The sequence below is a fragment of the Aquarana catesbeiana genome, linkage group LG09, assembly GCF_042186555.1.
Source record: "Aquarana catesbeiana isolate 2022-GZ linkage group LG09, ASM4218655v1, whole genome shotgun sequence".
Taxonomy (NCBI): domain Eukaryota; kingdom Metazoa; phylum Chordata; class Amphibia; order Anura; family Ranidae; genus Aquarana; species Aquarana catesbeiana.
This window is the reverse complement of record NC_133332.1, coordinates 90,863,685-90,935,773: the sequence shown is the minus strand read 5'-3', so window position 1 is coordinate 90,935,773 and position 72,089 is coordinate 90,863,685. Positions and strand designations below refer to the sequence as shown.

Below are 72,089 nucleotides of genomic sequence, written 5' to 3'. Positions count from 1 at the left end.
CATTATGTTTGATTCAAAAATATTACTGAAACTGTTTGAATAAAAGGTGATTCCCACCACTTGAATTAAATGTGACATTTTAAGCACCTATTGCGCTGATAATATGTCTAAAACTGGACACACATCTTACAATCTCTGTACAATCTCCTTTAGAGTCACCAATTAATATGTAACGCAAGGATCTGCCTTAAAGTGATTGTAAAGGCAGAAGGTTTTTTATCTTAATGCATTCTATGCATTAAGATAAAAAGCCTTCTGTGTGCAGCAGCCCCCATCAGCCCTCCTAATACTTACCTGAGCCCCATCTGGATCCAGCGATGTTGTAGCATTGTCTCGGCTGCCTGGGACTCCCCTCATCATTGGCTGAGACAGCAGCGTGGTGCCATTGGCTCCCGCTGCTGTCAATCAAAGTCAGTCAGCCAATCAGGAGAGAAAGGGGGTGGGGCCGTGCCGCAGCTCCATGTTTGAATGGACACATGGATCCATGGCTCGGCTCGGGCACTTAACAGGAGGGAGGGGCCAGGAGCACCGAAGAGGGAGAAGAGGAGGATCGGGTCTGCTCTGTGTAAAAAAACTTCACAGAGCAGGTAAGTATAACATGTTTATTATTTTTAATTTAAAAAAAGAGACATTTTTCAATCACTTTAATAATCATTCAGGTTATGTCTGATCAATAGTTGCTGGTAATGGAGATTGTACAATCAGATTGACCACTTTTTTAGACACATAAACAGTGCCCAAGCTGCTTAAAAAATATGCCTTTCATGTGAAAAGTAAAATCATCATTTATTCATGCAATTTTAACATTCCCTATAAAATTATCCTCTAGTGCTCACCTCCAGTTTTAAATAACATATAATAACTTATATTACTCACTTGTACTATTCAGGATATCCAGGAGCCACAAAAGTATCCAATTGTGCACGAATGACAGGCGTGCTAATAACAGTTCATTCAACTGAAAGGGTATAAATTGTAAATCCACAAAGCTATACAACTCCATCTCATAGGTGTCATAAATAAGTAATAAAACATATGGGCAAACATATCCTACAGATGGGATGGGGGCCACTCACTCTTTTCACTCTTACTTTTCACCGTGCATGCGCTCACCAATGCCTGGGACCAGGCGGGGGCTGCGGTCATTGGAAAGTCTAACATTAAAGGTAGTTCTCGACTTACAGATAATACTGTGTGCAATAAAAAGAAATACAGAGTTCCTCTGAAGAGTAATTTCCCATGCCACTACACACTATTGCATGATGTATTTTGCACTTAGGAGGGACTTTGCTGAGCTTGCGCCCTCTCTTCCAGTCCAGCGTACCTCTGTTACCTCTGTAGCGCTCCATGCAGCTACAGTTGTTGAAAATTAGTTTTTGGCCTCCCTATAGGTAAGGAGAGCGTCAATTGACTAGTTAGGTCTGCTTTGGGCCCTGTTGGTATGGGCTCAATTTCTTCCTCTGGTCTCCCAGGGGACCCTGAGACATAGTGGTTAGGAGAATCATGACCCCAGCCAGCATGTTATTATCTCCCCAGCCAATCCCTGGTCAATATGGCAGGTGACTAACAGGCGGCTGAGAGGGTATAAATAGGCTGGAGCCCAGAGCAGAGCTCTCTTGTTCCTGCTAAGACCCAGCCTGAGAGCCATGGCATCCCTGGGAATCTACCTGGTACTGCAAGCGTCTTTTATGGGGTCCCAGCTACTGTTTGGCTGGGCGACCTCTGTTCTACCCTGCTGGAGCATTTACAGAAGCCTCCTAAGGATCCAGGACACAGGCAACTGGATTACTGAAGTTGACTGACCTTGCACACGGCTGCGCAGAGATCCGGAACCGGTGAGTACCAGCCTTCTGGACCTAAAAACTTTCTCTGGCTTTTCTGGCAGATCAGAAGTTACTATTTGTACAGTCGGGACTGTATTCCTGTTGACGAGTCCTTGTTTTGTACTGCTCATCTATACATTTCAAAGGGAGTCCTCATTTTCGATTTTTCTGTTACTGGAGTATACCTAGGCTCACCCTCACCCAATCTAAGTTTTACCCAAAAATAATAAAAACAAAAAAAGAGCTGTACTGCCTGTTTACTAACTCAAGTGGGTGGAAAATGTTGTGTGTCTGGAAGCCAGGCTAGACCCATCTGTGTGCTACACCTCACTCCCAATAACAGAATGGGGTCCCACCATGCACCTAGTGAGGACCTCATGCGTGAACTCTTTAACTTCTTCCTTCATGTACCATGTTGCCAGGCTAAGGGTCTACGTAACATGGGTTCAGTCCCAGTTGTTCTGGGAGACTAACCGCTGGGGAGGGAGCCAGACCACTGACCCTCTCGCTACCGGAGGACCCATCACCTGCTCCAGGTATCACACTTTGCCACTGGCTGCAATGTATTTTGCACTGGTACTTGTGTAGCGATGTAGTTACCGCTAGTAACAAACAATCCACCAATTCACCCCACTGCCAGATTTCATACATCACTTTTAAAGACAATAAACAGTCTTTTGCTGGTTTTGTTTTTGTTGTTTTATTGGGGGGTACAACTTGGATAGGGATTAGGAATATGGGATGCCCATAGAACACATCATTGCCATCATATTTTAAGATTTAAGTGAAATAGGATAAGGTTATTTTTTGCACTATAAACAAAAAAAACCCGACAATTTTGAAAGAAAACAAAAATATTTTTTACTTTCTGCTATAAAACATATTCAATGAAAAAATTTAATTTCTTCATAAATGTATGCCAATATGTATTCTGCTACATGTTTTCAGTAAAAAAAAAATCCCATTAAGCGTATATTTATTGGTTTGCGCAAAAGTTATAGCGCCTACAAACTATGGGATTTTTTTTTATGTATTTTTTTACTAGTAATGGCAGCAATCAGCAACTTATAGCAGGATTTCGATATTGTGGTGAACATTCTGACACTAACTGATACTTTTGACACTTTTTGGGCACCAGTGACACAAATACAGCGACCAGTGCTAAAAATATGCACTGTCACTGGCTGGGATGGTTAACATCAGGGGCGATCAAAGGGTTAACTGTGTGCCTAGCCAGTGTTTTACTATACTGTGTGAGATGCTTTTATTAGGGGAAGAGATGGAATTTATTCCCTTGTTTACATAGGCAGATCGCAGTTCTGTCTGTGTTCCTGACGATCGGCAGGTGCTGGAGGACATCGGGTACCGTGCACCTGCCGATCTGCTTCCGCTGTGTGTAATCACAGTGGAAGCAAGCCACCTGCGACACACATGCGCGTCCCCTACCCAGAAGTGTCAGATCACGTATATATATATATATATATTACGTGATATGGCACACAGGTGTCGCCCTTGTTAAGGCCACTTTTCACCATTAACCAAAGGAGATCCATGCAATAGCTTACCAATTGGCACTTTTAAATGTGGCCCTTGTGTCTATTGTAAATATACAAAATAATGAAACATTTTACTCAATGGGAAAACAATATATGCTACAACACTTAAAGTGGTTGTAAACCCATTACAACCACTTTAACCTACAGGTAAGCCTAGATTAAGGCTTACCTGTAAGTGCAAGAAATATCTCCCAAACCTAAAAGGTTTGGGAGATATTTGCAGAAATGAACTTCACTCTCCCAATCAACACTGATTATTTTTCTGTTTCAATTGATTTTATTAAATGTTTTCTGGAGAAAGGAAGAACAATACAGAGCAGAGCTGCGAACAATCCTTGCGACGCCCTGTGCATATAACAAAGTAGTTACATAAAAAAATAAAGAAAGAACAGGGGGAACCATGAAAGGATCATAACAAATGGGACGAGTCGTCCATTAGGTCCCAAGTAGTCACAAGCAAATAGGGAGATCAAAGGTATGAAGAAAATCTGCATGGTGTACTGTAGACCAATAAACGCCATTATAACTGAGAGAGAGCTATCACAAAGACAGCTTATAAGGTCTGCCTATGGTATACATAGAGTCAATGAGGCCTAAAACATGGGTAATGCTTAACCTCTATGAAGTGGTCTGCATGATGGTAGAACCTTTACTTGTGTTATAAGATTAAGAAAGCTCCCCCAGTTGTCAAACATTATGTTAATCATTTATGGGGGGACACCACTCCCCACTACTAGTAGCGTGCATAACACAGATGAGGAAGGGGAAAGAAGGAGAAGAGGGAACATCAACAGGACTGGCGAGAAAGAGAGGAAGAAGAAGAAGAGTAAGAGAGGAAGAAGAAGAAGAGTAAGAGAGAGAAAAAGAGAGAAGGTGAGTCTGTACGGGATTCTAATTCCGACCATCCTTGAAATCAGCTCTGTATACCTGGGACTTGCAAGTTGGTAAACCGAGGGCCCATATTTTTTCAAAGAGGGACTTCTAAGGAACTTGCTTCCATTTTTGCGCGGGAGATCTTTCGCTTACATGGGCTACCCAAGGTGATTTTCTCTGACAGGAGCAGTCAGTTTGTCTCCCGGTTCTGGCGAGCCTTCTGTGCACAGTTGGGAATTCAGCTTGCTTTCTCCTCTGTGTATCACCCGCAGTCTAATGGGGCTGCAGAGCGAGCCAACCAGCCCTTGGAGCAATTCCTACATTGCTATAATTCTGACCATCATAACAACTGGTCAGACCTATTACCATAGGCAGAGTTTGCTCACAACAGTGCCTTGAATTCTGCCTCCCAATTGTCTCCGTTTATGGCGAATTATGGTGTGACAGACCTAGCCGGGACAGAGGCTTTTGGAGGGGACTGAATGCCAGCCTCTTGGGGTGTCGTTACATATGGTTTCCAACTTTCCATGTTGCCTGACTCGTTTGTTCCGCAGAGTATTCCTGCATTAGAGGAGCATCTCCGTGGTTTTCGTTCCACTTTGGCACAAGTCCAGGAGGCTTTGCGTCATGCTAATGATAGGTACAGACTCCATGCTGGCCGCAGACGCCTGCCTGTGCCTTCCTACCAGGTTCAGGACAGGGTCTAGCTGTCATCTTGCAACCTCCGACTTCGTGTTCCCTCAATGAAGTTCGCACCTCAGTTTATTGGGCCTTTCCGTATCCTTCGCAGGATTAACCCAGTGGCTTATGCATTGGACCTTCCTCCTAGTATGCGCATCTCAAATGTTTTTCATGTCTCCTTATTGAAACCGTTGGTCTGCAAACGATTTACCACCTCGGTGCCACGTCCTCACCCTATACAGGTTGAGAACCATGAGGAGTATGAGGTACAATCCATTGTTGACTCCCGTAGGTTCCGTGGGTGCATACAGTACCTGGTGCATTGGAAGGGGTACGGTCCGGAGGAATGCTCCTGGGTCTCATCCTCGGACATACATGCCCCTGCCCTCCTCCGCGATTTCCATAGACGTTTTCCCCTCAAGCCCGGTGGTCCTCCAAGGGGGAGGGGTCGTTGAGTAGGGGGTACTCTCAGGGCTGGCTCAGCCCTTCCTTCTCTGAGCTGGCCGCTCAGCTGTCAGCTAATTGCCAGCTCTAATCTCTCTCCACAGTTACCCAGCTGTTCCTGCTCGTCTGACCTGCCTACTTAAAGCTGCCCAGCTCACTTCATCTCTGCCTTCGCCTTGGTCACATCACAAGAAACCATCTCCTGTGTTCCTGTTTAAAGACTGGATTTGCTGACATCCCTTCTGGCTCCTTTGCCTGCTTGCTGTTCCACTTGGATCCCTGACTTCTGGCCTGGCTGATTACCCGATCTGGTTACTGAACTCTGGCTATGCTTTGACTACGCTTACTCTATTTACCTTTTTTATTTTTATTAATAAACAAGTGTGATTTAATTGTACTTCTGTCTCGGTCTGATTCATGGTTTCTGACAGGTAGAGCCTTGAAGTTTTGTCTTGGCTCGTGGGGGTGGCGCCAGTGGTGGTGTCCATCACTCGGTCCCCATAAAGGATCTCATTGTTTGGATGGATTTCATCTGACTTTGGTTTCCAACGGGCGTGGGCCAAACTTGTTTGGCCACGCCTCTCTATGGGCATTGTTGCCGCCGGATTTGCCTGATGACGAGAAACGTATGTGCGTTGGCTGACGCATGACGTTAGAGGTTTGGCCAATAGCATGGGCCGTGCCTCCCCTTATGCGTTTACCAGCATAGCCCCGGGTTAGCGTGATGACGCGGGATGTGCGTGCATCGGCTGACACATGATGTCATCTACCGTGTGGCCCGCGAATGCGCACTGGCCATATCTGGGCATTCGCGCCTCTACCGGCGCCATTGGACGCCTGTTGAGGTGGAGGGGGTAGAAAAGCACGCCACTTAGTGGCGATGACCATGGTTCAGCACAGGTAAGGGAGAGGAATGTTTGTGACAACTGCCTTAAAGTAAGAGTTCCTTCTGATAGTATATGGTTTATTTTAAATTTAAACTTATTTTAAGTGCTCAGTGGGCATAATTTGCCATGTTGGTCACTTTTTTGATTTAGATCCAAATTGATTTCTTGGGGATTGCTGGAGGTCGATTGCAAACCATTTTTGGTTTTCCTTTCTACTTTGGCAAAATTAGATTAGTTGAGATATTCCTTCTTAAGATGTAGAGGATATTTTCGGACACTTGCTGTTTTTACAGGTAGGCAGTCAATCAATTTCCACATGGGGAAAAGTTGTGTATTTTTCTCTATATACAATATTGTTATCTATCTCCCTCACAGATGGGCAAATAGGGGGCAACTCTCTCTTTCTCTGTGGTTTCACCAATTGATCAATTTTGCCAATCCCTGTGATTTTAGAGCCATATTTCTGCTGGATTTTTATGTAAAATTTCTATCAATATACAGGTAAATTGAGATCTAGTGAATGATGCATGGTTCTCTGTGCATTTGAGCAATTGATTAAATGGAATGATTTAATTTGTATGATTATTTGGTTTATTATTGTTTTTCTATATGTGTAAAAATATGTTATTTTCAATTTATAGTGACCATATATACACACTGTTATGGCGAAACATGTAGAGACCCAGTCAGTTGCATCTGTTTATGTATTATATGGCTACTTCTGACAAGAATATGTCGATTTTTATATGTTTCTAAATACATTTTGATAATTTTCTTATAACTCTGTGTTTGGTTTTGTTGTGGCACCTTTAAAATCCCATTTTTCTTAGTTCTTGATGATCTGTCAGGGCCTAATTTTCTGACTACAGTTCTACTTTAATGTGCATGTGCTTAACGCCCCACAGCAGTTTGCGCTGGGGTAAATGGCCTTTTAACAATAAGAATTGATGCGGTGGCCTCTGTGTTTTGTTGGGGTACAGAATCAACAGCCTAAACAACCACTGACTGCTTTAGCCCCCTCCTAGACTCAGAGACTCAAAGCGAAAGATTATAATTGGCTCAAAACAACCTGATGCTGGAGTCTCCTGCTGTTATGTGTAATCTGTTTATTAAGGTGTTCCTGTGATCGTAATCTGATTGTTAGCACATAGCTTTTGTCTGAAATTTTCCGAGGGGTCAAACACGAAAATTTTTCTTCTACAATACCAGATCGTACGATTTTCATTTAATCAGTACAAGTTTTGTCAGAAAATACAATAAAAATACATTACATCACTTCCAAATTTTTTTTCTGTTGTATGAGAATTTTTGTACTTTAGTAACCTATTCGTTTTCCATATGGAGGATAGCATGCAAAAAAAAGTACGATCATTCGTCCAATAATCTCATCGTCTACACTAGGCTTCAGGGTGAAGTTTCTTTCTCCCATTGTGTGCCTCCTAGGTGTGAATTTCTGTTAATTGAGTAACCTATTGTTTCTGTCTGTTTGCTAATCCTCCTCGAGATCCCTACATTCCACTCGGTTCTCACAGCTCCTTGAACAGAGAGCAGCTATCTGCTTCTCCCACCCCATGCTCACTGCAGCGATTGGCTGTGGAGGTGTGGGAAAGGCCCAGCTTAGGGTCTCAGCGGCTCGCTGAGAGGCTTAGCCAGATGTGAGTTCAGGCATGTGGGCAAATCCCGACCATATGGTCGCTATCCTTCCCGAGCTTGGACCGGCTCTGTGACATCACGGGTCACAAGAGTACAGAATGAAGCCGCTTGCTATGGGGGCACAAGCAGAAGAGGAGGAGCTAGGAGCGCCAGAGGGGGGCCCCAGAAGAGGTAGACCAGTGCAACTCTGTGCAATTCCATTGCACAGAGCAGGTAAGTATAACATGTTTGATATTTAAGAAAAAACATTTAGACTTTGCAATCAGGGCTCTTTCACACTATCCTGCTGTGCTAGCCCAGTGCTGGAATACACCTTGCCAACAGACATTCGAGCACAGTGTAACGCACAACAAGCACTGACAGGTGTTGCGGTTTTAGCGTTACTCCCGTAGGAGTCACAGAAATTACTTCACCCAGGTCTTCTCAACTTCAGGCACACAACAGGCTCATTCACTCTTTGACGTTGTTTTTGTTGTTTTTATTTTTGGAGAACTTGGATAGGGATGAGGGTAGTGGTGGGATACTCCAAGAATGAAAAATATGTACACTGAGGACTTAATCTTCCTTTCTGCTTTAAGTAGCAGTACAACAAGTAGAGCAAAGTCCCTTCTCTTTAGTGGACAAATATCTGGATAGAGCTCTTCAGGACACCACCCAGGGTCCCCTTTAACAGACCCACAGCTGACTATAACTAGGCACCAGAGGGGTAGCTAGAGCACAAGGTCCCCAAGATCCAACCGTGTCTGTTCTCACAAGGCCCAAGGACAGATGGATGCCGCCTTCCAATCTTTCAATCTTTCAAGTGATACCCTCCAGTGATTTCAGACAGATCTGTGGCAGACAGCTCCCCTCAGTTAGCTTCTTCTTAGCACCTTACCATCTGCTTTCCTCCTTCAGGTTATCCACCTGAGGCATCCACATGGCAGCCTGTGCCTGAGAGGGCAGTGTGCGCCCCTCAGGCTGGATGCCTCCACTCTGGGACAAGACCCAGAGCTCAGTGTGTTCACTGAATAAATACAGTCTCCCAGCATACCATCACAGCCTGCATCTCTGGGATAGGCTGGGGCTGTATCCATATTCATGCTGTCATCTGCATAGCTTCACACCTACAGTCAGCTCCATAAATATTGGGACATCGACACAATTCTAATCTTTTTGGCTCTATACACCACCACAATGGATTTGAAATGAAATGAACAAGATGTGCTTTAACTGCAGACTTTCAGCTTTAATTTGAGGGTATTTACATCCAAATCAGGTGAACGGTGTAGGAATTACAACAGTTTGTTATGTGCCTCCCACTTTTTAAGGGACCAAAAGTAATGGGACAGATTAACAATCATCCATCAAACTTTCACTTTTTAATACTTGGTTGCAAATCCTTTGCAGTCAATTACAGCCTGAAGTCTGGAATGCATAGACATCACCAGACGCTGGGTTTCATCCCTGGTGATGCTCTGCCAGGCCTCTACTGCAACTGTCTTTAGTTCTTGCTTGTTCTTGGGGCATTTTCCCTTCAGTTTTGTCTTCAGCAAGTGAAATGCATGGTCAATAGGATTCAGGTCAGGTGATTGACTTGGCCATTCCATAACATTTCACTTCTTTCCCTTAAAAAAGTCTTTGGTTGCTTTTGCAGTATGCTTCAGGTCATTGTCCATCTGCACTGTGAAGCGCCGTCCAATGAGTTCTGAAGCATTTTGCTGAATATGAGCAGATATTGCCCAAAACACTTTAGAATTCATCCTGCTGCTTTTGTCAGCAGTCTCATCATCAATAAATATAAGAGAACCAGTTCCATTGGCAGCCATACATGCCCACGCCATGACACTACCACCACCATGCTTTGGATCATGAGCAGTTCCTTTCCTTCTCCATACTCTTCTCTTCCCATCACTCTGGTACAAGTTGATCTTGGTCTCATCTGTCCATAGGATGTTGTTCCAGAACTGTGAAGGCTTTTTTAGATGTTGTTTGGTAAACTCTAATCTGGCATTCTTGTTTTTGAGGCTCACCAAAGGTTTACATCTTGTGGTGATCCCTCTGTATTCACTCTGGTGAAGTCTTCTTGATTGTTGACTTTGACACACATACACCTATCTCCTGGAGAGTGTTCTTGATCTGGCCAACTGTTGTGAAGGGTGTTTTCTTGACCAGGGAAAAATTCTTCAGTCATCCACCACAGTTGTTTTCCGTGGTCTTCTGCATCTTTTGGTGTTGCTGAGCTCACGGCTGCGTTCTTTTTTAAGGATGTTCCAAACAGTTGATTTGGCCACACCTAATGTTTTTGCTATCTCTCTGATGGGTTTGTTTTGTATTTCCAGCCTAATGATAGCTTGCTTCACTGATAGTGACAGCTCTTTGGATCTCATATTGAGAGTTGAGAACAACAGATTCCAAATGCAAATAGCACACTTGAAATTAACTCTGGACCTTTTATCTGCTCCTTGTAAATGAGATAATGAGGGAATAACACACACCTGGCCATGAAACAGCTAAGCAGCCAATTGTCCCATTACTTTTGGTCCCTTAAAAAGTGGAAGGCACATATAAAAAATGTTGTAATTCCTACACCGTTCACCTGATTTGGATGTAAATACCCTCATATTAAAGCTGAAAGTCTGCAGTTAAAGCACATCTTGTTTTATTTCATTTCAAATCCATTGTGGTGGTGTATAGAGCCAAAAAGATTAGAATTGTGTCGATGTCCCAATATTTATGGACCTGATTGTACTATCCAGAAACTTCCGAAGTCTCCTGGATACAGGAAAGCTATACACCAGACTGTCAGCAGTGAACAACTTGAATGGACCCGACTACCAGATTGTAGCTTTGCTGATTACAGTGAGCAGAATATGCTTTTGCCTGTCAAACCAACTACAGCCACACTGACTACAGCGTGGCAACTAAATTTGCATATCAAAATACAACTATTACTAACTTATCTAATCCTAGCACCTACTGTACCTAGGAGGGTGCTACACAATTAAACTTTTTTGTGTGATCTGGTGTGTTATGCAGTCCATTCAAATGGCACAACACACATAAGGCATGACATGTATTAATGCATGTGTGCTAACACACCTCAATAGTGTGAATATGTCCTAAATGTAAAGAGGATTTATTTAGAGATGTACACCATTGGAATTGGTATTTCTGCCCATCCAGTTGTTAAATTTACATAACCCTGTCACATAGCACAGCCCTGTCTGGCAGGGGAGGAGACCTGATTTTTCAATGCTGCAGTTCAGTAACACTTAGAGGTCTTGTCTCTCCCCCAGCCTGTGATGGGACAGTGAAATCAAAGGCAGCACACTGATTAGCTCATCTCTCTGTTGCTCTGCTTTCTCCTCCTATCAGCATGATCCTTACACTGAAACACACCTGACTGGCATGTTTCTTGTAAGCAATGCAGCAAATAATTTGGCTGCTGGTGCTCTTTCTCCCTCTCCCAGTCTGAACTCTGCTGCATAAGGATGATTCCAAGTCAAATGCAAATACTTATACTGCTTGCTTTTAAAAAAAATACCTTAAAGCACTACTCCGTCATACTTGTCACTGCCGAGCCACCCCTCCCTCCCACCCCTCTATAACTGATCCTGTTAGTAAAATAAAAAATAGCTAAATCGTGAAGCCACAGTCAAATAATATCATCGGCCGAAGACTTCTCTTCTGTTTACTTCATGGAAGGGTCCTTCTTCAGGTGTCCACCTTACCATCTATGAGATGCGGATGCTTCTAAATGGATGGCAGCTGAAAGGATCCTCTCATGAGAGAGAAGAGGATGATGTCCTCACAGGGTAACGGTGGTCTTGGGGTGCCCTCAGGGCCGATCCTAGGGTCAAAGGCACCTGGATGCAGAAATATTTCTGGCGCCCCCACATGGGCATGGTCATCTTACTAACTCCTCCCCTTTACTAATGTTTCTATGGCAACAACTCCACCTCTCCATCTGTAAGCCCCACCACTTTGCTTTGACAATAACTTGGTTAACAGCTTTGACAAGTCAAAATAAATGTTTTATTAATTGACAATAATGTGTCAAGTGCATGTAAATCAAATAGTGTAGCAGAAAAAAAAAAAAAAAACTTGGAATATAAATATGAACTGAATAATATTAAACTTTTGAACAGAAAATGAGGTAGCAGAAAATCTATAACTACAGATGCAAACTATGCAAGATAGATTGTTTTTTTTGAAAATGTAAAAAGTACAGAATCAATCACTAAAGTGCAAATAACAGATTTGCATAATGCATACAATCACAAGACAGTGCAAATATCAATTAAATAAAGTTAAAGCAGCTGGCTTCCCATCCCCCTTAGCAACCAGCCATATACAGTGTGTTTAAAGAGAAAAAAAAACAGCAAAATGCATGAAAACTGCATGCAAAAACAAGGGCTAAAAAGTGCAAAATGTGCCTGAAAAATGCATCAAGCGCAGCAGCATAGATGTGCACCTAGCCTCAGAGTGCTCTGATTAACCCCAAATAAAGTTCAGCTGTTCTTTCCTGACATTTTCTTAGTCGCATCCTACAGCAAAAGCCATGGTCCACAGAGGGCTTCCAAAGCATCAGAGGGATCTCGTTGTTAAAAGTTATCAGTCAGGAGAAGGGTACAAAAGAATTTCCAAGGCATTAGATATACCATAGAACACAGTGATCATCAAGTGGAGAAAATATGGCACAGCAGTGACATTACCAAGAACTGCACGTCACTCCAAAATTGATGAAAAGACAAGAAGAAAACTGGTCAGGGAGGCTGCCAAGAGGCCTACAGCAACATTAAAGGAGCTGCAGGAATATCTGGCTGTGTGCTACATGTGACAATAATCTCCTGTATTATTCATATGTCTGGGTTATGGGGTAGAGTGGCAAGCTTTTTCTTAATAAAAACATCCAAACCCAGCAAAATATTGCAAAAACACATCTGCAGTCTCCCAAAATGTTTTGGTACATTACCTTCCAGTTGTGAGACACTAGGGAAGGATGCAGTGTGTACACATTGTTTGATTATTTAATCAAACAAAATTAACTCTTCGAGCCTTGGCAACAGCAAAATTTCTAATCACATAATGTATAGCCAAGTCTTCACAGAAGGATTTTTTCAATGGATATTATGGCTAAGTTGGTAAGTCTTGCCTGGGACATTGTGGAACGGAGATAATTTTTTATCAGCTTTAGTTTTGAAAATGAACGTTCCCCAGCAGCTACACTTACAGGAAGTGTCATCAATATTCTCAGTGAAATAGAAAAGGTTAGGGAATGTGTTGGTCAAGTTATTCTCCACTAGATACTGCAAGATGTTAGTGACTGTCATCTCCTGAGTTAGAAAAGGTCTAATGGTGTCCAATTCATCACAAAGATCTATTCCACTAATGTCAGAGTGGGATAACTGGCTGTCAGTTGTTTTGCATCCATGGAACACTTCAATATATAAAATATAAAATATATAAAATTTCTGTCCATTACAAGTTTTGGGATTATATATTATATATTATATTATATAAAAACGCAAATGTGTCACAGTGGCTCTGAAGTAGCGTGAATCTCTCATTTAGACCCCTTTCACACTGGGGCGTTTTTCAGGCGTTTTTCAGGCGTTTTAGCGTTAAAAAAAGCGCCTGTAAAGCGCCTGAAAGAAGCCTCATCTGCAATCCCAGTGTGAAAGCCCGAGTGCTTTCACACTGGGGTGCTGCGCTGGCAGGGCGTCAAAAAAAGTCCTGCAAGCAGCTTCTTTGCAACGCTTTTGTGTTTTTGCCACCGGGCTGGGTTCTCCGATGGCTCGAGCCCTTTCAAACTGCCAGCGCCCGAAAAAAGCCCCGGTGTGAAAAGGGTCTTAAGCAGCGCTTTACCAGCATTTATCGGGCGCTGGCAATGTGAAAGGGCTCGGGCTTTCACATTGGGATTGCAGATGAGGCTTCTTTCAGGCGCTTTTTTTAACGCTAATGCGCCTGAAAAACGCCTGAAAAACGCCCCAGTGTGAAAGGGGTCTTATGGACTGGATGGATGTGTCCAAAACGGCAAAGAAAAAAAATTCACTTTAAAATATTGTGTTGGGTTCATAGTCAAACATCTTCTTTCTCCGTCGAGGTCTAATTGTAACGGCATCAGGAAATCGCGCTTCACAATCAAGCTTTTCAGCTATTTCTTTGGCATCAGATAGCACATTCTCAAAGCCTTCATCAGATCTGTACTCCACCAAGTGCTTGATCAACTTTTCCAGTTCCTGTACACAGCCTGATAGATTTAATGTTTGCTGCAGTATTTTGCTGATTACATTCACCTTTGATAATAATTCATACCAAATGACAATGGAACAAATTCATTTGAATAATTTACTTTTCGTTGCCAAGGATTGAGCCTGATGTTTGGTGTTAATATCCCTATTGTCATCATCTGAGATGTCATACAGTGCATCAAATACCTTAGGTAGGAAATAACGCAAGGGTTTAATTGTTGCAACTCTGCTTTCCCCATCTGGTATTGGAGAGTGGTTTTAAAGTTAGATTTGTAACATGCTCCTTGAGTACTTGCCATCGTTGGCTGGATGAGACAAAGAACACAAAGTTCTTGAATGATGCCAAAAAATCTATTGCCAGGTATGAAATCTTTGCAGCATCATTCACAACCAAGTTGAGGGTATGTGCACTGCATGGAACAAAAAAGGCTCTTGGGTTGATATTGAGTATTTTTTGCTGCAAACCATTATGTTTTCCTTTCATATTGGCGCCATTGTCATAGTCTTGGCCACGCATATTCTCAATTACAATCTTATTGTTCTTTAAGTAGGCCAGTAAAAAGGATATCAGTCCTTCAGATGTTGTATTGTATACTGGACAAAAATCCAGGAAGTGTTCTCGAATTTCAATTTTTTTTTTACTTTGATCTAGAACAACAAATCGGACAACAATGCTAACCTGCTCTATGTGGCTCACAAAACAATAATGGTAACTTCCTGAAATTGGTTGAAATGATAGGGAAATTTGATCCCATCATATCTGAACACATTCAGAGAATTCAGTGCTCCATTTCACAGCATTCACAAATGCCACATTATTTCGGTTACAAGATTCAGAATGAGATAATTGCCATAGATGGAACAAAAATACAAGAAAAAATTATACGAAGCCTGAATGAGAAATATTTGGACTCATTCAAGCTTCGTATAATTTTTTCTTGTATTTTTGTTTAAACTATTTGTGAATGCTGTGAAATGGAGCACTGAATTCTCTGAATGTGTTCAGATATGATTGGATCAAATTTCCCTATCATTTCAACCAATTTCAGGAAGTTACCATTATTGTTTTGAAACAAACGGGTATCACAGCCACGAAGCGCCAGATTTTGTCCTGCTAAATATTGGATAATGTAGATTATTCACTGTATGACAGAATACCAGCGTTTCTCTTCTTGTTTAATGATCTTTTGATTGACATGATCAATGGTTGTTCCCTTTTCCAGAGCTCTTGAAAGATCCATCCATTTCTTATAATTTGTGACATGGATTGTGTTTTTTTCACGACGGCTTAAATGTCTTGACAGATGCTGCCAATCATTAAAGCCTTGTTTTGAGGCCAAGGCCATATTGTCACTATTGAATATCCGACAAGCAAAGCACTGGACTGAATTATTAGATGTGGAATAAATCAACCAATTTCTTGGTATCTTCTCTCCATTATCCAGTACTCTTTGGTAGTAAGAGATAGCAAAGCTCCTGCTGGTATCATCTTTTGGAAAAGTAGAAGCCTTTTCTTGAACAGGACCAATTTTTATCAAAGTTATTCTGTGTTGGTCATCTATATTTTCAGGCCAGAAAGCAGGATCACTTGAGAATCCACTTGATGATGTTGATGGCTGTTCAAGTTCCATTTCCGTTTCTTCATCCATAAGTACAATAGACTCAGTGTCTGAGTTAGAGGAAACAGACGACAATGCATTTCTATGGGCAAACGCATGACCATCCAGTACCATCAGTTAACCACCGCTTCCGTTTTTATCTGTTCTTTTTAACGTACAAAGCTAAGTCCAGATCCGTCAAAACGGATATTAACTGACATTAGCGGACAATGTCCGTCATTGTCCGATCAGTTAAGATCCGTCTTGAAGAAAGAATTATTTTTTTGTTTATCTATGAACTCAACCTATGACCCAGGCAGTAGTTGGACAATAAGAAGTACATCCCCAGGACATACCCAAGGAGAAACATGGCAAGAGATGTCTCACATGAGGAGCTTATAGACCTGGTACACAAAAGGCCAGGCTTGTGGGACTCAACCTGTCCGGACCACAGTGACAGAGTAAAAACACAGCAACTATGGGATGAGATCTCTAAGCTTGTGACACCAAATTGGTCCACCATGACACAGCAAGGACAAGTCACTCATTGAAAACTGCAATGCAGCATGGGAGGAGCAATGCTTTCTGGGTAATTTCCTTAAAGGCACAGAAACTGCTGTAAACGGAACAAAACGTATATAAAAACGGATGAAAAAAAGTGTACATTAACGGATGAAAACGGATATTAACGGAACGGAGGACGGATAAAAACGGAGATTAACGGAACGGATGACGGATGAAGACGAATGAAGCAACGGATAAGAACTGATACGTTTTTAACGTGGCTAAACTGATGGTGCCAGTGTGAAAGGGACCTAAGAAGCTTGTGATGGAAGAAGTAATTTTTTTCAAAGCTTCTTCCTTTGTTTTCCGACTTTGCAGGTTTTGATATCCTGATAACTTTGGTTTTTTGCTAGCCATCTAAGGGGAAAAGCAAATGTACACTACACTGATCAGCCACAACATTAAAACCACTGACAGGTGAAGTGAATAGCATTGATCATATCATTACAATGGCACCTGTCAAGGGGTCGGATATATTAGGCAACTACAATGGGGTCTAATTGGATCTGTAGTGGGGGGGGTCTCTCTACCAGAGGCCCTCTTGGTGTCCATTAGAGAGTCCTTTAGAGCCCCCACCAGACCCCATTAGAAACTACAATAGGGTCCAATGGATCCTGGAGGGGGGTCTCTAAAATAGACCCTCTCTGTGACCATTGGAGAGTCTCTGATAGAAAAAGTCCCCTCCAGGCCCCATGAAAGACTACATTAGAGTGTCACTGAACAATAGTAAAAATAAATAATATAATATAAATGTATAGTACTTTGATGCCCAGGCCCAGCCCTAGAAGAATTCACTTTCCTTAAATAATAGGTGCTGGGGCTGGCTGCTGGTCCTCCTGTCTGTCTGGGACCTCCTTTCCCTCCCAGCTCCACAACTACATTTCAGCAGGGTCTGACTGGCAACTTTTGGCCCAGGGGGCAAGTACTACCCAGAGGCCCATGGTGGAGCAACTCGGCCCCCCTCCCCCTCTTCTCTGCTTCCCCCCCACCCCCACCTTCCACTTTCAACATCCATAAGAACAAAGCGTGGTCATTGTGTGCATGTGACAACAATATCACACATTCTACACAAATGTTGCTTGTATGGGAGGGTTGCAATTAAAAAAAAAAAAAAAACACTCCTCAAGAAAAACTATGTGCATTTACTTGAGCTTTGTCAAAACACACCATGAAGATTCTGAGGCCACATGGAAAAAGGTGTTATGGTCCAATGAGACTAAAATTGAATTATTTGGCCTCAATACCAAACAATGGGGTTGATTTACTAAAGGCAAAAAAACTGTGCACTTTGCAGAGGGCAGTTGCCCTCTGCAAGTGCAATTGCTCCAGAGCTTAGTAAATGAGGTAAGGCTTCACTTTGCAAAGAGTAAAGAGTGTTTTAAAAAAGACCCTTTTTTCAGGGGCAGTGTTTTTTTTGTTTTTTATGCTTAAAGTGAAACAAAAATTAAATATTCCTTTAAATATTGTACCTGGGGGTTGTCTATAGCAGTGTTTCTCAACTCCAGTCCTCAAGGCGCCCCAACAGGTCACGTTTTCAGGCTTACCATTATTTTGCACAGGTGATTTGATCAGTTTCACTGCCTTAGTAATTACCACAGCTGTTTCATCTGAGGGAAATCATGAAAACATGACCTATTGGGGCGCCTTGAGGACTGGAGTTGAGAAACACTGGTCTATAGTATGCCTGTAAAGTGGCGCATTTTTCCCATGTTTAGAACAGTACCACAGCAAAATGACATTTCTAAAGGAAAAAAGTAATTTAAAACTGATCGGGGCTGTAATGAATTGTCGGGTCTCGGCAATATAGATAAAACTCATTGAAAAAAAGAGCATGGGATCCCCCCCGTCAGTCCACTACCAGGCCCATTGGGTCTGGTATGAATATTAAGAGGAACCCCCGAACCAAAATTTTTTTAAAAATTGCGTGGGGGTCCCCCTAAAATCCATAACAGGCCCTTCTGGTCAGATATGGATTTTAAGGGGAACACTGCACCAAATTTTTTTTTAAAATGGCGTAGGGGTCCCTCCCAAAATCCATATCAGACCCTTATCCAAGCACGCAACCTGGCAGACCGCAGAAAAAGATGGGGGACAAGAGAGCGCCCCGCTCTCCTGAACCGTACCAGGCCACATGCCCTTTAACATGGTGAGGGTGCTTTGGGATAGTCCCCCAAAGCACCTTGTCCCCATGTTGATGGGGACAAGGGCCTCATCCCCACAACCCTTGCCCGGTGGTTGTGGGGGTCTGCGGTTGGGGGGCTTATCGGAATCTGGAAGCCCCTTTTAACAAGGGGACCCCCAGATCCCACCCCCCCCCCGTGTGAAATGGTAACGGTTACAAATGTACCCCTACCATTTCACAAAAGTGTCAAAATGTTAAAAACGACAAGGCACAGCTTGGGAACAAGTCCTTTATTAAAAAATAAAAAAATAAAAATGTCCCACGATGTCCATTCATCTTCTTCTCCAACGCCGCCTGGACCGAAAAAGAAAAAAAATTAGCTACTGATCCGCCTACATGGGAGGCTTCCGCCGTCAGACGCTTCTTGGCTTCCGATGGCTCTTATATAACTGAGGGTGGGGCCACCCTGAGCTCTGTGCATGCACGGCGCAGGTGCACAGCCACCGAATCCTAAGCTGCCGAGGAAGCGCCCGCCCCTCGCATACGTGCAGCTGCGGGGCGGGGAAAGCCTCTGGAATCGCTCGGGCAGATTCGGCTCTTCTCCGAACATGCCCGAGTTCTTTCTCTTCCGCGGTGATCCCCACTGGCCCTCCTCCCCGATCCAAGGAGCTACCAGGTCATGTAGGATTTTAAACTGCTCCTTCCCTGCGCCACTCTGCATTGAAAAAAGTCTGTGCTCTCCACCCTAGCCCCCTGACACCTCAGCCCTCCTAATGCCCCAGCCCTCCTGACACCCAGCCCCCTGATGCCCTCCTGACACCCACCCCTCCTGACACCCATCCCCCTGGTGCCCTCCTGACACCCACCCCCTGATGCCCTCCTGACACACAGCCCCCCTGATGCCCCCTGATACTCCAGCCCTTCTAATGCCCCAGCACCATGCCCAGCTGTCCTGATCCCACTATACTGTACCCTCCTGACTCCCCCTGCACCGTGCCCTCCTGACCCCAGTACTGCCTACTAATGACCTCAGTGCACTGCTCTACCTACTACTGACTTCTGTACATTGCCTTACATCCTACTGACCTCTGTAGACTGCCCTACATCCTACTGACCTCTGTACATTGCCCTGCATACTACTGGCCTCTGTGCACTGCCCTACCTACTACTGACCTCTGTGCACTGCCCTACATCCTACTGACCCCTGTACACTGTCCTACCTACTACTGACCTCTGCATACCTCCTAACATTTTGAGATGGGAATCGGGGACACCTACTAGCAAACATATGTAGGCATAGGACACGCCTTCTGCCACACCCCCTTAAAGGAGAATTAACCATAAAAAAAGGTTAATCGCTTGCCGACCAGTGCGTGACGATATACATCGGCACAATGGCACGGCTACGCAAATGAGCATACCTGTACGTCCCCTTTAAGATGCGGCATTGTGGGCGCGCGCGTGGGTCCCGCGATTGTGTCACGGAGCGCCAGAATGGGGAGATGCCTATGTAAACATAGTGCATTTTTATAGTACTGATCGCTGTATAAATGACAATGGTCCCTTTTGTCAAAAGTGTCCGCTGTGTCTGCCATAATGTCACAGTTGCAATAAAAATCGCAGATCACCGCCATTACTAATGCGCAAACCAATCAACATACGCTTATTGCAATTTTTTTCTTTACCAAAAATATGTAGAAGAATACATATTGGCCTAAACTGAGAAAGAAATTTATTTTTTTATATATTTTTTGGGGATTTTAACCACTTCCCACCCGGCCACTGCACATATACGGCCGGGTGGGAGCTCCCTCCTTCTGACTGGACGTTCCCGAACGTCCTTCAGAAGGAGCGGGATCACGCGGGCGCGCTCCCGCGCAGCCGCGCAATCCCGATGCGCGCGTGTCACTCGGACACGCCGCATCTCAGAGCGGCAGGAGGGCAATGTGATTTGCCCTCCTGATCCGCACGATGGCTGTGTGTAATCACAGCCATCGTATAGTAAACAAGGGGGAGGGGGTGGCAGATGACAGGAGATCGCGCCGCTACGTGCCCGCGCAGCGGCGCGATCCCCATCTGCCTGTGTCCCCCAGAGACAGCACAACACAGGAGGGCCCTGTGATTGGCCCTCCTGATCACATGACGACTGTGTCCAATCACAGTTGTCATGTAATGTAAATAGAGAGCGTAGTAACTGCTCTCATCTATTCCTCTCCTCACACAGAGCCTGTCAGTGAGGAGAGGAAGAGAGATCTGTGCTGCAGCCAGGAGATCAGTGAGTAATAAAGCTGTTTGTCTGCTGTTTACCCACTGATCACCCAGCTAGTGTCCCCAAAACACAGTGTCCCCAAAACACAGTGTCCCCAAAACACAGTGTCCCCAAACAGTGAAAACACCTGTCAGTGAACATCTGCCCGTCAACAACTGGCACATCTGTCCGCCAACAGCGGGCACATCTGTCCGCCAACAGCCGGCACATCAGCCCGTCGTCATCAGGCACATCTGCCCGCCTGCCATCAGGCACATCTGCCCGCCATCAGGCACATCTGCCCGCCTGCCATCAGGCACATCTGCCCGCCAGTCATCAGGCACATCTGCCCGCCAGTCATCAGGCACATCTGCCCGCCAGTCATCAGGCACATCTGCCCGCCAGTCATCAGGCACATCTGCCGCCCGCCATCAGGCACATCTGACACCGTCAACAGCTAACACATCAGCCCGTCATCAGCTGACACATCAGCCCGTCAACAGCTGACACATCAGCTGCCCACCATCATCAGGCACATCTGCCTGCCTGCCATCAGGCACATCTGCCCGCCAGTCATCAGGCACATCTGCCCGCCTGCCATCAGGCACATCTGCCCGCCTGCCATCAGGCACATCTGCCCGCCAGTCATCAGGCACATCTGCCCGCCAGTCATCAGGCACATCTGCCGCCCGCCATCAGGCACATCTGTCGCCCGCCATCTGACACCGTCATCAGCTGACACATCAGCCCGTCATCAGCTGACACATCAGCCCGTCAACAGCTGACACATCAGCCGCCCACCATCATCAGGCACATCTGCCCGCCCGCCATTAGGCACATCTGCCAGCCGCCATCTGCCCACGATCAGGCACATCTGCCACCCACCATCTGGCACAGCCGCCCACCATCTGGCACATCTGCCGCCTGCCATCTGACACATCTGCCCGCCAACATGACAAAAAGGTCTTACAGCGCAGAGGAGGCTCTCCAAATACGCCAGAGTAAAAAAGGGAGCGGTCCAGGTACTGTCTCTTAATATGACACAACTCCATCCCTGTAAAACATATAGTACAAAAAAGAGAAGTTTGCCCGTGGGACTTTAAATGAGTTGGTCATAGAGGTCATAACAAATAGAGTTTAATAAATTTCCAAACACATGATGAAACATGAACATAAAAACATCATAAGACATCGTTTGACCATTGAAATGTTAAATATGATGGTATGTTACATAGTATACATATACAACATAGTACTCGACGCGTTTCGCGAGCTCCGCTCGCTTCCTCAGGAGTTGGTGTATATGTGAAGTATCTAAAAGATAATAGGTATCAGTAAATAATGGCATACTATATCTATCATGGGTTGTTTGTGTCTCATTTCAGTACACAATATGTACATTATAATGACATTTACATCTTCATACTCCTGTAATTTACCATTATGGCAATTACTTTTATATCCAATATACTTTACTACCATTGTTGTTTTTATTGTATATGTGTAACCTGACACATTAGTGCAACACCATTCCTTTCTTTTTAATTTTATTTTTTCATTTCCTCCCCTGCACCCCCCCCAATTTCTTTCTATTCTTCTCTCTCTCTCCTGATTTCTATCCATGCCCACCTTTCAGAGGTCCTTTCCACATATTAGTATTGTCATATTACTTTTACTCCCAGTTAACACTCTATTTTTTGACATAGATACATATATAATCTGATTACAGCTAATATGACCCAGGTGGCTAGTTGGACATCTCAGGATACATCATACCCCAATCCTTTTCTTTGCCATGTCCGCCCTCTGCTGGGCCCCTGCTCTGGTTGCTGCGGGCTACGCCTCTTCAGCTCCCGTGTGGAGGATTTTCCGCTGCTGCCCTTGTTATCCAGCCCTATGGACCATTTGACCATATGTAAGTATGGAAGGCTTCTATGAAGCCACATACTTCTTCTTTGACCATAACTATCATTGTATGCCATTATTTACTGATACCTATTATCTTTTAGATACTTCACATATACACCAACTCCTGAGGAAGCGAGCGGAGCTCGCGAAACGCGTCGAGTACTATGTTGTATATGTATACTATGTAACATACCATCATATTTAACATTTCAATGGTCAAACGATGTCTTATGATGTTTTTATGTTCATGTTTCATCATGTGTTTGGAAATTTATTAAACTCTATTTGTTATGACCTCTATGACCAACTCATTTAAAGTCCCACGGGCAAACTTCTCTTTTTTGTACAAATACTCCAGAGTATGTCGGACGAGAGTAGCGGGGAATTCTCTCCGTCAGACTCGGATAGTGACTATGAGCCAGTGGAAAGCAGTGGCTCCGAGTTGGAAACAGAGGAAGATACAATCCTAACAAGGAGAATCAGGAGAAATGAGCAGGAGGAGGCATTCACCAGCAGCGCAGCACTCCAGGGCATCCACCAGCAGGCATCCACCAGCAGCGCAGCACTCCAGGATGATATGCAGGCATCCACCAGCAGCCCAGCACTCCAGGATGACATGCAGGCATCCACCAGTAGCGCAGCACTCCAGGGCATCCACCAGCAGGCATCCACCAGCAGCGCAGCACTTCGGGATAGGCGGGCATCCACCAGCACTTCTGCAACCTTCCTAGAAGATAGGCCAGATGCTAGCAACGGATCCCATCAACGAGGCAGTGCCCATACTAGCCTCCCAGATGTTCTACTGTATCCAACATGGCTGCCCGATACATCAGTAGAACCTGTAATACCCCTTTTCACAGCCCAGCCAGGCCCTCAGATGCAGACGGAAAATGTAACCCCACTTTATTATTTTCATTTATTTTTTACCAATGAACTCCTAACCTACATTGTGGAGCAATGTAATCTATACGCCAGCCAACACATAGCCAACAATCCCAGTTCCTCATATGCCCGTCCTTTTGTTTGGAGACCCCTCACCGTAGAAGAATTTAAAATTTTCCTTGGCCTAACCCTCAACATGGGGCTGACAAAAAAAAATGAACTCCATTCCTACTGGTCTACCCAACCTATCCACCACATGCCGATCTATTCGTCATTTATGCCCAGAACCCGTTATGAGATGATCATGAGATTTTTACACTTCAATAACAATGCCCAATGCCTCCCTCGAAATCATCCCAGTTACGATAAGGTATTCAAAATTCGGCCCCTAATCAATTTTTTTTGCGCCAGCTTCAAGGAGATGTTTACCCCTGATAGAAACATATGTGTGGATGAATCCCTGGTGCACTTCACCGGAAGACTGGGAATAAAACAATACCTCCCCAGTAAAAGAGCCAGACGTGGGGTAAAATTTTATAAGGTGTGTGACAGGGCCACGGGTTACACATATGATTTTATGATTTATGAGGGAAAAGACAGACAGCTAAACCCCCCTGGATGCCCTACCTACATGGGAACAAGTGGCAAAATTGTCTGGCAGCTGATCCAACCATTACTTGGGAAAGGTTACCACCTTTACGTAGACAATTTCTACACTAGTCTCCCACTTTTCCGCCATTTGTACCTGAAGAACACTGTGGCCTGTGGGACAGCACGGACCAACCGCAAAGGCTTCCCACAAAGATTGGTCACCAAGAAATTAAGGAAGGGTGAAATGGCCAGTATGCGAACTGAAGAGGTACTAGCGGTGAAGTGGAGAGATAAAAAAAGAGATGTCTACATCCTTTCAACAATACATGACGACACCTTGGTGGAACTTCAGAGAAGAAGAGGCCCCATACAGAAGCCAAAATGTGTGCATGAGTACAACCTATACATGGGGGGGGTGGATATGAACGACCAGATGATGCAGCCCTACTTGGCCACCAGGAGATCACTATTTTGGTACAAGAAAGTCGCCATTTATTTGATGCAACTTGCCCTATTTAATTCCTATATCATTTTTTCTAAGTGCACCCAAAGTTCCCTACCCTATCTAAAATTCCAAGAAGAAGTTTTCACAGCCCTTCTCTATCCCCAAGGCCAAGCCCCTCAACTAATTCGCTCCGATGCGTTAGCCAGACTCCATGAAAGGCACTTTCCCGAAATCCTCCCTCTTACCCAAACAGGTCGCAAACCCCCAAAAAAATGTCGTGTATGTGCAAGTAGAGGAATTCGCCGTGACACCCGATACTACTGTCCCGAATGTCCCTCCGAGCCAGGGCTCTGTATTGGAACATGCTATCGGAGCTATCATACTTCACTACACTATTAGTACATTGAAGGTGATTTTTTTCCACTATCTGCCATTTCTGTGAATGACCCGGACTGTTAACGACTATGCCTCTGCCAAACATGTTTCTGTCTTCAACGTAAATTGACCCGGACTGTTAACGACTATGCCTCTGCCAAACATCTTTCTGCCTTCAACGTGAATTGACCCGGACTGTTAAATGACCATGATTTTTGCCTGCCTCCTGAACTGATCATTTGCCCTGCCACTGTACAGCACAGGGGTCTCACATATGTGAGGGGCTCCAGAAAAGGTTTTCCGAGTGGAGAAAACATTTTTCTCCGGGTTTTTAGTTTTCTCGGATTAGGGTCTGGAGACTCGGAGGCTTCGTAGAGATTTGGGTGGGAAGAAGCCTCTACCCCTGTCCTCAGGTCTTACCTGACCAAGGCCCAATGTACAAAGTGCTGCCTGCTGCCACCTGAACTGGCCATGCCTTTTGCCTGCCACATGACCTTGCCATGCATTTGCCTGCCACATGACCTTGCCATGCCTTTGCCTACCACCTGGACTGGCCATGCCTATGCCTGTTACCTGAACTGCCTGCTAAACCTTGGACTGTACTGAACCATGTTCATACTTTTCCATATCTGTCTGCTGCCTGGACAATTCCTGGACATTTCCTTTGGCTGTCTGGACAAATGCTTTGGCTGCTCTGGAACGGTATTCCTGCCTGCTAAAACCACAGGTGAGCTTTTTTTTTTTACCTTTTGCTCAGCAGAATGTATTTTGGGGTGTAATTCTTGGTGTGTACATGCTATGTGTTAGAAGCCTGGAGGTGCTACTTGCATGTTGGGCCTCTGTATGTGGCCAGGTAGTGGAAAAGTCTCACACATGGGGTATCGCCATACTCAGGACGAGTGGCAGAATGTATTTTGGGATGTCATTTTGGCTATGTACATGCTATGTGTAAGAAAGATCTTCTAAATTGACAACTTTGTGAGAAAAAAAATAGGTTTTCATTTTCTTTCCACATTTTCCAAAAACTTGTGGAAAGAAATTACATGTTAAAAAGACTCATTATGCCTCATAGAATATACATTGGGTTGTTTTCTTTCCAAAATGGGGTCATTTTGTGGGTAATTCCATTGTCCTGGTGCTCCAGGGCCTTCAAAAATGTGATAGGTACTCAGGAAATGAAATGTGTAATTTATGCCTTTAGAACGCCTGATGGTGCTATATGGATATTGGGCCTCTGTATGTGGCCAGGCTGTGGAAAAGTCTCACACATGGGGTATCGTCACACTCAGGACGAGTAGCAGAATGTATTTTGGGGTGTCATTTTGGCTATGTACATGCTATGTGTTAGAAAGATCTTCTAAATTGACAATTTTGTGAGAAAAAAATAGGTTTTCATTTTCTTTCCACATTTTCCAAAAACTTGTGGAAAGAAATGACATGTTCAAAAGACTCATTATGCCTCATAGAATATACATTGGGTTGTTTTCTTTCCAAAATGGGGTCATTTTGAGGGTAATTCCATTGTCCTGGTGCTCCAGGGCCTTCAAAAATGTGATAGGTACTCAGGAAATGAAATGTGTAATTTATGCCTTTAGAACGCCTGATGGTGCTATATGGATGTTGGGCCTCTGTATGTGGCCAGGCTGTGGAAAAGTCTCACACATGGGGTATCACCATACTCAGGACGAATAGCAGAATGTATTTTGGGGTGTCATTTTGGCTATGTACATGCTATGTGTTAGAAAGATCTTCTAAATTGACAACTTTGTGAGAAAAAAATAGGTTTTCATTTTCTTTCCACTATTTCCAAAAACTTGTGGAAAGAAATGACATGTTCAAAAGACTCAGTATGCCTCATAGAATATACATTGGGTTGTTTTCTTTCCAAAATGGGGTCATTTTGTGGGTAATTCCATTGTCCTGATGCTCCAGGGCCTTCAAAAATGTGATAGGTACTCAGGAAATGAAATGTGTAATTTATGCCTTTAGAACGCCTGATGGTGCTATATGGATGTTGGGTCTCTGTATGTGGCCAGGCTGTGGAAAAGTCTCACACATGGGGTATCGCCATTCTCAGGACGAATAGCAGAATGTATTTTGGGGTGTCATTTTGGCTATGTACATGCTATGTGTTAGAAAGATCTTCTAAATTGACAACTTTGTGAGAAAAAAATAGGTTTTCATTTTCTTTCCACATTTTCCAAAAACTTGTGGGAAGAAATGACATGTTCAAAAGACTCAGTATGCCTCATAGAATATACATTGTGTTGTTTTCTTTCCAAAATGGGGTCATTTTGTGGGTAATTCCATTGTCCTGGTGCTCCAGGGCCTTCAAAAATGTGATAGGTACTCAGAAAATGAAATGTGTAATTTATGCCTTTAGAACGCCTGATGGTGCTATATGGATGTTGGGCCTCTGTATGTGGCCAGGCTGTGGAAAAGTCTCACACATGGGGTATCGCCATCCTCAGGACGAATAGCAGAATGTATTTTGGGGTGTCATTTTGGCTATGTACATGCTATGTGTTAGAAAGATCTTCTAAATTGACAACTTTGTGAGAAAAAAATAGGTTTTCATTTTCTTTCCACATTTTCCAAAAACTTGTGGGAAGAAATGACATGTTCAAAAGACTCAGTATGCCTCATAGAATATACATTGTGTTGTTTTCTTTCCAAAATGGGGTCATTTTGTGGGTAATTCCATTGTCCTGGTGCTCCAGGGCCTTCAAAAATGTGATAGGTACTCAGAAAATGAAATGTGTAATTTATGCCTTTAGAACGCCTGATGGTGCTATATGGATGTTGGGCCTCTGTATGTGGCCAGGCTGTGGAAAAGTCTCACACATGGGGTATCGCCATACTCAGGACGAATAGCAGAATGTATTTTGGGGTGTAATTGCAATTATGCCTGCACCGTGTGTGAGAAATAACTTGTAAATATGACAATTTAGTGAAGAAAAAAAAAAAAAATCTATATTTCTTAATTTTCCAAAGCATTGTGGGGAAAAAATTTCAACTTCAAAAAATTCACTATGCCTCTTACTAAATACCTCAGACTGTCTTCTTTCCAAAAAGGGGTCTTTTGGGGGGTTATTGTACTGTCCTGACATTTTAGGGCCTCAAGAAATGAGATCAGTGCATTAGGCCATCAGTGCATTAGGATTGATACATTTTCAATAATGCGTAGCATGGCTTGTAGACTCTATAACTTTCACACAAACCAATGATCATACAATTATCAGGATTTTTTTTACCAAAGACGTGGTAGAATACATTTTTGCCTAAATTTTCGACAAAATTAAATTTTTTTGGTTTCTTTTAAAAGAGAAAGTAGAAAATTTTGTTTTTTTTTCAAAATATTCGCTCTTTTTTCGCTTATATCACAAAAAAAAAAAAAAATGAAGTGGTGAATAAATACCACCAAAAGAAAGCTCTATTTGTGTGAACAAAATGATAAAAATTTCATTTGGGTACAGTGTAGCATGACTGAGTAATTGTCATTCAAAGTGAGAGAGCACTGAAAGCTGAAAATTGGTCTGGGAAGGAAGGGGGTGAAAGTGCCCAGTATTGAGGTGGTTAATTATAGCAAAAAGTTAAAAATATTGCATTTTTTTTCAAAATTGTCGCTCTTTTTTTGTTTATAGCGCAAAAAAATAAAAACCGCAGAGGTGATCAAATACCACCAGAAGACAGCTCTATTTGTGGGGAAAAAAAGGATGTCAATTTTGTTCGGGTGCAACGTTGCACGACCGCGCAATTGTCAGTTAAATCGACGCAGTGCCGTATCGCAAAAAGTGCTCTGGTCAGAAAGGGGGTAAATTCTTCCAGTTAATATTCCTTTATATTGGCTTTTACAATTTACAAATGCAGCAATTTAGAATTTGGATGAAAGGTTTAGCACTGGGAAACACTTTTTGAAACATAAAAAGTGCATTTTATATACAACTATATAGATCAGACCAAAATGAGGGGGAAAGAGGGACGGAGGGACTTTGCCCCAAATCAGGCACAGTCCCCCGAAATCAGGGGCAGTTGGAACTATGCCTCTGTACACTACCCTACTGACCTCTGTACATTGCCCTACCTACTGCTGACCTCTGTACACTGCCCTATATCCTACTGACCTCTGTACACTGCCCTACATACTACTGACCTCTGTAGACTGCTCTACATACTACTGACCTCTGTACATTGCCCTACCTACTGCTGACCTCTGTACACTGCCCTATATCCTACTGACCTCTGTACACTGCCCTACATACTACTGACCTCTGTAGACTGCCCTACCTACTACTGACCTCTGTACACTGCCCTACCTACTACTGACCTCTGTACACTGCCCTACATCCTATTGACCTCTGTACACTGCCCTACCTACTACTGGCCTCTGTATACTACCCTACATACTACTGACCTCTGTAGACTGCTCTACATACTACTGACCTCTGTACACTGCCCTACATACTACTGACCTCCGTAGACTGCCCTACATCCTACTGACCTCTGTACACTGCCCTACATACTACTGACCTCTGTACACTGCCCTACCTACTACTGACCTCTGTACACTGCCCTACATACTACTGACCTCTGTACACTGCCCTACCTACTACTGGCCTCTGTACACTGCCCTACATACTACTGACCTCTGTACACTGCCCTACCTACTACTGACCTCTGTACACTGCCCTACATACTACTGACCTCTGTACACTGCCCTACCTACTACTGACCTCTGTACACTGCCCTACCTACTACTGGCCTCTGTACACTGCCCTACATACTACTGACCTCTGTAGACTGCTCTACATACTACTGACCTCTGTACACTGCCCTACATACTACTGACCTCCGTAGACTGCCCTACATCCTACTGACCTCTGTACACTGCCCTACATACTACTGACCTCTGTACACTGCCCTACCTACTACTGACCTCTGTACACTGCCCTACATACTACTGACCTCTGTACACTGCCCTACCTACTACTGACCTCTGTACACTGCCCTACATACTACTGACCTCCGTAGACTGCCCTACATCCTACTGACCTCTGTACACTGTCCTACCTACTACTGACCTCTGTACACTGTCCTACCTACTACTGACCTCTGTACACTGTCCTACCTACTACTGACCTCTGTACACTGCCCTACCTACTACTGACCTCTGTACACTGTCCTACATACTACTGACCTCTGTATGCTGCTTAACCTACTACTTACACTGGCCAGAAATCAGAGCAGATAGCCAGGCCTGAAACTAGTCAAAATCAGCCTGCAGTAGCAGATGTTCTGTTTTCATGATGAACTCCGGCATCAGATTTGTGGAGATGACCAACTCCCCAGGCATGAAATATAATGTGAATGAAAGTGAATGCAGAGTTTCTCACTGAAGCTATATTTTAAGATAGGCTAAGTTTATATTTTTACAATGACATTAGTTTTAGTAGATTTTTCTAGGTTTTCTTCATGCTGTCTTTACTTATAATTGGGGGGCTTGATAGGAAATTTCTTTAAAAAAAAAGGGGGGGGCACTGCATCCTGGTGATCTTTGATCTCTTCAATGTTGTCCAGGTAGATCTCCATCTCTCAAAGGTTGCCTATCCCTGCCCTAGGCAGATGATCCATGCTTTACAGGCACCGCCCCACAGTGTGGTGAAAACCAATCAGAGATAAGGGCTGTGTGGACATGGAGCAGTTGGTTTGTGGTCGGCATTTCACATTTCCTTTTTAGATTAAAGCCCATAGAAAATGATATAAAAGTCAGTCTGTGAAGATTCCTCGGCATAGTAAAGTCCGTCTACATATCAGGTACGGGGACTGGAGAGGGACACACTATAATGTATTGTAATATTGCCATGTCTTTGTGTTTCATGTTATTATTCCAGTTGGTGTCAGTCACTCATAGCTTATTATCATTTTATAGGTCTTCATTGTGCCTCTCCTACTACCTAACAGGATACAAGATAGGATACAAGGGTGGTGAGTAACTTCGTCATTTTTATGTTTTCTTTAACATACACTATATTGTCAAAATTATTGGGACGCCTGCCTTTACACACACATGAACTTTAATGTCATCCCAGTCTTCGTCTGTAGGGTTCAATATTGAGTTGGCCCACCCTTTGCAGCTATAACGGCTTCAACTCTTCTGGGAAGGCTGTCCACAAGGTTTAGGAGTGTGTCTATGGGAATGTTTGATCATTCTTCCTGAAGCGCATTTGTGAGGTCAGGCACTGATGTGCACCCTTAATGGATGGGCCGCCCCTGCTATCGGGTTGAGGTCAGGACTCTGTGCAGGCCAGTCAAGTTCCTCCACCCCCAAACTCGCTCATCCATGTCTTTATGGACCTTGCTTTGTGCACTGGTGCGCAGTCATGTTGGAACAGGAAGGGGCCATCCCCAAACTGTTAACACAATTTTGGGAGCATGAAATTTTCCAAAGTATCTTGGTATGCTGACGCCTTAAGAGTTCCTTGGAATTAAGGGGCAAAGCCCAACCTCTGAAAAACAACCCCAAACTGTAATCCCCCTCCACCAAATGTTTTGGACCAGTGCTACAGTCTTTATCTAGGTCCATAAAGACATGGATGAGCGAGTTTGGGGTGGAGGAACTTGACTGGCCTGCACAGAGTCCTGACTTTAACCCAATAGAACACCTTTAGGATGAATTAGAGCGGAGACTGCCAGCCAGGCCTTCTCATCCAACATCAGTGCCTGATCTAACAAATCTGCTTCTGGAAGAATGGTCAAACATTCCCATAGACACGCTGCTAAACCTTGTGGACAGCCTTCCCAGAAGAGTTGAAGCTGTTGTAGCTGCAAAGGGTGGGCCAACTCAATATTGAACCCTACGGACTAAGACTGGGATGCCATTAAAGTTCATGTAAAGGCAGGCGTCCCAATACTTTTGACAATTTAGTGTATGTTAAAACTGATCTCCTAGCAAACAGCTAAATACACAAATGAAGTCTACATATATGGGAGCTATTTTAGCATCTAAAGGATCTATCCATCCAGTCCTGATATAGACACAGCCATCCCGCACAGTTACAGGTAAAGATTACAGCGGTGTCTTCTCTCTACCCCCAGCATACTCGCTGAACAGTAAAAGAGCATTTGCTCTTGTAGATGTTGATGTCACTTGTTGGATCTCTCCTCCTATCAGTATGGTACTTGTAGGCAATTTTGCATGCAGAACACATAACTAGTTCCCAGTCTGAGTGCGGCTGTATAAGAGATTAATACCAAGTCAAATTCAGGTATTTTTACTTATCATATACAACAAATACATTTCATGGCGTGGTAATAATTATACAACTGCATAACGTAATAACTAGAACCAAAACTTTTTTTTTAGTTTTGGATGGAGTGGAGAGGGATTAGAACCCCTGTCAGTTTTTATTTCTGTCTGTGTCCCCATTAGGGACATTCCCCCTCTCTATTTGTCCTGTTTACCATTATCATCGAAAGTAAAAGAAAATCCTGAATTTTGGGTTGACATCAGAACAATAATAGAGGGGAAATCTTCCAATGAGGACACTAGTTCTGGTGACACCCCGGGGTTCATTCATTTTTACACAGATTGTATAATATATGGTTCAAGTTACACACATATAATTTTACTAATTTTTTATACCTTTGATACCTTTAGGGTACTTTTTTTTTTTTTTACCAAGAATGTATCATTTTAACAATGGTGATTATGATTATTATTGTCATTAGTACTATCATTATTAGTAGTAATACTATTATTATTGTTATGCTATTCTTTTTTTTACTTATTTATTTTGTCATTTATTTTTTTAATTTGTTTTACGATGTTACAATCAGATTGTATAATGTATGGTTCAATTTATACACATACCAGTTTCAAGATGATTATTATTTTTTATTTTTTTCAGCACCCATATTCTCATTTTTGTTCAGTACTCATTTTCTCATTTCTGTGTAATTTATTTTGACACACTCATTACTATTGACTATATGGTTTTAATTATGACCCGAGCAGGGGATATTATATCGATATCAGATTGATATGAAAATCTTATGTTCTTTCTAGCCCTGATGAAGGGGGCACTTAGACCCCTGAAACGCATTGGCTAATTTTTGATGTATCTGTAACTTTTAGCAATGGTGTGCTGCTTCAATTTCAACTCTTTTTACATCACAGGTTTTTATTGCTGTCTGTGTCCCCGTTAGGGAAATTCACCCTCTATTTGTCCTGTTTACTGTTATCATCAAAAGTAAAGGTAAAATAAAGACCAGAATTTGGGTTGACACCAGAACAGTAATAGAGGGGAAATCTTCCAATGAGGACACAAGTTCTAATGACCCTGGTGACACCCCGGGATTCATTCACTTTGGAGGGACTTCTTCTCACTTCCTGTTTTGGCTATGGGGCAGGAAGTGAAAAGAAATCTCCCCTATGGGACGCAGATGGCAAAAAAACTTACATGGGTTATGCTCCTCCCTTACTCAAACATTTTGTCTTTAGATATACTTGGAAGTAGCATTTCAGTCAAACCCTAACTACTCTTAAAAATACACCCTCCCCTCTCCTAACACCTATTGTGACTAACCTATGTAAGAAAGATCTGTATACTTACCTATATTCAGGCTGTTTCATTCCAGTTTCCAGCGGTGGCTGTAGGGGAATGGAGAGAGCGCTCCAACAATGACTGGGAATGCCTGAGCAGTGATGTCACCTATAGGCTAACTGTGGCCCATCCTTGTCGGCACTCCCTCCTCTCCCCTGCAGCTGGTGCTGGCAGACAGAGTGGAGCCAATCATGTGACCAGACAGGAGTGGCCTGAAAATAGGTAAGTATACAGATCTTTATATACATAGGTTAGTCAGAATCTGTGTTAGGAGGGGGGAGGGAGTATTTTTAAGAGTAGTTAGGGATTGACCATTCTGAGGGTGCTCTGCTCCAGTCACATGACCTCCCCAGCGGCCGGCTTCAGTGAAGAGGAGTTACAATGGTTGCAGAGCCTGGACAATGACATCACCCATATTCTTACTATGGGACATCCATTGTCTGTTGTCCTTCCTCTACACCAGTGGTTCTCAACTCCTATCCTCAGGACCCACTAACAGGCCAGGTTTGCAAGATAACTGAAACACATCACAGGTGATATCATTTGCTGCTCAGTGATTGCAGTATTCTAGTCTGCATCTCCCCAAGGTAATACTTCAATTCTGGCCTATTAGTGGGTCCTGAGGACAGGAATTGAGAACCACTGCTCTACACTAAAGCCTATGTGGGAGCCTTTCTTGTAACTGGGGCAGAGTATCCTCAGAATAGGTAAGTACACACATCCTTCCTTTATAGGGTAGTGGGCATAAGGCTTAGAATGGGGGTGGGAGCAGGTTTATGTATAGTTGGTACTTAACTGGAATTCCACTTTAAGTTCCATTACTTGAGCATAAAGCAATTTATAACAAAAGTTACCAAGGTGCTGTGCTCGTTTGTAAAGGGTATTACCTCACGTGTGTTAACCAATGCATTGCAAATCCATGGATCTGATCCTAACGTGACTTCTAATATGATTTAAAGCATAAGTTTAGTATAAAAAAAAAATCAGCACAATGGACATTACTTACAGAGATGTGTTAGAGAAATTATACTTTAAATGTCCTCTATGAAAATGTCATTTGATATGAATATGGCCTTATAGCTCTAGTTATAATATGCTTAGACTTGCATTATTTGAAACATCCTGTTGTTTGCAAATGGCTTAGGGAGTTTTCCAAGTCAGTATCCTGTAACCATTGTGAATGTACATAAGAAAGTCTGTAATAGACACTTCCACCTTTCCTGTTGTGTTCAGAATAAAGTTGAAACATGTGACTGGGCATTTTTAAAACAGGAAAGGGGGTGTACAGGGCCTATAAAAAGACATGTATTACAATATTCTCTTCAGAAATGACAGATGACTGCATGAACATGTAATGCAATTCATTTCTCTTGTATATGCAATAAATATTATCTTGATCCACGAGGACGGTCTTAAACGGTAATTTATTTCCATAACAATTTGGTCCTTCGAGAGCCAGAAGTCCAAGTCCTCCGTCTTAACTTAGACGTTAAAGAGAGGCCGGTCCGCTAAACTAGTGCCTCCTGGGCAGCGACTTATTGGATTAGCACAAGAGACCGCTCTCGGGACAAGGTAAGATTTTTATTTTATTATTTTATTATTAACCTTTTGGGTTAGACTTGATTAGGAATTTAATGAATAAGGGATTTTAATACAACATACAATATAGAGATTGATCGAATGTTTATCTGTTTTTGTCCTATCTGCTTTACCCTTGTTGAGAGGAAATAAGTGGTCACGTATTCCCCGTATAGATCCGTCTGTGGCCATCCTGGATGGGCAGACCTAGTGACTAGCCTGCGTTTTGGGAAGACGCGCTCAGGGCGACCTGGCGGTAGACAAGCACTGCGGGTGTACTCTCTTGTGTGTTCTTGTTTGTTTCTCTGGGTTAATTGTCATTTTGATATAGGGGTATGTCTAAGAGGGAGAGAGTCCCCAGTCAGCTCCTGTGGGTGATTCCTCCCCCTCCCTCTGCTTGCTGACACTGCATAATGTGAGCGCTCACACAACCATGGCCGCCCGATCTGCTCCTTCTCCTGCATCCTCATTGGCAGGGAGAAGAGCGAGTTGCAGGAAGGACTCCACCAGGACTCTCAGTTACTGAAAAAACAGACTGATTTCTCCCATCCTTTGGACAGGAGAACCAGCCTGTAAATTCCAAGAGATGCCAAACCAGAGCAGTCAATAGCAGGGGCAGGACAGCAAGAGGAGGCTGGGAAACCCCACAGTGTCAGAACACCAGGGCCCGGAGGCAAGACAACCTTTGCAACCCTGATAGTTCTCCCACTGCTTTGGATCCTTATATTTTCTTGGTATGCTGGTGACATATATATCTTGTTTTCTGCCACCCTGGGGGACCCCAATACAGTAGGAAGGGAGCTCACTGCAGAACATGTGAAAGGGCCATTGTGGGGTCGTAGTAAAGGGCCCCAGTATATATTTATATATCTATATATCTATATATAGATATATAGATATAAATAGATATATATAGATAGATATATATCTATCTATCTATATATATGCATTTTATAGTTGCCCCCCTACTTTTGTCCCTGTCCCCCCATGTGCCCCCCTAAATATGAAAGCTGGAGACGCCACTTGAGAAGACATTAACAAAAAAAGAGCTCCGTGTGCACGATAAACAAAATATCACAGATCACAAATCACAGCTGTGGATAATGAGCCCTGATACTGGTACAGCCTGGAATTTGCAAACTGAGGGATTAAATATACCCAGAACCCTGGCAGAAATAATTGATGAAGAGCCTGTGAGGAAAAAGTATAAGGTCCAGACAAACCTCTATTGCACCATGTACTACAGAAAGACTTCTGGGCCCGATAAGTCCTATTAGAAACAGTTAATGAGTCTCACTGACACTGAAGTATTCTTAAAAAGCCTGGACCGTGATAAGGAAGGAAATAGCGTGGCTACTTGTCTCCTACCACAGCCTATTCTGCAAATATGCAGGCAGGATACTGTACCTTGTGTTTCGGTCACCCGGAACCCCAAGGTATCATGGCATGAGTTAGGAGAACTTATCATGGACTGGGTCCAACTGACAGATGAGAAACTAAAATCCTGAGGGATTCAGAGGTATAGGAAGCATAAGGGAGGGAAAGATGGGTGGAGACTTGTGCAGGATTTACAGGCGGTCAATAGGGCCGTATTACCGAGGGCCCCGGTGGTCCCAGACCCGCATGTCCTCCTGAACGACCTCTACCCAGAGAACAAGGTATTTTCAGTTATCGATATCAGTAATGCTTCTTTTCCATTCCCTTACACAAAGACAGTCAGTTCTGGTTTGCATTTATGTGCAAGAAAAAAAAGTACACATACACCAGGTTATCCCAGGGATATTGTGAAAGTCCAACTATCTTCTCACAAGAAATGTCCAATAATTTGTCTCAGTTTGTACCTCCCAGTGGAAGTTAAATTCTCTTGTATGTAGATGACATTCTGGTAGTGGCTCCTTTGGAGCGACAATGTTAAATTACCTTGGCTCTGATGCATTTCCTCGCAGACCAAGGTCAAAAGGTCAGCAAAGACAAATTACAACTGTGGAAAGAAAAGGTGAAATACCTGGGTTATATTTTATCTCAGGAAGGCAGACATTTGGATGAGATCCGAAAAGAGGCCATCCTTCAAGTCCCCAAACCACGTACCAAAAAAGAAATGATGTCATTTCTTGGCATGGCAAATTTCTGTAGAGCATGGATAGCAAATTATGCTATGGAGGTGGTACCTCTTTCTAATCTCATCTATGGTTCACTAATGTCTGCAAAAGATTCCATTCAGTGGAATGTGCAAGCAGAGGATGAATTTACGAAGGTAAAGCACCTCATTGTGGGTTCCTCTGTACTTGGTCTTCCCAATTACAGTAAAACCTTTTATTAGACTGTAGATTGTAAGGAAGGATCTCACTGATGTTCCCTTTCTAGATGCTGACATTACCTTTTGTGTTGATGGGTCTTGTAAAAAAGACGATAAAGGGGTAAATCAAACGGCATACGCTATAGTAACACATGACCTGGTCATTGAAGCCAAAACCCTTCCCAGTTCCTACTATGCACAACAAGCTGAAATTATTGCCCTATCCAGGACCTGTAGTCTAGGGGAAGGGAAAAAAATAAATATATATACAGACAGCCAATACGCTTTTTCTACTATACACATATTTGCCCAGCAATGGAAAAATAGGGGTATGATTACATCCACATGTAAACTAATCTCACATAGAGATCTTATCCTAGCCCTTCTAGAAAATGTACAAAAACCAGCACAAGTGGCTATTTGTAAATGTACAGCACACAGAAAGGGAACAGATCCAATTACTCTAGGGAACGCACTAGCAGAAAAGACCGCAAGGAAAGCTGCTAATGACAGCAGATAACACACATATACTATACAGGTCCCCAAGAAAATGATGAGTAAGGAAAGCTATTGATAAAACATGGTTATCAGAAATGCAGAAAACATCACCGGCAGGTGAAAAACAAAAGTGGTTATCTAAAGGGGCAATTCTGGTCAATGGTATATACACAAGTACAGAAGGTAAACCCACATTACCTATATAACTATTTAGATATGCTGCATTATTGAACCATGGGCAAGCCGATATCTCAAAAGGAGGGATAGTACAGGTGATCAACAAGGTGTTCACAACATATGGGTTTACGAACTATTCTAGAAATTTTTGCCTCACATGTCCGCTTTGTAACAGATACCAATACAACAAATTGCTAAATGGTACAATATTGACCTAAAAAACCACTGAGTCTACCACCCACAATCTGTGGGCACAGTGGAGAGACACAATGGTACCTTAAAAAGTAAACTAAGAAAATTGATGGAGGAAACAGGGAAAAATGGGTTCAGTGTTTGCCAATGGCATTGTTGAGCACAAGAATTACCCCTACTGCTACAGGATTGACACCGTATGAAATGCTGTATGGTAAACCTTATTATATTCCACAACTAGCCACCGTTCCTCTCCCTGAAGAGGAAACAGACTTGACTTGTATAATAAGAATGTTTTCAGAAAATATTACTGGGTCGGAATGTGTAAATGAGAAAAAGAGCTACCCTAAGACTAAAATGCAAAGTATACCCCCATCAGTACAAGCATTACCAGGAAATTTTACTTGTTTTTCTAACAATGACAGGAACAGTACAAATGTTGGCACCCTATCCCCTGAATACTGTGCAACTACAATCCTTACTACAGACATTAAGTACGAACTAAAATGGTTTCAGAAACAAAAACAGCAATTGGCTGATGTTTGGTGGCTGTGTGGAGACAGGAGACTAAGGCCCAGACTACCACTTAGATGGGAGGGTAGTTGTGCCCTTACCCGATTGCTGCTTCCCTTTTATATAGTTCCTATGCATAACAAATCAATGAAACTACCAGGTAAATATTAAGAGAGAAAATGGAGCTAGTGGTGTTGTATGTATTCTTAGATAGGGCACCTCATCCCAGAAAGTAGGTACAAACAATGCATGGAATGATGGGATTATTGCAGTTCCAAATAAATATAACGAAAAATTGTATACATTAAAATAAATAATTTTATGAGAGAAAAATCGTATTAAAAAAAATAGTTGCATTCCATTTGTAATACAAATATATACAGGAGCATATACAATAAATTTACAACCAATAGATGAAAACTATACACTTCCCTACTAGTTTCGCCAAAACATTGGCTTCTTCAGGGGACGTATTAGGTTGCAATTCTACAGAAGGAAAATTCATTTAGTATAGTGAATTAAATTAACACATAAAGGAGCAAAAAACAGAGAAAGTGCAGCAGCGCAATGCCAATCCCCAACACGAGTGCATGGAAACTTAATAGTTGCAACCGATCAGTGAAACCCAGCAAGAGTGGAGAATTCATCAACTTAAGATCACACAACCATACCCAGAGCGACCCGAAGGGCCACACAGCCCTTGTTTTTTGCTCCTTTATGTGTTAATTTAATTCACTATACTAAATGAATTTTCCTTCTGTAGAATTGAAGAAGCCAATGTTTTGGCGAAACTAGTAGGGAAGTGTATAGTTTTCATCTATCAGTTGTAAATTTATTGTATATGTTCCTGTATATATTTGTATTACATATGGAATGCAACTATTTTTTTTAATACGATTTTTTTCTAATAAAATTATTTATTTCAATGTATACAATTTTTCGTTATATTTATTTGGCACTGCAATAATCCCATCATTCCATGCATTGTTTGTACCAGGTAAATATTATTTTAACCACTTTAGCCCCAGAAGGATTTACCCCCTTCCTGACCAGAGCACTTTTTACAGTTTGGCACTGCGTCGCTTTAACTGCTAATTGCGCGGTCATGCAATGCTGTATCCAAATGAAATTTGCGTCCTTTTGTTCCCACAAACAGAGCTTTCTTTTGATGGTATTTGATCACCTCTGCGGTTTTTATTTTTTGCGCTATAAACGGAGAAAGACTGAAAATTTTGAAAAAAAATGATATTTTCTACTTTTTGTTATAAAAAAATCCAATAAACTCAATTTTAGTCATACATTTAATCCAAAATGTATTCAGCCACATGTCTTTGGTAAAAAAAAATCTCAATAAGCGTATATTTATTGGTTTGCGCAAAAGTTATAGCGTCTACAAACTAGGGTACATTTTCTGGAATTTACACAGCTTTTAGTTTATGACGGCCTATCTCATTTCTTGAGGTGCTAAAATGGCAGGGCAGTACAAAACCCCCCCAAATGACCCCATTTTGGAAAGTAGACGCCCCAAGGAAATTGCTGAGAGGCATGTTGAGTAGATTGAATATTCATTTTTTTTGTCCCAAGTGATTGAATAATGACAAAAAAAAATTACAAAACGTTGTCACTAAATGATATATTGCTCACACAGGCCATGGGCATATGTGGAATTGCATCCCAAAATACATTCTGCTGATTCTCCTGAGTACAGGGATACCACATGTGTGGGACTTTTTGGGAGCCTAGCTGCGTACGGAGCCCCGAAAACCAAGCACCACCTTCAGGATTTCTTAGGGCGTACATTTTTTATTTCACTCCTCACTACCTATCACAGTTTTGAAGGCCATAAAATGCCAGGACAGTTCAACCCCCCCCCCCCAAATTACCCCATTTTGGAAAGTAGGCACCCCAAGCTATTTGCTGAGAGGCATGGTGAGTATGTTGCAGCTCTCATTTGTTTTTGAAAATGAAGAAAGAAAAGAAAAATGCATTTTTTTTTCTTTTTTCAATTTTCAAAACTTTGTGACAAAAAGTGAGATCTGAAAAATACTCACCATAACTCTCAGCAAATAGCTTGGGGTGTCTACTTTCCAAAATGGGGTCATTTGTGCCATCTGGGCATTCCATGGCCACCGAAACTGTGATAGGCAGTGAGGAGTGAAATCAAAAATTTACACCCTTAGAAAGCCTGAAGGCGGTGCTTGGATTTCAGGGTCCCGTACGTGGCTAGGCTCCCAAAAAGTCTCACACATGTGGTATCCCCGTACTCAGGAGAAATAACAGAATGTATTTTGGGGTGTTATTTCACATATGCCCATGGCATGTTTGAGCAATATATCATTTAGTGACAACTTTGTGCAAAAAAAAAAAAAAAAAAAATTGTCTTTTTCCCGCAACTTGTGTCACAATATAAAATATTCCATGGACTCGACATGCCTCTCAGCAAATAGCTTGGGGTCTCTAGTTTCCAAAATGGGGTCATTTGGGAGGGGGTTTGAACTGTCCTGGCATTTTACTCACAACATTTAGAAGCTTATGTCACACATCACCCACTCTTCTAACCACTTGAAGACAAAGCCCTTTCTGACACTATTTGTTTACATGAAAAAATATTTTTTTTTTTTAAAGAAAATTACTTTGAACCCCCAAACATTATATATTTTTTTTAAAGCAAGGGCCCTACAGATTAAAATGGTGGGTGTTTTCATTTTTTTTTCACACAGTATTTGCGCAGCGATTTTTCAGAAGCAATTTTTGGGGAAAAAACACAATTTTTTTTAATTTTAATGCACTAAAACACACTATATTGCTCAAATGTGTGATGAAATAAAAAAGATGATCTTAGTCCGAGTACATGGATACCAACTAAAATTACTGCCCTCGATCTGACCTTCGTGGTGATACCTCACATGCATGGTGCAATTGCTGTTTACATTTGACGCCAGACCAATGCTTGCGTTCGCCTTTGCGCGAAAGCAGGGGGGGACAGGGGTGCTTTTTTTTTCTTTTTTATCTTATTTTTAAACTCTTCTTTTCATTTTTTTTTATCATTTTTATTGTTATGTCAGGGAATGTAAATATCCCCTATGATAGCAATAGGTAGTGACAGGTACTCTTTTTTGAAAAAAATGGGGTCTATTAGACCCTAGATCTCTCCTCTGCCCTCAAAGCATCTGACCACACCAAGATCAGTGTGATAAAATGCTTTCCCAATTTCCCAATGGAGCTGTTTACATCTGGCGAAATCTAAGTCATGAAGTGCTCGTAGCTTCCGGTTTCTTAGGCTATAGAGATGATTGGAGCCATTCTGGTCTCTGATCAGCTCTATGGTCAGCTGGCCTAATCACCGGCTGCATTCTCAGGTTCCCTGTTGGGACAGGAGAGCCAGAGAAAAACATGAAAGACGGTGGGGGGGGATATTCCCTCCCACTGCTTGTAAAAGCAGTCTAGAGGCTAATTAGCCGCTAAGATTGCTTTTATATGAAAGCCGAATGCTGGCTGAAAAGAATGATACCAAGATGATACCTAAACCTGCAGGCATCATTCTGGTATACCCACTCAAAGTCCAGCAACATACCAGTACGTTGCTGGTCCTTGTTGAGCATATATTGTAATCTTTTTTTTTATGCAGCCTGTGGTCTGAACGAAAAAAAGAGATTGATCGGTGGGTATGCCCACTATTACAATGCCTCCCTTCATCCACCCACTTCTAATGATGGGTATACATGCACCATTTATATATGCCGAAGCATGGGGGCATCCGCCCAAAAAGTTAGGAGCAAATCGTTCCTCCGCCCCTGCTGCCCCCATGCTTCAGCATATATCACCTCCGCTGAAATCACGGCTTTATGTATCGTGGGAGCAAAAGTTGTTGCTGTCAAGATAAATAAATCCGCGCTGCAGCTGAATGGCGTACCTGAAACCAAAAAATGGTTAACAATAAAACACAGTAAACAGTATAAAAAATTACATACCTGAAAAGCAAACAGGATAAAACATGATAACAATAAAATGTTGCAGAATAGAATACAGTAAAAAAGAGCAGAACAATAAAGAGAGAATAGAGAGAGAACAATAAAACGACAGCTATTTTTGTTTTTTTTATTTTATATATTTTTTTGTTTTTTTACTTTTTTTTTTTAACTTTTTTTTTGTGTAACTGTAACCGGTTCCAGGTTCGGGTCTCTCAAAATGCGATGGCATCTTGGGAGACCCTGTGAAAGTGTGCCTAGTCTGTGCAATGCTGTACCCTACGCTAATACTCAACTAGTGTATGGTAGCGTTCAAAACATTCAACAATGCAAAGACCAGGATTGTCAGGAAAGGAGGGACAATAATAGCGGGTGTCACGCCTATATCCGTGCTTGCTGCACACACTACATCTTTTTTGGGGGGTTCGTTGGGTAGGGGTACTCGGGAGGACATAAAGAAAATGCCTTTCATGCAGCCGACTGCATTTGGTTGGGGATGTGAATGGGGGGAGTACGGGTGCTGCAGAAGTTGTGGGTTCCCAATTATGGGCATAACGGCCTGTGTTTGTCTTCTTCTTGGTGGCAGCGGGACACTACTTGTGCTTGCCACCTCACCAGCTTGAACTGCACTTATGGGACTCGCAGTGCTGGTTTGACTACGACCGGGGTGTACTAGGCCGCTGGTGCTTACCAGTTCACCAGAAGGAATAGCGTCGCTAGTACTGCTCTGCTCCATATGAGGGACCTGTGGTTCTTGCACATCAACGACAGAAGAAGTTGTTCGGTGTCTGGTACGCCTGACCTTGGCAGGGACCACAACTCTGTCGTCAGAGCTATCTGTCATGGAGCCGCTGTCCTCTACAGGATCGTATTCTGAGCCTGAATCTGACAGATGAGTGATTTCCTCTTCACTATCTGTCATGCTCAGAAACGTGTAGGCCTCTTCACTAGTGTACCTTCGATTTGCCATTTTGGGCTCTAAATTTAGTGGTACACTAGTGAGACTCACAGGTAAAAAAGCTCCTGACTGTTAGCGACTGTATCAAAACGCTACCAAAAAAACTGTTAAACCCTTCCCTGCCAGTAAAATTTATACAGTAATCCAAGCTACATTCACACCTAAGCGTCACATTTTCAAACATTTTTTTTCAAGTGTTTTTTTTTTTTATTTTCAAGTGTTTTTGAGCGATTTTTGGAACAAACACATGTTTTTGCAGCTTTTGTCAGGCGTTTTTTAACTAAAAGGTGTGGAGTGCTGCTAAAAAAAGGGGCGGAGAGCTGCTGTTTGAGCAGAAAACATGTGACTTAGGCCCCTATCACACGGGGCGGACTGCGGCTGCGATCCGTTTGCTCAGCATCCGTCCACTGATCCCCGCTGAGCACGTGGATGACAGGTTCATGTCCGCTGTGCTTGTGCGCTGCGTACTGAGTGCGGGGTTGTGCTACATACTGAGTGCAGGGATGCGCTACGTACTGACTGCAGGGTTGTGGGGTGTGCTACGTACTGCCTGCAGGGTTGTGGGGTGTGCTACATACTGAGTACATGGTTGCGGGGTGCGCTATGTAGTGACTGCATGGTTGTGGGGTGCGCTATGCACTGAGTGCAAGGTTGTGCTACGTACTGAGTGCAGAGTTGCGGGGTGCACTACATACTGAGTGCAGGGTTGCGCTACATACTGAGTGCAGGGTTGCGGGGAAGTGAAGTCACCCATAGATTTACTATAGGGCTTCCGTTGTCGGCTGTCTCTCTTGCACACACCTACACAGAGAAACCACCCCTGACAACTCAGCATGGGACCGGACTGGAGCGGCTGCAGAAAATGTATGTATAGCGATTTGTACTTTACATTTACTGTACTTTATTTGTACTTTACAGGGTTAGATAGATTAGTCTTAGAATGTGGCTGCCAATAGATTTAGTTCATTTTTGGCTAAACTTCTACTTTAAGTAGTTAGAGCACCAAGAAAGTAGCAAAAAAGGACATTTGTCATACTCTAAAAACTAACCAATAAAGGGAATGTTTATTGTCTTTGTATATAGTTTCTGTGCTCCTTATGTTCAGGACCAGAAAATGTAATCTTTTTTCAGGTCCGGTACACCTTAAATATTGAACAGTATGACTTTGGATTGGCATATGAAGCCAGCAGATGTAGCTCCCAGCAGGGCTGGTGCAAGAATTTTTGACACCCTAGGCAAAACCTCATTCTGCCGCATCCTTTGTTCCGGTGCAGTGCAGGGGTTTGCATTTTGTTTACTACATAAAGAGTGCAGGGTTGCGGGGTGCGCTACGTACTGAGTGCAGGGTTGCGCTACGTACTGAGTGCAGGGTTGCATGGTGCTCTATGTACTGAATGCAGGGTTGCGCTACATACTGAGTGCCGGGTTGCATGGTTGCTATGTACTGAGTGCAGGGTTGTACTACGTACTGAGTGCAGGATTGCCCTACATCCAGAGTGCAGGGTTGCCCTACGCCCTGAGTGCAGGGTTGCCCTATGCCCTGAGTGCAGGGTTGCCCTACGCCCTGAGTGCAGGGGTGCGCTACATCCTGAATGCAGGGGTGCACTGTCCTGAGTGTGCTACGTCCTGAATGCAGGGTTTGCGGGGTGCGCTACTTACCGAGTGCAGGGTTGCCCTGTGCGCTACTTACCGAGTGCAGGGTTGCACTGTGTACTGAGTACAGGGTAGGGTGGGGAGGAGGGGGATGAGGAGAGTGGGGGAGAAGGCTGGGGGAAGTAATAGACCCCTAGCCCAGTCTGCAGTCCCTGTCTGTGGGAAGGTGTGTGTGACAGCTTTTGACATTTTTATCAGGTTGTTCCTATCTACATTGTTGTAAAAAGCCTGGAGTTTATAGAGCTCATTGGCTCTAATGAATAAGTTATTCTGATGATGATATTCATTTTGTTGACCTCTAGCCCTGATGACAAGGATGCACTCTCTTTAGATGCAGATGCATCTTGGTTCTTACTCCCAATAAAAAAAATTTTTATCCCATTTTCAGTCATTTGTTAGTCGCATCAACACTTGGCTGTGAGTACTGTTCAGTGTCATTCTTTGTCAATGGCACCCCAACAGTCAGGGCCAGCACACTGCAACACACATACTGTGTTTTGTGTTATGCCACATTGTGGTGCATCAAAAAAAAGGGTCATGTTCATTAATTGGTCTGTTGAGGTGAGTTAGCAACTGAATTATAATGAGTGGGCTACCCTAACACAACCCCCGCTTGTCTTAGTGCACTGCAACAGACTGTATTGCTGTAAATGGGCCTTAAGGGATTAATTGCTTGTTCTGCTTATGTTCTACAATAAGGCCCCTTTCACACTGGGGCAGTAGATGCGTCGGTGGTAAAGTGCCGCTTTACTGTCATTTTAGCGACGGTTTTCGGCAGAGGCGCTTTGCCAGCGGTATAGCCGCGGTGCCCCATTGATTTCAATGGGCAGGAGCGGGGAAGGAATGGTATACACACCGCTCCTTCACCTTTTGTCAGTTGCATTTTGTGAGTACCCACTTTTATATAAAACATTTTTATTATTAAATTATCTTAGGTAATGCACTAGGTGTGCACGCCTTCCATTTGTGTTTTTCTTGTAGTTCCTTTCGGATTACCCCATCTGAGGAAGGCAGCATCCACCCAGTTTTGGATACCATATATACCTTTCACATTACCATTTTATCTGACATCTGTTACCCCTCACCTTGGAAGACCTATTAGCGCTGGAAGTGACTGTTTTTTTTTGTATCTGCCTATCAATACCACCTACCAGTGCCCATCAGTGTCACCTACCAGTACTCATCAGTGCCACCCATCAGGGCCCATAAGTGCCGTCCTTTCAGTGCCTATCAGTGTCACCTTATCTGTGCCTATCAGTGCAGCCCATCAGTGCAGCCTCATTAGCGAATATTAATTAGGGAGAAAAATTACCCGTTTGCAAAATTTCATAACAAACTATGAAATGTTTTTTTTTTTTTTTTAAATATCTGTTTTTTTTTTGTTTGTTTAGCAAAAAGAAAGCTCCATTTGTGTGAAAAAAATTATAAAAATTTCATTTGAGTACAGTGTAGCACGACTGCGCAATTGTCATTCAAAGTGTGACGGCGCTGAAAGCTAAAAATTGGTCTGGGCAGGATGGGGGTTTAAGTGCTCAGTAAGCAAGTGGTTAATTAAATTTAGCTGTATATATTTTGTTACTACCATAACCTACCACCAAAAAACAACCCAAATTTAAATTCTCCTGCTCCTGGCGATCACAACAATGGAACATATGTGAATGTTATTTGTTGTTTGTACCCGTAGTATAGCCCAGGAACAATAGTGCGCATTTTGCGTTTTTTTTTTTTTGTCCTACCTAAAACACACTGACACTAACTGACGCATAATAATTAAAAAAAAAAAACCTGCCCAAAATATACTGCCCTGACCTTTGATCTTTACTTGACCAAAACACTAACCCTTGCACTGACCTAGATCAAACTTTGATCTAGGTATTTTTTTCTCTCTTTTACTTTACTATTTATTTATTTTTTACACACACTTTTTTTCCTTCTGCAAGGAGAGACAGATACAATGTATCTTTCCTCAATATTCACAGAGAGAGAAACACAGGGACAGGCTTCACAGTGACTGATCACTGTGGTAGCCAATCAGAGGCCTGATCGTTATTATGGGGCCCGGGGCCCTCGGTGAGACCCCAGTCTCGGTGCTGGGAGCACACTGTGTGGCGCACTCCCAGCACAAAGGGAGATATGCCAATATGCAGCCCCACGGCAAAAAGCCCAGTGCAATGGGGCATATTTGTGTTACATCGGCATCAAGGGGTTCAAGCAATTTTTGACATCACATTTATATTTTTATTTAAATTCTGTTTATTATTTTGATACTACACCATACAGCTCTGCTACCTTTTTTTTTTTTTCATTTCCTTGCATGTGATTGGGTATTCTTTGCAAAGTGAAGCTCTACATCATTTGCTAAGCTCTGGAGTAACTGTGTTTGCAAAATGCAACTGCATATGCAAAGTGCACAGTCTATTTGCCTTTGGTAAATCAACCCCTCTGTAGGTCTATGAGTCACCCAACTCATTGCGAACAGTGCCCTCCCTGTGTTGCTGATATTTAACAAGCGGTTGGGTTTGATAAGAATTTGGAGATATGGGAAATTTTAACCGTTGTGGTAAAATAAATTGGAGTCAATGCTGAAAGAGAAATTAAAGTGGCTTGTGCTGTTTTTTAAGGGCTTTAAATGGTTACCCCAATTTTACACAGAGAGAATATACAAATAAAAGGGATAGCACACAAATAATAATTACAAGAAATACGAAGAACATTAATAAAATAAACATCCATGAATACACATCCCATCAATCCCCCCCCAAAAATTAAATATGTTCTCCCTGAAACAATTCTATCTTCATTGTCTTATTGATATCTTGTAAATAGTGATACATTTTTATTATATCTCTCTTTTCAGAAACATTGGACAGAATGTGTGCAAAATCTCTTCTTCTGGTATTTGGGATCCTCCTGGGTCTCTCCCATCTGTCCTTGTCTCAGGACTGGCCAACATTTCAGAGGAAGCACATTACAAGCACATCGAGCATCGACTGTAACACCGTCATGAACAACAGTTTATTCATTATACGCGGTACATGCAAGGAAGTGAACACTTTCATCGTTTCAACCGCAGCCACCGTGCAGGACATCTGTAGTGGGGTGCCAGGCCCTAGCAATGTTACAAGTAGCACAAACTTTGAGCTCATCGATTGCATTCGTAGGTCCGAAGTACCCCCACCTTGTCCATATAACTCCAATAGTGAAAATAATGTGATATGTGTAACATGTGAGAGAACACTTCCCGTACATTTTGTTCGAAAAGGAAGATGTCCATGACCTCAGTAGCAGCATGTTACACCCCTTTCCTTTCTTCAGTTTTAGTGCTGTCATAGTTTGACCGGCAATTACTTGGTCAAGCAACGCTTTACCCAAATTAATTTTATATCTTTTTTTTTTTTTTAACAGATAGAGCTTTGTTTTGATGGTATTCAATCACCTTTGCTTTTTTTTATATTTTACTATATAAAGAAAAATGACTAAAAAATGTTTCTCTTACTTTCTGTACTTTCTGTTATTAAAAATAAAAAATACCCAATAAAAAAATCTTTCATCGCAAAATAATGCCCAAATGTATTCTGCTACATATTTTTTTTTTTGTTGTAAAAAACAAAACAAATAAGTGTAGGTTATTTACACTGTAAGAGTCTACAAACTGGTACATACATTTGAAATGTATGAATCCCGTGTGCCATTTCTTCAGCTCTAAAATGCCAGAACTGTACAAACACCCCCAAAGTGACCCCTTTACAGAAAGTAGTTACCCCAAGGTATACAGTAAGAGGCGTGGTGAGTATTATAAAGATCTAACTACAACTTTTTTGGAAAACAAGGCAAGTAAATGAAATTGAAATTTATTTCACAAAATTGTCATTTTAACAAGTTATTTTTCACACACAGCATGGCCATGCTTACAGCCACACCCCAAAACTAATGGTGGTTGTTGTTTTTTTTTTTTTTATTCTTATGGAAGGGGGGTGGCAAACAATACAACTCCCCCCCGTCGGTCGGCCCCGCACTTACCCCATCAAGCGGGCTGCGCTTCCCTCCGGGCGGCGGTTTCTCGTGCGCCTCCTTCTCCAAAACGGCCAATAGGAACGCCTGTCCTTTCAGCCAATCGGGTGACGGGTCTCAGGACCCGCTTCCTGATTGGTCGGGAGGAGGATCAGTGTGACAATAGCAAATATTCATTCACTATTGTCACATAACTGGGTGGGCTCAGGGTGCAGTGCTCTGCGCCTCGAGCCCGTCCTCTTTTGAAGCCTATTAGAGCCTCTGGTTCTAATCACGTGCTTCAAAAAAAAAATAACCCCGTTGGAATCCATGCCCTGCATGTAGATTTGGGGGCCGGATGCATGTATGGGGGGGGGGGGGGGCGGCGCCCATCCACACCTAATGGACCGAACGCCATGGCCTAAAACACATTTTGTTACTTCTCCTGGGTATGGCAATACCACATGTAAGACTTTTATGGTGCCTAGACACATAGAGGAGCCTAAAATCCAAGAAGCACCTTCACGCTTTTAAGGGCGATACATTATGTATCTCATTTCTTGACTACCTACCACATTTTTGGAGGCCCTGAAGTGTTAAGACAGTAGAAACACCCACAAAACGACCCCATTTTGGAAGGCAGACATTCAAGGTACTTGCTATAAAGCCATGATTAGTAATTTTCAAACATATTAGTTTTAATACATAAGGTCCACTGTGATGTCACCATCATTGTTGTATCACCACCCCACCTCTCCACCTTGCCCAATCAGAGAACGCATTGTATTCATTCAGAAAATGAATGGCCCCGGTACTGAGTGGATGACCTCCTGTGTCCACAATACATTAGGCCGGCTGCTCATCACGGTACTCAGAAGCAAGTGGAGATCACTGTAGTAGCATTGTCTAATTCAGTGATCTTCTAGTTTCCAGGGGCATTGGCCATGTATGGTATATACATAATTATATTGATCCAAGCTGAACCAGTGTAACTATGTACAAATATAAAAATATCTTCATTTACATGAACCTGTGCATTTCCCATGCAGGGTATAACAACTACACTTAGGGCCCTTTCACACTGGGGCAGGGGCGGCGGTAAAGCACCGCTATTGTTAGTGGCGCTTTACCATTGGTATTCTGCCGCTAGTGGGGCGGTTTTACCCCCGCTAGCGGCTGAGAAAGGGTTAAAATCCACCGCAAAGCACCTCTGCGCCGTCCCATTGATTTCAATGGGCAGGAGCGGTGAAGGAGTGGTATACACACCGCTCCTTCACCGCTCCAAAGATGCAGGTAGCAGGCCTTTTTTTCCGTGCTGCTAGCGCACCGCTCCAGTGTGAAACTTTCACACTGGAGAGCCCCAGCAGCGGCTGTTTAGTGTTGGTTTGCAGGCGCTATTTTTAGAGCAATAGCGCCTGCAAACCACCCCAGTGTGAAAGGGCCCTTATAAGAGAATTATGGCCAAAGCTTTTTTTTTTTTTTCCATACTTTTCTTGTGGGTCACAGGAGTAAACCTTCTTTTGCTCTCCTGTTACCCAGAGTCGCTTTTAACAGGCTAAAGACTGCTGTCAGCGGACATCACAGAGCCACTTCAGGCTCTGAAAGGATCCTTACTCTATTGTCGGGAACCACCCAGCTGCCTGATTGACAGTTGACTTTAGCTGTCTGCACATGGCTCGGAGCTAAAGCAAGCTGCGCCTATCCCCTCTCCAGATTGGCGCTCTAGTGAGCACTGGAGAGGCAGAGCTCTGCTCAGAGCTGACCAAGAACTGAGCGATCAGCAGTCATGTGATTGCGCAGTTTTCTGGTTTAGGGCCGGCAGGGGACAGCTGCAGCATCACGCCAATGTTGCAACTTGTTTGTATGTATATTTGTACTAGCAGTCTCTAGTAGACCGTATTAGGAAAGGTATGAAGGGAAAACAGGAAGTGACCTGGGGTGTGCCGTAGTCACGTGGTTAGCATGCCTAAGGCTCTATTCACACTAATGCGTTTTTTGATGCATTTTGCATTTTGCAGAAATGCCTGGGAATTTTTTAACATGGGTTCCTATGGAACATGTTCACATCAATGCATTTTTGTGCCTCTGTGTTTTTGGATAGGGTCGGGGACTTTTTTCATGCAAAATGCAGCGTTTTGTGTGTAATAGAATTCAATGGACCCGCATCCAAAACGCAATTACCGCGTTTTTACCGCATTTTGCGTTTTTTTTTTTTCTTTCTTTTTTACACTGTATACAGTATGAAAAAAACACTGTAAAAAAAAAACAAAAAAAAAACACAAAACGCTGCAAAAACGTGGCAAAAATGCATGTGCAAAAACGCGGGAAACACCGCAAAAAGCACTGCAGAAACGCTCAAAAGCAACATGCATAGATGTGAATTGAGCATAAAGGGGGCAAAAATAAAGACAGTAGGATGAGCTAGCAATACAGATTTATTGAAAGTCACCATAGCAGCATAAATCAGCCACATGCATGAAGTGCCCGTGACATCTCCACATGTGTATATATATATATATATATATATATATATATATATATATATATATATATATATATATATATATATATGGAGAAGTATGCTGAATTCCACCTACCTAACTTCTTAATTACGTGAACAGGGACCCCTTGGCCAGAAACAGTGGAAACCGCCCCTACCCTGAAAGGATGGCCGGAATAAGCTTTTGGGACATACCTAGGTTTGACAGCAGGGTGCGGCAATGTTTCATTAACTGTGCCGTGGAGAGGGGAGTACTAAGGAAAGGTAAAAGTGGACTATCCCTGGGTTTATCCACAGTGATCACCATGAGCTGATCGAAAACTGCGACCGGGCACCAGGCATTGCTGGTCTCGAAAACTCTAACATCAGTACTGGCTCCTGTCTGCTGCATCCTGCAACCAGAAATGATCGGTGTACCTAACTTACTGGTAGATCAAAAGTATGCGGGATCTTGTCAAGTACGAATGAACTTACCAAGCTGGGTAGCAGCCCAAAAAGGAGCCCTGGAGAGTAAAAGGGACATGCCCCGGAAAATATGCCCTGTAATGGGGAGTCTGCTAACCGTGGTAGAGGGGCTACTCTTCTGAATCTCCTTAAAAATGGCCTAGATGGGAAGTGCTGCAAAAATGGAAGGCCTATTAGGGTCCCGCAAGGGCAAAAATGCTGGACACCTACCAGATATGTCTTTATCGTACTGTAGGATAGCTTGAGCTATGAGTGGCAGAAAGCAACGAACGCAAGTAGATATAGAATGTTGTGGCAATCACACCTAGGATACCTAGACTAGAAAGCCTGGAAGGTATTCCAGGCCGTGTCATAAGCCTACCTGGCATTAACTGACAATGACTGACTTGTTGATCAAAACTGCTGCGCCGCAAATTTAAGTCCAAAAACGAAAAAAGTCATTCATTGCAACTTACCAGTCCTTTTTTTTTTTTTTTTAAATCAACTTAATTTTTCATTTTATTCCCAGTAAACAAACATTTCTATACATAGTAGCATATCTTTCCAATTGGTTACTCATCCCCCCCCCCACCTTCCTCCCGTCTCATTTAGAATTGGGTCAAGTTCAAAAAATTTAAGAGAAAGGAGAAACTTTCTAAAGGTTTGCTCTCTCGGGCATCAAACCGGGGGTTTCTATCCATTTATTCCATATCTTTTCGAGTCTACCTCTATCTCCCCTTCTCCTATAAATCAGGCTCTCTCTTATTATTGTGTTGTTAATCCTTCTCTGCCACTCCATTGTAGGTGGTAAGTTGGGGTCCATCCACTTTCAGGTAATCGCCTTTCTGGTTTGATACAGACATCTCAAAATAGCTAATCTCACAGCCCCGGGTCCCATACTCTGCTCCAGGTATCCCAATATGCATATCATCGGGTCCAAGCATAAGTCTGTTCCAAAAACTAGGTTTATTTTATATATCACCTTCTTCAATACCTATGTAGCTTGGGGCACCTCCAGAGCATGTGTATTAGATCTCCCGTCTCACTTCCACATCTAGGACAGGATAACTTACCAGTCCTTAGCTGGGTGATTGCATTCATTTTCTATTGTTCTGGCTTCTTTTCCTTTTTTTTGTTTTAGCCTGAAAAATTAAAACTAAAGTAGCCTCCACATCTAAGGACAAGCTGCAATATATAACATTTTTGTTCTTTGGTTTATATACACCGATTCCCGACCGCCTCACGCAGATATACTGCGGCAGAAGGGCACGTACAGGCAGATTAACGTACCTGTACGTTGCCCTTTAAGAGGCGGCTTGCGATGTCCGCGGGGATACCCGCGATCGTCTCACGGTGAGGAAGAACGGGGAGATGCTAATGTAAACAAGCATCTCCCTCTTCTGCCTAGTGACACTGGCACTGATCAGCTCTCCCTGTAATCGGGAGCGCTGATCAGTGACGTGTCACACACAGCCCCTCCCCCCCACAGTTAGAATCACTCCCTAGGACACACTTAACCCCTACAGCGCCACCTAGTGGTTAACCCCTTCACTGCCAGTGACATTTTTACAGTAATCAATGTAATTTTTTTAGCATTGATCGCTGTATTAATGCCAATGGTTCCAAAAATGTGTCAAAATTGGCTGATGTGTCCGCCCTAATGTCGCATTTACGATTAAAAAAAAAAAAAAAATCGCTGATTGCCGCCATTACTAGTAAAAAAAAATCATCAATAAAAATGCCATAAAACTATCCCCTATTTTGTAGACGCTATAACTTTTGCGCAAACCAATCAATAAACGCTTATTGCGATTTTTTTTACCAAAAATATGTAGAAGAATACGTATCAGCCTAAACTGAGGAAAAAAACGTCGCACATCCGCGCAATTGTCATTTAAAGCGACGCAGTGCCGAATCGCAAAAAGTCCTCTGGTCAGGAAGAGGGTAAATTCTTCCGGGGCTGAAGTGGTTAAAAGTAACAGTCAAGATTTTAGATCCTCTTTAAAAGGAACAGAATGGATAAAAATATTTTACAAAATGCCCTAAACTGAAATGTGACAAAGCAGATCTTCTTCAGATGATATCATTGTCCTTCCATACAAAAAATTAGAAAACAGAAATATGATTTAAAGGTAATCAGTCAACAGAGATAAATCACCCATTATTCTGCCTTGTTTCTGGTTACAGAACAATATGGGAAGGGAAAACATAATCTACCAAGATTTGAATATGTTTCCATTTTAGCAGCCAAGAAATGTATCCTGAGTAACTTGACACGCAACTATCTTATTCTGATCCTGAAGGAAATAAAGTAGAAAAAAAAACTAGAAGCCCATCCTTATTCCAAATCAAGTTACGAATACAATTTAGTATGACTATAAACTTTCAAATAAGTGTGTATGTGTTGGCAGTAGCTGAAAGGCCCATTGGCTTGGCTTATTATAATCCTCTGGTACTCCGACACTGGGAACTTTGCCCCTCAGTTCCCAGCCCCGCTCACCTTCTTCAGACAATCCAATGACAAGGGCTCTTTTGGGAAGGACTGGAATATAGTAATAATGATGTACCCGCATGTGTCAATATCTGCACCTTCTTTTCCTCTCCTCTAGTCATCCCTTATCCATCTAACTAGTTACAACGTGGGTTAATATATACTGTATGTTGTATTGTTACTCCCTCTATTTAAAGCACAAAAAATCTTTCAATAAATAATACATGAATAATACAGATGCATACTTACATGAATCCTGTGGCTGCTCACATTGTTCGAATAATTCTCACACAATCACCCACACAATGGGCCCTCTCTGGAGATCAGAGTGTCTTTGGCCTCCAGTGGTGGCCCCATAGAAGGCACAATGACATGTGAAATGAAAAAAAAAAGTACCTGGGTCCTGCTGGTCCAAGAACACCTGCTCCAGCACCCTACAGCATATCTATGCAATTACTGTTGGATGGAGTGATCTCCAGCCTGATAACAGCTGCATAGTTCTGACAGTGAACTCAGGAGGAGGTAGAGCCATTTTGTGGTGTGGAAAACAGCTATATGTAAGGCAAGTATGCACCCATGTTAGAAGGGATTGTACACTGCCTCTGACCACCAATGATTGGGGGGGGGGGGGGGTTTGTTCACTGCAACTAATGTCCACTAATGATTAGGGAAGTTGGGCGGAGGGTGATAATGACTTTGAATACCAATGGGAAGGGGCTATTGTTTACTGCCAATAACCAGCATGTATTGGGAAAAGGGGAATTGTTTACTACCACTGTGCACCAATGATTGGGAGGTTGTATAAAGTCACTGACCCCCCAATAAAAAGGGGGAATTGTTTAATGTCGCTGACCAACAATGGTTGGGGAGTATTGCTTAATGGCACTGGTAGCTAATGATATGGGGGGAGAGATTGTTTGCTTTCACTAAACAGCATAGACTAGAGCAGGAGAATTGTTTACTGCAACTTAGCAAGAATTTTACGGGAAGGGATTGTTCGCTTCCATTGAACACCAAAGGGGGGGAGGGGGTTGTATATTTCCACTAGCAAAAAATAACTTAGAGAGAGTAATTGTTTATTGCTACTGTCTACTAATGATTGTGGTGGTGGTGGTGGGAGCTGCTACTTACTAGCAATGATTAGGGGGTTGCACCACGGATCTTCTCCAGCAGCGTGTATGTCTTTCTCAGGTTCTAAAGTTGGGAGATATTCAGTGGTTATTTCCCCCTAACAAATGTTAACTAGATGGGGGCTGCAGCTGTTAGATACAGATAAGTATGAATCTAGGGAGAGTAGATGGGGGCTGCAGCTGTTAGATACAGATAAGTATGAATCTAGGGAGAGTGGATTACTTATTGACGAGGCAGCACAACAGGATGAAAGGATTGAAATTGCACTTATCCTTTAAACAACTCTTAAAATGTGTGGCACATGTGTCCATTACAACTGTCTCCCCAAATTTTCATCAAACTCCAAATCCATGTTAAAGCGGAGTTCTGCTTAAATAATTAAAAGTCAGCAGCTACAAATACTGCAGCTGCTGACTTTTAATAATCAGACACTTACCTTATCACAGGGTCCTGCGATGCGAGGGAACGAAGCCCCGTTTGCCTCCACCTCCTCTCTGCGGTGCCGGCATTATCACTGTGGACGCCCGACTGTGGCTTCACAGCCGGGCACGCACTGCACATGCACGAGCCTGGCTGATGACTGGCTGGGCAATCATCTGGGACCTGTGACGTGTCCCAGATGATTGCCGAGAGGGAAGGGGGGAGAGGTGAACTTGCTTCCAGTGCCATGGTGCGCTGGGGGGGAAGTGGGAGCTGGAACCCTCTAAAAAGAGGGTTTCTGCTCCCCCCCCCCCAAATGTGGCATGTCAGGGGGTCACCTTCCCTTAAAGCGGAAGTTCCATTTTTGGGTGGAACTCTGCTTTTAACAGGACACACCTCACCAATTGCAGTAAATACAATAAAGTTGCTCCTTCACTGAATGGACCAGCAATATATTGCTCGTTCTCTGCCCCCTCACTTACTACTGAGCTTCAGCAACCGAGCAACTTCCACAGGAAGTTAAATTCTGCAAGCCCAGAAACAGCTTTGTCCGCAGGACCCATAGCCAAACAAGAATAAAGCAGTATAATACAAATACTCCAGAATAAACATACATTTTGCTCACCATAACATTTTACAAAAGTTAAGAAAAGACTGGCAAGGGAGGCAGGGGGCAAATGCTTAGAGGGCGTTTGCTTTTATAATTGAGGGTCCAGACTAATGGTCTTCCTTTAGTCATTACAACAATGCAATTTAAATCTAACATCAGTTTTTCTGCAATAGAAAATATCTTGCATTTACTAGTCATAGCATGCCATAATGACCATTATTTTGTGCTAAATGATAAGTGCTATCGGGTCATCCTATAGGAGTCATCAATAAAGCTGTATTCCTTAGTGAATGTGCTTTTCTTTAGATTATTTGTCCTTTTTTTTTTTTTTCAACAAGTCCTTCATAATGATTAGAAGCCATGGGAAAAGACCAGATTGTAAACCCGTCTAGGCCAGTTTTATGGTGCTGTCTGTTCACTTTTGGAACCTTGTGAACACAATTCCATGCCTCAGATACTGAAAATGCATGCTACACAAGTAAGAAAATTTAATTTCCTTAGTATCTTTATCCTTGAGGTCGTAAAGTAGAAAGACAGCAAAAAACGATGAAACATTTAAGCTCATCCCGAAAATGACACTACCTCACGCCCTGGTCTGTTTGCTTTTCTACACATACAGCCCTGATCAGGTAGCCACTGAAGAAAACAGTTGGCATTCCAAAATAATCATGGTTATGTTAGAGGGATACCCTCTGCCTGGTTTTGGGGTCTTTCTTCTAATTTATGGTTCTTTTTATTACATGTAAAATACACACCTGGCAAAGTACACATATAATTGGTAGTAATGTTAATAAATAGTACAGATGCCCTGAGTCTGTCTGAATGCCAGGAGGGGGCACCTTGGAGAAGCAATGTTAAACCACGTCTCTGTAGTTTGTTAGGAGAAGTTCAGCTTGAGGTGTGCAGCAATTGGATGTGAAATTAACATATTCATATTTTCTTTTTGCAAATATAAACTTTATTCAATTCCAAACAGGGGTGAGGGCCCCGTGGTACAAAAATACATGAGTATTGGTGTTTTAGTACATTTGCTATACAGAGGTCACACAAGCTCAGACATTATATCATTAATCTGTACGTATGAGCCTATGAAGCATATGAATATCTTTGGTGTGACATTTTATTAATATAAGATATCTTTGTGCAAAGTTCTACAGCATCAGGGTGTCCCTCACCTACTTTTTCCACTTTTCTTTTAGAGAATGGGAATTTAATTCCCTGAACAGATAGAGGGGTAAAGGTAGGGAGAGGGGAGGGGGCGAAAAGGAAATAGTGGGAGTGGGGAAAAAAAAAAAAAAAAAAAAAAAAAAAGGGGGGGGGAGGGGGGGGGAAGGGCTGGGACAAAGATAGAGACATGGCGGTATTTAGATTCATATTCCCTTTAAACAGTGTGAGCTTTATAATTATGGAAATGTTATCAGGAGCTAAGTAAGCGCTGGCCTTCTTCGGAGTAGATAAATGCGTTCCAGATGTCCCAGGTCTTTTTATGTATTTCTTGTTTATGTTGTGCGGTGAGGATCAGGTCTTCCATTTTCTTCATTTCCTCTACCCTCCGTAGCCATAGTGAAGTGGTAGGAGGGAGGGTTTGTTTCCAGCAGAGTGGGATACACGCCTTTGCTGCATTGAGCAAATGACATGTGAGGGACTTCTTATATTTTTTAATGGGGATGGAAGAGAGATGTAAGAGAAAAAATGCGGCCTCATCAGGGATATTATATTCTGTGCATTTTTGTGTTATTCGTCTGACCTCTCCCCAAAAGTTCCGCAGCTTAGAGCAAGACCAAAAAATATGGATCAGAGTACCCTCTTCCTCTTCACAGCGCCAGCACTGATTCGAGGAAGATGGAAAGCATCTTCGTAACCGGGATGGGGTCAGGTACCAACGGTTAAGTAGCTTGAAGTTAGTTTCCTGTATTCTAGTACAAGACGAGGATTTAAGAGCTAGTATGATTATACGTTGCCGTTGTGCTGCTGAGAATGTACAGTTAAGGTCCCCCTCCCATCTGGTCAAGCTGAGTGTAGGTGTTTGTTCATTTGGCGTATTTATTAGTGAATATGTTTGGGACAGAATGTGAGGTAATGGGCCCTCTCCCGCACAAAGATCCTCAAACGGTGTTCGCTGTTGGGAAAAGGTTTGTGGTCTAGGGAGGGAGTGGAGGAAGTGATGCAGCTGAGCTGCCTTCCAAAAGGTAAGTTGGTAGTCTCCTGTAGGGTTAGTCAGTTCTGATATAGATGGCCAGGTTCCTCCAATGGAAAATTTGGCTACATGGTCCTTGCCCGTGTCTCTTAGGGTGGAGTAGTCTGTTGTCTGTAACCCAGGGGTAAATTTTGGGTGACCCAGAATAGGGAACAAGGAGGAGTTTTTAGATGTGATGGAAGCTTGTATGGCGGTTTGGTGGCTATGTCTTAAGGTGGTGCCAATGAGGGGGTGTGATTTCATTTTATGAGGAAGGTCATCATAGCACCATAACGCACTTTTCAGAGGTATTAGGGTTTGGGATTGTTCTAGTTGAACCCAGAGTTTGGTTTCACCATTCCTCCTCCAGTCAAGGATGCGTCCTAGATGTGAAGCTAGGTAGTACTGTCGAATGTCAGGTAAGGCTAGTCCCCCTTCGCATTTGGGAAGTGTTAATTGTGAACGTCGTAGTCGGGGTTTTTTGTGGGCCCACACAAATCTTGTGAAAAGGGATTGGGTCTGTTTAAGAAAGGAAGATGGGATGTGAATAGGTAGTGCTTGTATGAGGTAGATAAATTTAGGGAGTATGCACATTTTCAGGAGGTTACATCTCCCGAACCAGGAGTGAAAGCCTGTGTTCCATTTTTCTAATAAGATCCGGGTGTTTGTTAGCAGGGGCGGAAAATTTAGATCAAATGTGTGTGTTAAGTTAGAGGGGATTTTCGTACCTAGGTATGTTAGGGCTGTATCAGTCCATTTAAAGTTAAAATTAGATTGCAGTTCTAGTAACACACTAGGGGGTATGGCGATGCCCATTGCTTCTGATTTGGAGAAGTTAATTTTCAGGTAAGAAATTGCTCCATATATTTTAAATTCTCGCATAAGATTTGGTAGTGATATTCTGGGATTGGTAAGGGAGAATAAAAGGTCATCAGCATACGCCGAAATTTTACATTGGGAATCTCCTGTCTGAAGTCCAGTTATATCTGGGTTATTTCTAATAGTGCAGAGGAACGGTTCTAGGGAAAGGGCAAAGAGTAGAGGGGAGAGGGGGCAACCCTGCCTGGTGCCGTTGGTAATAGCAAAGGGGTTCGACAGTACACCATTTACTTTTACTTGGGCTGAAGGGTTGGAATAGATGCTACATATCCACTTCAACATCTTATCCCCAAGCCCTATGTGACGGAGAACTGAGAACATGTAGTTCCAGTTGACCCTATCGAAGGCCTTTTCAGCATCAGTATTTACAAATACGCAGGGGGTCTTGTTGGTGTTTGCTATGTGTAGGAGGTTGAGGGCCTTAATGGTATTATCCCTCGCCTCTCTGGTGGGGATAAAACCGACCTGGTCAAGGTGGACCAGGTGCTGAAGATGTTGTGCTAATCTAGTGGCAATGATCTTTGAGAATAATTTTAGATCTAAATTTAAGAGAGAAATAGGCCTATAGCTACCACAGGCACCTGGATCTTTCCCCTCTTTGTAGATCAGGGAGATATGGGCTTTTAGGGTCTCTCTCGGGAAGTTAGCCTCTGCTCCTAGTGCATTAAAAAACGCAACCAATCGTGGGCCTAGAATAGGAAGAAAGGTTTTATAATACTGGACTGTGTAGCCATCTGGTCCAGGGGCTTTGCCTAGTTTCATAGTGTTTACTGCTACCTGTAACTCTTCCAAAGTTATGGGTTCGTCTAAGATTGTTTTGGTTTCAGCTGGTAAGGTCGGGAGTTTTGAGTCTGAGATATATTTGGTTATGTCTATCTGGGCCGGAGGTGAGTCGGGAAGATTATATAAGTCAGAAAAGAATTCCTCGAAACCCTTAGAGATTTGTGTCGGGATGGTGGCTCTTTGGCCGTTTGGGGAGATGATCTGTGGGATATAAGTGGCTGATCTGACTTCTTTTACGGATCTGGCTAGTAGTTTCCCGCACTTGTTTCCTGATTCATATGACATTTTACGGCAATACTGCAAGGCTGCCTTTGCCCTGTACTGTAGTAAGTCTATGATTTGTGTGCGTAGTGTCGTCAGCTGCGTCTCAAGGTCTGGAGTGGGTGTCTGCTTATGTTGTGTTTCTACTGAGGCTAATGTGGAGAGTAGTTTAGTGAGTTGCTCATTTCTTTTCTTTTTTATAGTCGTCCCATGTTTGATGAGGACCCCCCGGAGGACACACTTGTGAGCCTCCCATAGTATTCCAGGGTCGCATCCCTGTATATCGTTTTCCCTGAAATAGTGCTCTAGTTCTTTAGTTACGTCCTCCAACACCTCAGGGATCTGCAGGAGACTCTCATTTAGGCGCCAGAATAAGGATCTGGGCGAGGGTCTTTCCGTGAGTCTATATATGATAGAGATGGGAGCATGGTCTGACCATGTAATCAGACCTATTGATGAGGAGGTCACAAGGTGCAATTGGTCATGGGGCATCAGAAACATGTCTATCCTAGAGTAGACCCTGTGCGGGGGAGAGAAAAACGAGTAATCTCTTTCTCCTGAGTGCTGGAGACGCCATACGTCTGTCAGCTGCGCATCATGTAGGGTCTGTGCTATACGCTTTCTGGAGGTTGGAGATGCGGAGGAACTCCCCGAGGATGTGTCCACCGAGGGGGTCAGGGGGACATTAAGATCACCTCCTAGAATTAGTTGACCTTGCTTGAATGTCATGAGTTTGTCTATTAAGTGTCTCAAGAATTTATCCTGGCATTCGTTAGGAGCGTAGAGTGTGGCTAGCGTGAATTGTAACCCCCCTATTAAGCCCTTGAGGAATATGTAACGCCCCTCTGGATCTGCCAGCATCTCCTGTAGTTGCCATGGTAGTCTGCTGGAGATCAAAATAGAGGTCCCTTTGGACTTAGAGTGGGGGTTGGTTGAATGATATGCTCGAGAGAAAACTTTGTTCTGTAGTATCGGTGATTTATCTGTTTTAAAATGTGTTTCTTGAATGAAGGCAACATCGGTACGTGATTTTTTGAGGTCGTGGAGTAGCATACGTCTTTTCTCAGGCGTATTTAGGCCTCTAACGTTGAGAGATGTTATTTTGAGGGAATCTACCGCCATGTCTCAGGAATAGGAAAAAAGTGTAAAAAAAAAAAAAAAAAAAAAAAAAAGGAAAAGGGGGGGGGGGGGAGACAGTAAGGGAGGGAGAAAGCTGGGAGAGATGGAAGATGGGGTAGAGGGGGTGGGGTAGTTGGAGGGAGGGTTTCAAGTCAGAGAGGTCTGACCTAGTGTCAACTAAATGTGTAAGTTTTATCAACTTATTATGTATACAAAACCGGAGCCCCGGGTGTATACAAAGGCCTATTTGGGGCGTGGGTGGTCAGTAGCCTGTAACCTGTAAATGAGAATCCAGGTCTCCCACCCGCCCCGGCACCACAATAACAATAACTATTCCTCTTCCCCCCCCCCTCCTCTCACAAATAAAAGAGAAAGGGGGGGAGCGAAGGCAACATCATAACACAGAATGTAAAGTTATAACCAAGATAGTAACAGATGTCGGCGATGAATAAATTTTTCATGACAAACTCCAGCAGGTCACTCGCCCACCAGTAGCCACCCGGAGATATATAATTAAACAATAAGTCCACACGCGTTGCATGATGTAATATGCGCTCAGGCCCCAGTCCCAACACAGGCTAACCTCGGTGCCTGCTTCCCGGAACATATTAGCTTGTGTCACCCGAGCTTTTCCTGAGAAATTAGTCTGTTATCTTGAGGTCTCCCGTCAAGTATGCTAGGACAGGGAGTAAATTTAGGTGATAGAGAGAATCTAATCTTTCCTATATAGCATAATACTATTCGGTCTTCTCATCCTGTTCCTTCACGTTAACCCAGAGGATCTGTCAGAACGGAAGTCCCGGGATAACCAACCTTGCTCTAGAGGCATTGTTTCTCGACAAAAGTCGGACCCTGCTGTGGTTCTTGTATAGTTTCTGTTCCTGGGGGGGGGGGGGGGGGGGGGGGGAGTCTCCTTCACGTGTGGGGAGTGAGTATTGTTCCATGTCATCTCCTAAAGTACCTTATATCCACTCAGCTGTAGGATTAGGGGGATAACCTCAGAACTGGGATGAATAATAGCCAAGATGGAGGACTTCGGTGATTGTCTGTATTACGCATATGGGTGTTAGGGTCTAAGGGAGCCGTCCGGGTTACACTAAGGTGGAGACTGCTGAGGGTGAGGCTCAATCAAAACAGGTATTGGAGTCTCATCCGAAGCGTATGGGCCTCTGGTGTCAGTACTCACGATTCCCGATGTTCATCCTGGGATAAAGAGTGGGGTCGGCGACCATTTCTCTGCGGCCTCTGAGGCTGTGGAGCTTGTCCTCTTGATGCGCCTAGGCGTCCCGGAGCACGAGGAAGGTAGTCCAGCCAATTGGGGATGGTGATTGGGTCTGAGCCAAGGAAATCAAAGAGAGCCGGCAGGGAATCCGGGGACCGCAGGTGGAAGGATTTCTGTTCCTTGAGGAAGGTGACCGACAGCGGAAAGCCCCATCTATAAGTGGCGTTGCAGCGTCTGGCCAGGTCTAGCAGGGGCTTCAAGAGGGAGCGGCGATGCAGTGTCGGCCTGGATATATCTGGCAGGATTTTAATAGTTGCACCATCGAATTCCACATCTCCTGACTCCCAGGCCCCGCGGGCTATGGCCTCCTTGTGGACGTAGTGGTGCAACCGACAGATTACATCCCGCGGTCTGGTAAGGTCAGATGGGCGGGGGCCCAGAGCTCTATGGACCCGATCGATTTCCACGTGCTCGGGGAGGTGATCGCCCGCTACTCGCTTGAAAATGTCCGTAACCGTGGCTAGTAGATCCGCTGGGCCTGTTGCTTCTGGGAGGCCCCGGAGCCGCAGGTTGTTCCTACGGCTCCGGTCCTCAATTTCTTCCATACGTAGTTGGGTATCCACAGCTACATTGGCTTGGTCTCGTTGCTGGGATTCTATTGATGTGACTCTCTGTTCGAGGGACGCCAAAGATGATTCACCTGTTGTGAGGCGTGAAGATAAATCCTGCACGTCTTGCTTGATCGCTCGGATCTCTTTTCTGTGTGCGGCCTCCACCTTTCCCACAAGTGCCTCTATATCTGCCCGCGTCGGAAGGGCCTGTAGGATAGCTCTCAGCTCCGCGTCTGCCCTGTAGGTAACTGGCGGGGGTGCAGTATTTCCCGGGGTCTCCATAGACGGTCTAGGGGAGCTAGGGTAATTTGTTGGGCTTCGGGAACCCTCTGACGATTCCGGATCCACTATGCGGCCTGAGGTCTGTGAAAGAGAGTCACGGGGATCCGCCATCTTGAAATCTGGGGAGCCGGACTGTGATCTCCCAAACAGTCTCTGAAAATCACCGGCAACAGGGGTGTTGATGGTCGGGCTAGCTTTCTTCTTATTCCTCCTGTTACTCCGCTTCTTAGAAGATAGCATCCTGTGTTTAGGTAGACTATCGATGCCAGGGAAGGCGAGAGACGGCCGGGAGCTCAGCGGTAGCACGTCTCTACACGGCCATGTCCAGACCACGCCCCCATATATTCATATTTTCTATCTGGTCCATGGGAGGTGACGCCAGAGCCATTGAGGATCTCAATGAACTTAATTCCATCAGCATCTAACACTAGCAGATGGGCACTCCACTGATGGTCCTTGCACAGGCTGGGTAATAGAGATTCAGGACAAGAGCCAAAGTAAGTATCAGGTTCAGGGCACACAGGTGGGGTATGTACAGGAGACACCTAAGAGAAAAGAAACAACTAGTTAAAAGGATAAAAAGGAAACTAAGAAAAATATATTTTGAATTTAAAGGGTCAATCAAACCAGTTTTGTTATTTTGGTTATGAAAATATGCTGCAAATGGATTACAGACTGCATGGATTCTCAGATCTCTTCATGGCTCCATTGAGGAGATTTCTTATTTGGAAAATCCTAATCCTACCCTCAACTACATAATCTTGCTCTTCCGATTTCATTCAAAAGAGTTTAGACCTATCAGATACAATTTCCTTTATGTGTATTAAAACCTTAAAAATAAACTTTTCTAATTTGCTTTATTTTGGTTTGCAAATATACCATTGCAAGGGTTCTGTTCAATAAGTGGAAAAAAATGTTAATCTGTTACAAATCCTCACTAGAACATGAGTGAGGGCAAATTCCCCCATGTGGCATTAGAGAGTAGTAAAAACTGTCAGATTTTTCCTTGTCAAAAGAAGTTTATTGAGTATACAATGTTATAAAGATACATAAAGTAAGTTTACAAGGATCTATAAAGTAAGCTCATTGTTTTACAGTAGGGTTTATATAGGTAAATATCATGAAATTTCAAATATTAAACATTGGGTTCACGTAAACCTAAATTAAAGATATATATCATTTCCTTAGTTACTTTTGTAGGTATTTAAATGATTTATACCTACTATACATATTGTTTACAAGTAGAGTGTATATAGGTCAAATAAATTCTGATAATGAGCTTTAATCGTAAGGTGGAGAAAAGGAAAGAGAAAGAAGAAAAAGAGTTGAAAGGTAGAGGTATGGTCCACAAGGTTGTCCCGCTCGTCAGTTTATTATTCTTTTTAGTTCTCTTTGAAGCCTTAGAATGGGTGTCTCTGTAAGTCATTTAATCTGTTACCATGGCAAAAGGACAGAGTCATTGAAGTTTGACAGGAACTGTTGTTTTATCCAAGGATGCCAAAGTTTTTCAAATTTTGGAATTTGATTTTGATCGATGGCTACCATCTTAGCATGGGACATTGTATTATTCATTCTGTGAATTGTTTCTGCTAGTACCAATGTAGGAGATTTCCATGCCTTGGCCACTGTTTGTTTTGCAGCCGTTATTAGTTGGATGATAAGTTTGAATTGAGAGAGTGTTAACCATTCCGGTTTTAGATTAAGTAAAGTTAAATATGGATCTGGTTGTATTATTTTTTTAAATATTTTAGATGCAATCACGAAGACTTCCTTCCAGAAGGTTTGGATTACTGGGCACGTCCACCATGTGTAAATGTGTGCCTATTTCTGGGCATCCTCGAAAACAAAGAGCTGAGGTATTAGGTGAATATTTTGCCACTCTAGCGGGTACAAGGTACCAGCGAGTTAGGACTTTATAATTTGTCTCCAGTGCTAAGATGTTGGGTGAAGATGACTTAGATGTGAGCCATATGTTAGACCAGTCCGTGTCTTCTAAAGTTCGTCCCAGGTCCTCCTCCCACCTCTGAACGTAAGAGGGTCTATTAAGATTTGCTACTCCATATAATTGATTATAAAGTGATGAAATTGTATCTTTAGCAAATGGATCTTTTGTACAGATTGATTCAAAAATGGATAATTGGGATAATGGTGTATCCCCCTTTAGGAATGGTGTATAGAAATTTTTGATTTGGAGATATCTAAATATCTCAGAGTTTGGTAGATCATATTTTTCTCTAAGCGATGGGAATGAAAGGAATGATTTAGATGCTATGAAGTCATTTAGTGTCTGAATGCCTGATGTTGTCCAAGCTTTAAAAGAATTTGGGTAGATCCATGCCGGATAAAAGGCCGGATTTCTGATAAAAGAAAGGAGAGGATTGTGTGGAGATTGTAACTGATATTTGGTTTTTAGTTTATCCCAGAGAGATAAGTTTTTAGTGTTTAGTTATAAAGTGTTTAGTTATGGGATTATGAATTTTAAAGCGGTCTTTAGGATCAAGCCATAATAAATTTGATATTAATAGAGGGTCATTTTCTGAAGCCTCTATAAATACCCATAATGGGATTTCCTGTTTTGCATGGTATTTGGACAGACTGGCCAAATGTGCTGCTCTGTAGTAGTTAGTAAAATTAGGGTATCCCAGGCCTCCTTTATTTTTGGGAAGCTGTAGTGTGTGTATAGGTATACGTGGTTTAGAAGAGCCCCATATAAACGGAGTTGCTCTTTTTTGTACTATTCTCAAAAAATAGGAAGGAATTGGAATAGGGAGGACTCTGAATAGATAAAGCAATTTGGGTAGAATAGTCATTTTGATTGCATTAATCTTCCCTATCCAGGATAAAGGAAGTTGCGACCATTGTTTTATTAGATTTGTGATCTGTCTTAATACAGGAGGATAATTGGTTGAGAATAAATCAGAATGAGATGCTGTTAAATGAATTCCAAGATATGGGATTGATTTTTCTGCCCATGTGAATGGGAGTGCAGCCCTAGCCGGGATCAATTCCATGTTTGTGAGTGAAATATTAAGCACTAGGCATTTCTTAGGATTAATCATAAGGCCGGATAGGGCTGCAAATCCATCAAGAGCTGGTATTAAGTTAGGACCAGAGACCTGTGGTGATGATAGAAAAAGTAATATATCGTCTGCAAATATACATAATTTGTGTGTAATACCTCCTACTTCAATGCCAGTTATAGTTTGGTTTGTTCTGATGTATTGGGCCATGGGTTCGAGTATAAGGGCAAATAATAAGGGAGATAATGGGCAACCCTGTCGGGTACCTCTTTCGATATTAAAGGCTTCAGATTTGTATCCAGCATATTTTATATAGGCTTTGGGTTTATTATATAATGCTTTGATCCATGTTAAAAAGTGGGGTCCAAAACCCCATTTTTGTAATGAATATTGCATATATTGCCAGGATACTATGTCAAATGCCCTCTTAATATCGAGAGATAGAAAACATAAAGGGATTTTCCGTTTTTTAGCAATATGTGCCAATAACACTGCCCTGCGTATATTATCGCCTGCCTGTCTATTTGGCATGAAGCCTATTTGATCTCTATGTATTAATTTTCCTATAATGCTATTGAGGCGTTTTGCTATTATTTTTGCTAATAATTTAATATCGAGGTTTAACAGAGAGATAGGCCGATAATTCACACAGGAAGTATCATCAGAAAGGGGTTTTGGGATCATACAAACAATTGCCATTAGTGTTTCTTGCCGAAAAGAATGTCCATCTAGAAGTTTGTTAAAAGTTTCAGTGAGAATGGGAGAGAGTATTTCTGAGAATGTTTTATAGTATAAAGCCGAGTAGCCGTCTGGGCCTGGTCTTTTGTTAAGTTTTAGGTCTTTTATGGCGTTAGCAACTTCATCTATAGTTATAGGCTCATCCAAACTGCTTTTTTGATTCTGAGATAACACAGGTAAGGTTATTTTTGAGAAGGATTCAGCCTCTGTAGGATTAAATTCATTGTTTGTCTTGTATAAAGTTGCGAGATGTGAGTGAAATTTATGGACTATTTTAACTGGATTACAAGTGTAAACATTTTTTGATAATTTCAAACGTATTGGTTTGAAAGATTTGTTAGTTGAATTTAATGCCCGAGCCAAATATGTACCTGGTTTGTTTGTATTCATGTAGAAATTGTGTTTGGAGCGTTTGAGGGATTTATCAACTGACTCAGTGAGAAATAGATCGTATTCCAATCTAGATTTTTCCAGATGAGATTTTGTACTCTGGGATGGATTATCTTGAAATGATATGTAGGCTGCATTAAAATTGAGTTCTAGTTTTTTTGCTAGATTTTTGCGTTCCCGTTTAAATAGTGCCATTTGTCTTTGTATTGTACCACGCAAGACAGGCTTATGAGCTTCCCACAGTGTTATTGGGGAGATGTCTGTTGTATTATTAATTGATATGTATTCCTTTAAAGCTTGTTCAATGGCCATCTGATGTAGTGGGTGTTTGAGCATTATGTCCGGTAAGTACCACGTTGGGTCATGCGCTTTTGGTATGGCTGAGGCTATAGTGGTGTATACTGCATTATGGTCAGACCACGGAATCAGAATTATATCTGATGCAATAATTTCTGGTATCATTCCTATTGTTAGAAAAATATGATCTATTCTGGTGAAGGTTTGATGAGGGTGCGAGAAATAAGTGAATTTCTTTTTCATTGGGTTACTTTCTCTCCATGAATCTACCAGATTGTATTTGGAAAGAAGTTGAGAAAAAGGTAATCTAGAGGTTATTTTGGATGGTGTAAAAGGTGATTTATCTAGAAATGGGAGGAGGACCTGGTTCGAATCCCCACACATTATCACTGTTCCTATTTTGTGTGTATTAATCACTTGTAATATATGTGAGGAATGGTGTAGGTTGTTAGGAGCGTAGTAGGAAATCACCGTGATTGCTGTATCCATTATATAACCCATGAGTATCAGGTATCTACCTTCTGGGTCTTTAATTTCTGATGATAAGGTGAATGGTGTGGATCGGTGAAATGCAATTAGAGTTCCCCTTTGCTTGGTACAGGCAGAAGCCATGTAAATTTGTTGATAAAAAGGAGAAATATATTTTGGAGTAGAATCTTTGGTGAAGTGTGTTTCTTGGAGGCATACTATGTGAGCCTTCTTGTTATGGAAAGTACGGAAGGCTTTGGTCCTTTTTTGAGGGACATTTATTCCCTGAACATTCAGGGAAAGTATATTCAGTGGTGCCATGGCAATAGATCAAATAGTTTTGACTTACTTTTTGTTATGCAGAGCTGAATGCGCAGATCAACCTGTGTGGACTGAAGAGATGAATAGATAGAAAAGAAACCAGTGAATTCTGGAGTAAAGAGTAAACAAAAAACATATGAGATTAGATGATACATTGTATAAATTATTTTTTGCAAGTAATCACAATTTACCCGTGAAAGAGAATAAATATCTCTCTCAGGGGAATAAGTGCCTTTGTCACACTCCCACATAATATGGTTGGGAGAATGAGGAGGGCTAATGGGGGTACACGGATCTTCCGCTTACAGGAGAGAAGTGCTATGTCAAAAGACATCAAAATGATGTTTCATTAATTGGAGTGCAGAATATAGTTTTTGTTGAAATTATTTATTCCAGGGTGGTTGTATATGGTTAGTCTTGCCCTAGGCTAAATAATTCAGTTAGAAAGGTACTGTTAACAACTTTGGTATTGATGAAGATAGTTTGAATTATTTGGGGATTTTAACCCTTTTAGAGTAAACAATTACATATTTTATTCATATGTAACTGTTTAGATATGTCAACTCATAAAATTGAGGTTGTATTGCTTCAGATTAGAATAAACAAAAACATAATTCTAGGAACTAGTTAGGTAATACTATATTTGTTTTAAGAAAAGAAAGAAAAAGCTTCCATTACTTCTGGATTATTGAACATATTTGTCCTAAAAAGTAATAAATCTATTGTTATTACCTGATAATATATAACTGAACAAGAATTTCCTTATTTCACTTATATATTCTAAGGCTATATGAATCAGAAGTAATAAGAAATATAACTGGAATGTAACATGATCCCACACAGTGTGTGACTATCAGAATGCAGTTACATTCAGTTATAAATACAGGTTTTTTTATAGAGAACCATCTCTTAGTATAATAAATGAAGAGATATCAGGAATTAGGATGTCAGTCCATTGAATCTTCTTGGTCCATGGATGATGTGGCATAACGGCCTCTTTTGTGAGAATGATGATTCCCATTTTGTTCTGAAATTTTCTGGGTGCTGCCTGAAGGTGAAGATGATGCCATTCTTCTGCGTGTGGGAGTGTTGCTGCTTGTGGGTTCTGTCAGATTTAATTTTAAAAGGGTTTGTTGTAGTTCATCTGCTGATCTGCTTCTGTAAATTGTACCTTGGTAGTTAAATCTGACTGAAAAGGGGAAGCCCCATTGATACATAATGTTGTGGCGTTGTAGTTCCATTAGTTGGGGTTTCATGGATCGTCTTTTAGTAATAGTAAGTTGGGATAGGTCAGCAAAAATTTGATAATTGTGTCCTTGAAAATTAAGTTCCTTTTTTTCTCTTGCAGCAATTAGTATTTGTTCTTTCGTTCTGTAATAATGAAATTTTGTGATTATATCACGTGGGGGTCCATCTTTCTTTTTGGCTGTGAGGGCTCTGTGTACTCTGTCCAGTTCTAAACGTTCAATAGGGATATCTGGCTTTAGTTCTTGTAATAGAGCAGTAATAGTAGATTGCAGGTCTGTCACAGTTTCAGGTATTCCCCTTATGCGCAAGTTTGAACGTCTGGCTCTATTTTCGTAATCTTCGAGCTTAGTTTGAAGTATTAAATTCTCTTTTTTTAATTGTTCCAATTCTGTTATATTTTCTTGGGTTGTAATTTCAATTTCATCCATTTTTATTTCTAAGGCTGCGGTGCGGTTTCCCAGCTCTCTTATTTCTTTGGTTAGGCTTTTTGTTATTTGGTCTGAGGTTTGTTTTAAAGCCTTATGAAGCATCTTTTCAAATTGTAATAATATTACTGGGGATACTGAGGAGGCTTGTGGAGAAGTTTGTGAGAGGATTTGTTCTGTATCTGACTCAAATGGAGAGTCTTGCTGTGACATTTTCTGTCTGTGAGAGCGCCCTGATGCTGTATCTTGTGAGGTGACTGGAGCTGCTTCAGCTGCAGTGAGTGCCTGTGAGCTCTTTGTGAGGTGATTTTTATTTCTGCCACGGTTTCCTCCCAGTACCATATTTCCTGCCCAAACTTTCACAGTTTGTTCCCTGGGGCAAAAAGGTTCAAATGGATACCTTTTGAGCCTGCAGGCTCCGCTTTGTCCTTCTCTTCTCTCCTCAGCGGTGTGGAGCTCTAACAATGCATGTCTGCTCCGCTAGGCTCCAAAACTGTCAGATTTTTAACCCTTCCTGACTCTATCCAAATGCTGTCAGTCTACCATATAATTATCAACCAAGAATAGTAGCAAACTGCACCTACCTTAACCTTTTCAGCCACCACTAGAGAGAGGTGAGCAAAGCAAGCCGGTATATTGCTATCACACTCTTCAGCCGCAACCATCAATGTCATCACTGCACCAGGTTCCACACTATTAGGCACACTAATATTTATATTCAGCACTTGTGAATCACTGGAGTTCATCTGTACCCTGCAAGCGGAAATCAAAGTGATAAAAATCTTGGGGCAGGAATGACAAAAACTTTCATTGGCAGGCACTGGATTCTTCCTTCTTACAAATGGCAAAGCTTTTTAAGTGCATACTTTACATATACACCAATCCATCGGTCATAACTCTATGACCACCCACTATAACCCATCAAGGCATGGACTCTACTA

The 72,089-nt window shown here is 42.6% G+C and overlaps 1 protein-coding gene across 1 annotated transcript; it reads left to right on the top strand.

Moving 5' to 3' along the window:
• The first annotated feature begins 30,648 nt into the window (after positions 1-30,648).
• On the top strand, positions 30,649-48,865 carry LOC141107913 (oocytes ribonuclease-like). Its single transcript, XM_073598971.1, has 3 exons — positions 30,649-30,700; positions 30,816-30,871; positions 48,180-48,865. Exon 3 carries the CDS (start codon positions 48,194-48,196, stop codon positions 48,596-48,598), a length of 405 nt encoding a protein of 134 aa, XP_073455072.1. The 5' UTR covers positions 30,649-30,700; positions 30,816-30,871; positions 48,180-48,193; the 3' UTR covers positions 48,599-48,865.
• Positions 48,866-72,089: the final 23,224 nt, after the last annotated feature.

Bases quoted from the DNA above. Each gene is read 5' to 3' on its own strand.
- LOC141107913 (XM_073598971.1), top strand. From the start codon at position 48,194: ATGTGTGCAAAATCTCTTCTTCTGGTATTTGGGATCCTCCTGGGTCTC.